Consider the following 72,089-nt stretch of genomic DNA (forward strand, 5'->3'; position numbering starts at 1 on the left):
CAGATTTGCTTAAAATTGCAGCTTCTAGAATTCCCAGTTACCATGCTATGAATTCTGGGAATTGTAGTGCTTTCACATCTGGATGACATGAGAGAGAGGAAGCAGCAGAAATCTAGCTCATGTGGATGCTATGACTTGAGGGCAACCTGAACCAATTCACCAAGAAATCAATATAAACAACTGCTTCATAATGTAATATTGTATTCTGTCAGAATTCTCTTAGAAACCCAAAGCAGGCTATCTGAATAAGATTGGTGGGACTAAGATAATGATTGCTTCTGAAACAGGATCTGCTCACATTGTGTTCAGCCTTCTGACTACTACACCCTCTCTAGTTACTAAGTTGAATTACTGCATTGTGCAACATTTGAAGAGTTTTATCATTTTGGACCATATTGTTTTATTGAATTCAGTGGCACCAGATGCAAGATGATTATGAACCTTCATTCTTGACAATCCTTTTAGGATGGCAGGAAAAAAAGCTACACTAGGTATAGGTATTGTGCTAGATCCTGATCTTGGTTATTTTTTAAGTTATTGCATAAACAATTGGCTAGGTCACCCAATCTGATGGTCCTGGAATAGGTAATAATATTTAATTTTATATATTAAGAATGGAGGGGAGGGGTTGATGGCTCTTCTGCCATCAGCTTTACTAATGTGATCCCATTTTTCAATTTGAATGTGACAGTGAAAATTAAATTTACAGGTAAAAAAAATCATAAAGATAAGGATGGGAATAGGAGCAGGAAGCTGCTAAAAGGGGGGATACACATGAAATACTTAACTAACATCCCCAAATAAAGCAAAAAAGGAGAGCAAACATTTTCTGTTCTTTATTTCCCTTGAAGACTTTTTGTGCCATTCTTGCATGTCAGTAAGCTGAGTCCAGCCAATTGAATTTGCCCAAACCACTGTTAAGCCAAAATTATGGTTTACACACCACAAACCACTTTATAAAAGTGATTAAGGTGCTTTGAGACTTACCGTAATGAAGCTAGAGGTTTGATAACAGTATACCATCAGAGCTTCAGGTTGCTTTTGTGCCTGTTTAATGCAAAAGCTTAAACTTAAATATCTGTACTTTTTTAAACGCTTAGACACTTTTACATGCAGGTGGAGAAGCAGCAGCTGCAGATTCCAGGTAATCTGGAAACCTGGCTTTTGTTTAGTGTCATTTAATTTGACTTTCATGGGGTTTTAATAGTCAAACGGAGACCTTTTAAATTATCATCTTACCTGAGATTTCAGTGTATGACTATTGTAATATTTGGACATATCTATCATACCATGACCCGACAAATGCGCGCACGACAAAAGTGCGCCGATGAAACCGCGGTGCAAAAACCGCAACATCATCAACGCGCCCACAACAGCGTGCCGACAGAAGCGCGATTTAAGTTAAGGTAAGGGGTTAGGTTTAGGTTTAGGTTTAGGGTTAGGGTTAAGTTCAGGGTTATGTTTAGGGTTATGTTTAGGGTTATGTTTAGGGTTATGTTTAGAGCACTCATTCATCGGCGCGGTTTAGAACTCGTGGTTTTCTCACCGCGGTTTCATCGGGCGCGCTTTTGTTGGTGAACCCTATCATACATATATCATTCATTTTAATACAAATCTCTTGTGAGGAATGCCAAAAGGTTTGCAGCTAAGATATAGCAGCTAAAATGAAATTAACAGCAGTGATGTATTTATATAAATCTTCTCTTTTATAAAAGAGCAAGTGTGTTTATAAAGATCTAAGAAAGCAAGAAAGATAATTGAGGATATTTAGTTAGTACAAAATGCCCAACTTCAGGACAAAATGAAAAATGAGATGGGGGAAGAGATGGGATTAAGGACAAAACATACTGTTTTCAAGATTGCCTGGTTTTCTGGGGTGTTATTTCTTCCTAAACAGAGTTTGTTGAAACTCTTCATTGAACATTTACCATTTACCTGGTTCACAAAATTATATTTCTTCATATTGGGACTTATTGGTCTTAATATATTTTACTTCCATAACAACAAAACACAAGATTTGTGTTTTTTATGATACCAATTGTAATTTACTGAATAAACTATGGCTAAAGCAAACCATAATTTAGTATGGTTTACAAAAGAGATCTTGATTTGGTGAGTTATAGAACCAGTTGCACAAAATGAGTTTTTCTGAAAAAGACATCAGCACAGATTTCTCTTTGCATGTATTATTCTGATTGCTGTGATAGCTGCAAACAAGCACAAAACATTTAATCAGATTAGTATTAATTTTTTATTCCACATTTGGAACACTGGGGGGCAGTAAGGCATGGTGGTAAAGCATAAATGTATTGTTCATAATTCATATCACAATTATGTGTAGCAACTGATGTTACATAGCTACAGTCAAGGTGGCTTAAATTGATGCACTGCTTAAAGTCTTTGAAAAAATCACCAAAGAAAGTAAAACATATATGTGAGATTTTTTGTTGTCCCCCAATCATATTTGAATAGAGAAACCTAGAATAATATTATGTCTGGCAGTTCAGTCTATATCTGCATTCAGATTTTGAATAAATTTTATTACATTTAGTAATTAAAACAGAGATAAGAGAGATAAAAAAATCCAAGCAAATGGTGTTTTTTTTTACATTTTACAATGTTCATGTTCTGAATATTTTAATGTATGTAAAATATAGCCAGGAATTGATCTTATTTTTATTTTTTTTCCAAATATACATTGACAAACCTTTATGGTGGGGAAAAAAATCTGGGGATGAATATTTTGAAATGACTTAATCGGTATCCATATTTCATTCTGATTCAAAAGGTTTGGTTTTTAATGATTCCCACCCACTCCTGAAGCATGCTAAATTGTATGAATGATGTAGGAATTTCATTGTAGGGGGTTATATTCAAAGAACAAGTCATTCCTTGTCTCTGATGACTTATGTTGGAAATGCTGCAGTCTAAGTAGAACTGTATCATAGTTTTTTTCCCCTCTCTCCACATTATAATTGACATCTACTATGTGATAAAATATCTTTCCACCTGCAGATATAATTCTTTGTCTATCGAGTTGAATGAATAGATCCTCTTGTGAATTCATAAGAGATTGCAAATTAGCATAGGAATGAAGAATGAATTTTCACAATGGCAGAGTGTCAAAAGAACAAAGATTTACGCTCAAGATCAATTTACTCAGAAGTGTTTTAAAAATGAGATGAATAATGAAGTGATATCTAATATATCAACTACTTAGCCATTGCCAAAGAGGAAAGCGATATCTATACCACTTGCAGTTGATATTGTTCACTATATTTGGTGGACAGTAACAAAGTCACTGTAGATCTATTCTGTCCACTATGAAAATTGTAACTGTCATAAACTACTTCAAAATAATTAATTATCTCTTTTTAATCTCTTACTTTAAAATCTTGATTTGGCCAGCTCTTCAAATAGAAGCCAGTATGGCCGAGGCATTGATATGGGCACAATCATGGATAACATTAAATTATTCTGATTGGTACGAAGATAGGATGCTTATAGTCTGCAGAAGTTCTCAGTCATCCAGGTCATGGTTGTCCCAAAGGTGCTTTTTCCAGGGGGCAATTGGACTTTCTTATTTTTTCTTTGAAGATTTTCCTTCCCATCCAAGAAGCTTCTTCCACTCTGGCAGGATCCTTTCATTCCCCATTATCCTGTCAGAACTGAAGAAGCTTCTTGGATGAGAAGCAAAACACCTTCAAAGAAAAAACTCAAGAAAGTCCAAGTTGCCTCCTGAAAAAGCACCTTTGGGATAGGAGGCTTATAGATACTAATTGTTGGGTAAACGGGAAAACAATATCAATGTAAATAAAATACAAAGGGTCAAAACTTCATAAAACAACTCAAGATGACAACTAGAGCAACCCGCAGAAGAATGAAACTTCCCTCTTGTTCATTTTAAAGAAGATTTTCATGGGTTGGCCACTTATTTATTTATGAAAATTTATATGGCCACCCAATTCACTTTCAGTGACTCTGGGTGCATACATAGATATTGTTTTATTTTTATATTGTATTTTAATGAGCCCGTTTTTCTCTCTCCAAAACAATGGATAAAGTTGTGATTTGTCTGAGTCCTTAAAATTGAAAATAAGTAATATTTGTCTGCCTTAGTCTCTGGTCAAGATCAGATCAAAATGAACTCCATTTCCATCTCACCAAGGACATGAAATAATACAAAATACATTGTACAGTCAATAAGAGATAAGTTTAATATTTCAACCTTTCTGTAAAAATCTTGACTGAAACTCATGGATCTATGGGTGATGGCTTAACCTTCTCTAAGTCAGCCGAATTTAGTTTGCTTTTGAAAATGAGTATATGCAATTATACAATTTTTCTCCAGAGAATTTAGATATTATGTAGCATTTTGTTTCCTGTCACCAGATTATTTAGTAAGGACTTGTTAAGGACTACAGCATGCTTTAGTTTCATTAGAAACCTTCATCACTGAATGGTTTTAATATGCCAGTAACATAATTATTGATTTCAACAAAGGGGGATAATAGATTAAGCTTTAGTAAAGCATTTGAAGCTGCAGGAAAGACAAATTGCTCAGGGGACACCTATATATCTTTAAAGAATCAACACCAGACTTTTACAGATTATGAAAGGGAGTATATCTTACTCCCTTCTCATTTTTTTAAATCTCAGCTTTGATAGAGTAACCCTGCACACCACTAAATAATATCAGTTAGTAGGATTGGTTTCAGTGAGAATTCAGAATTATGGCTTGGGGTCAGTGTGATTGATCATTTGCCCAGTTTATTTGATTTAATTTTTCAAAACTTCAATCCATTGTGTTAAAAAAATAATATGGCTGCATTTGCCTTAAAATAATGTGTGACTTCAGCTTATCCTGACCAGTTTAATAAGCTTTTAGTTAAGCTAAATATGAACACAGTATTATATAATTCCAGTTTGAGAATATGGAGACCCAAAATACTGAGTCATAATGTGGTTGATTTTAACTTAGCACGTTGCATGAATCCAGGTTTATCCAATTAGACCTGATTAAACAACCCATAGCTTTATATAATATGTGAATCAGATTCAGTGTCCCTCAGAGTTAGCTATAATCCTATCTTTAGTTCTTTTGACAATATATAAGTTCAATATGTGAGGAGAAACAGATGAGTGTATTATAGTTGAGTAAATTAGCTCTCTCTCTCTCCATCTGCTGGGCCACTTTAACCAGTCATCTCAACTTATCTCTAACCAGAAGCAAGGACTAAGTAGAAGTTAGCCATCTTGTAGCTTTGTAAGACAGAAGTTACTCAATAACTAATCTAGTATACTTTGGGAATTGGAGGAGGCAAGAAGTGATGAAGTAGGTGATGATCCTATTCAGAAAAAGCACTGGGGCACCATTTTAAAGACACAATTATGCATATATTCTGAACATAGCCAAGGCAGTGGTGGGATTCAAATTTTTTTACTACCAGTTCTGTGAGCATGGCATGGCTTGGTGGGCATGGCAGGGGAAGGATACTGCAAAATCTCCATTCCCTCCCCACTCCAGGAGAAGGTTACAGCAAAATCCCCATTTCCTCTTGATCAGCTTGGACTTGGGAGGCAGAGAATAAATGGGGCGGGGCCAGTCAGAGGTGGTATTTACCGGTTCTCGGAACTACTCAAAATTTCCGCTACCGGTCCTCCAGAACTGGTCAGAACCTGCTGAATACCACATCCCAGCCAAGAGCATCTACATGAGTATGAAAGGAAGACAAGACAGTGACTGACTATAATTAAACATCTGGTGCCCCCCCCTTTTTTTTTTACAAATATTGTAAATGTAATGCATGTCAATAGGCAAAGGTATTGAGCACTCAAGTGGCCACCATTTTGATTTTTTTGACATTCCCCCAGATGTCCCAAAAGAACACCCAGTCATAGTTTTGTATATTCAGGTGGAGAAAGGGATCCAGGTTTCTTTTTATTTATTAATTGAATGTATATAGCCACCTGTTCTGACTCCCTCCTCCATCCAGTTACGAATGCCGAGACAAGGTTAACTGGAATTCTACAGCACTTTATTAGCAGGAAACATAAATCTCGGTGGCTGAAAGCCTAAGCATAAGAAACAGATAAGAACCTTGGCAGCAACTCAGACTTTGACAGAGACAGATAACAGCTTCTCCAGCGTTAAGAATGAAGTTGAATCCTGCAAACCAGACTCCTCCCAGTCTCTCTCCTTAAATACAATCTTGAGAGGAGCCTAATTACAACCACCTGGGTCCAATTATCTTTTGTAACTGCATAGCTGTTCTCTTTGTCGATCTGCCCGGCGTTGCCGGGCATCCAGGACCACCTCCCTTATCTCTTCATCACTACTCCAAGGCCTGACGTCAGGAGCACACTCCCTTCGACTCTCACCGCTGCTCCATGCCTCAGGCACCTCTTGGTGGCCAACCAGCCTTTCTGTGCCCTGCTCGAAGTCGGAACCCTGTCCAGGGTCCTCCACCTCTTCCAGAGCCGACTCATAAGGCCCCTCGCTGTCGGAGTCTGTTTGCAGCTTCAACGGCTCCTGCTGGGCCACAAAGCCACCTATCTCATAAAAAGTGACTGTGCAGTGTACAATAATACTTTTTAACACTCTCCAAACCTCAACTGATTTATTATCTATATTCTTCCCTTGCCATTGTGATGGATTTCCAACATCCAACATCTGAACAGTTGTAGTTTCTTCAACCTTATTTTTAAAGATTGTAATCTATTGGGGAAGAACCTGATGAACAGTTCTTTATTGAACATGACAATGATTGTTTGTGGGAAAGAACCATGCATGCTAGTTAGCTTTAATTCTGCAGAATGTCATTATTCATTTTATTTGTCCCATTTCTACAAAAATGACGTTGCTGATTATGACTTCTTATAAAGCATTAACAGAACTAGAATTAGGGTCTTAAGATTTTAAATTCAGCCATATAGTTTCTTCCTCCAGGAGCTAGTTCCAAATAAAAGACTAAAGTTATAAAAAACAAACAAAAAGAAATAGTATAATTAAATAAACTTTTATTTACTACGTTTGCTTCAGTCAGAGATAATAGTACCCCAAGAGGAACAAAAATGCAGCCTTTTATCTGCATTAGCCCAGCAAAGACTTGGATTCTTCACCCTTCTGTGGACTGACAGAATGAAAGCAATCTATAAAAAGTTATATAGAATGGATTTGGAAGTGATTAAGAGTCCAAGAGTAAACTGTTTCAAAGATGAGGTTTATTAATCAAACCAAAACCCAAAACTATTTATATGAAATTCAGAAATTTAAAAACTACTCTAAGCTATTTAATGCTGATATTTAATCCAGATCAGCAATTCAATCGACACCTCAATTCAATGTCCCATTGTTGTTTTTTTAAATGAACCAGAAGAAAGGCTAACCCTGTTTCTTCATGGCATATTTAAAGAATTGTGCAATTTATGACAGGCTTCCCCTCATGACAACAGGACTATCCAGCCAAACATTATCCTCAGTGACTTTATGTGCAAGAAGCTCATGTTTTTAATATTATTTTTCAGTTGAGGATCAATTACAATATATTATCCAGAACTAATAATTTGGTGGTCATTGAACCCTTTGGCATTATTGGATAATACATGTGACTCAAGCAATTTATTTACCTTGCCTTAATTTTATAAATAACTCAAGGTGATAAACTAATCTAATGCTCCTTTCGTCTTCCATTTCCCTCACATCATCCCTCTGAGGTGAGTTGGCCTGAGAGTGCTAGCAATAGCACTTACTTATATACCGCTTTAAAGTGCTTTACAGCCCTCTCTAAGTGGTTTACAGTCAGCCTATTTCCCCCAGTAATCTGGGTCCGCATTTTATACACCTTGGAAGATTAGAAGGTTGAGTCAACCTTGAGCGTGGTGTGATTCAAACTGCCAAATTGCAGGCAGTACTGCACTCTAACCACTGTGCCACCATGGCTCTTGACTTGAGGCCACACAGCCAGCTTTCAAGCCTAAAGTGAGACTAGACTCACAATTCCTGTTTCTAGCCTGGTGCCTTAACCACTAAACTAGCTCTACAACTACAACGTCTTTGATTTAAAGTTCATTTAGTGACTGTTCAAAGTTACAGCAGCACTGAAAAAAGTGATGAGTTTTTCACACGACCACTGCAGCATCCCCATGGTCATGTGATCAAAATTCAGATGCTTGGTAACTGACTCATATTTATGAGGACTGCAGTGTTCTGGGTCATGTGATCATAACCTTTCATGACCTGACAAAGTCAATGGGAAAACCAGATTCACTTAACAACCATGTTACTAATTTAACAACTGCAGTGATTCATTAACAACTGTGGCAAGCTATGTCACAAATGGGGCAAAATTTACTAAACAAATATTTTACTTAGCAATAGAAATTTTGGGCTGAATTGTGTTGAGGACTACCTGTACTGGAAATTTATACTTACAGAGCTTACTATCTTGAGTTCATGCTGCATTTATTTAACAGTATTTTCTGAATAATGCCAGATTCTGTTGCTTCCTTATAATAAAAATGGTACATGTATTTATGATTTTGGTTCCCTGGTCTGGACCACCTTAAAAGGGTTGACAACTATCTTGTGAAACTGAAAGCACTTCCTATCCTCTGCCCTTACTTTCCAGAGAACCAGGGAGGATTCCTTCTGAGAGCTTTCTCCATCCCCATCCCGTGTTTGGATTTGGGATTTTTCTAATCAGACTGTTGTGTAGATTGCAACTCTTCCTCCCTCAGGGTTATTCTCCCAGCCCATTATGCCTAGGAACACAATTATTTCCCAAGATATTTGTAATTTGCTAATTCCTCAGTTTGTTTTTGTGCTATATCCATGTGGTTGTGGTTTTTTTGTTTTGGTAGATTCAATAAATAAAATTAGATAAATTAAACTACTCCTTCATAGTAATTCCATGGCAAATCGCTCAAGCAATATGGGTGACTACTTGTATTTCCAGCCCAACTATAACAGTGAACCAGTCTGCAGCGTTCCAAGTAACCCACTCATTGAAAGCAGAACTCCAAGGCATGTAGATTCCTCAAAGAACATGTTTATTGGGTACATCATATTGGCACAGCCAGTGAAAACGAACTCTAAAGGTTCCAGCAATTTTCACCTAATTAAGAGTAAAACTCCTCCCTCCCAGGTGTCACCTGTCACATAGTCCAATGAATACAGCTGGCAGACTCCTCTCCTCCTTCACCAGCCACCTTTGACTGTTAGCTGGGCTATCTGCTTCCCCTCTCTCTTTCCCCTCTCAGGCTTCATGGCAACTATGAGGCAGCAAAAAGTTTCAGCCAGGTTCGCTTCAGAGTTGACAGTCCTTACTAAATCACATCACACATTGATATGATACTTGGCCTTGGCTTAAGATATTCCAGCATTTCAACATTCAAAAACTTTACTCTTCATCTACTTTGACTATACTTATCTTACCAGCAGGATCCCCCATTTTGCACCGCCTTCTCAAGGGAACGAGTCATGAAAGAAACATACTTTTTGAGAAGACTGCACCCAATTCAGACACCCATGGGTTGAACAGGAGAGCTTTGCAAGCTGGACTAATGTTTTCCACCCATTAGTACCTTATTCAGACGAGCCCTCCCTTTCAAATAGGTCGAACCACAACTTTCAACTTCTACCAGTGTCCAAAATCTTATTTAGAACGAAAAGAACACAAGGAAAAAAAAGAATGCATCATAAAGAATGATGACAGAAAATAAATCACAGAAGTATCCAAATGGGTTCACTTTTATTTGAGGATAAAAATTAAGGCTGACAGTACTTTTATCATTTACAGATTTTTTTTTAACTGAGAGTTTTAGGTATAATTCCCTACACAATTGCCTTTGAAAACAGTTGACATATCTTACTGAAGATCAGAGGGCAAACAAATCTAGCAAGGGCATCTGCATTCATAAGCTACAGGTTACACATTCCCTCCTGGACCACAATCCTGTTTTCTGCAGCTGGTTTTGATTACAGGAATCAATACTATGAAATACATTCAAGAATTGGAAGCCTGGCCATTTAAGTGTACTCCACATTTGATTGCCAGCATAAACTGAATCCTAGTATGGGTTTTAAGAGAAAGAAATAATTTTCTGTATTATACTAGTCATGCACAGAAAGTCCCTTTTCTGTACAACACTGATGTCTTCATTTAAACAATTTACATACACCTTTATATGTGTTTATTTTTGTCTCTAGTATAATATTCCTTATAAATGTTTCCAAACTCCATTTTATTCATGTATCCAGCTTAAAAATAAATCCACGGTTATCTGAACAGAACAAAACGTAATAAATTTACTAATCTAAAACCCATAGAATTTTACAACATGTGCATAGCTATAGTAAATGAATACGAAAACAAAAACATTTTAACTCCAACTGCAAACTTCATTATTTAAGATAAAACTCTGACTCATCTGACTGTAACTAAGCTTCTTTTTCTCAGGCTATACCTTAATTATGATAAGCCTGAATTTTAAGCCCGTTTAAAACAAACATTGGAAACAGCCAAAATTTTGCTGCCCAAGCCCCAAATATAAAGACACACAAATAGATCTGAAAACATCCCTTGAACTTGAATGACTAGGAAGCATTCCTTCAATCATTTCTGAATTTCTATTCCGCACCCAAGACAGGGAATGCAGTTGTTACCACTGAAAAGATGCTACAGATATGACATTTAGTCAGAACTTTTCCTAGAGAATAATTTGGATACAGAGATTGGACATTATGAACACTACTGCTACTCTTTGTACTGTCACTATAAGATCTCCATGAGAACAATCTTGAAGAAGTTGTAAATAATTATGTGGCACAGCAAACTAGCTGGTACAGCAAGGGAAGCCTGCAATTTAATCCAATGGAATAAACCAATAGGTCATTGTGAGTGTGTGGCCAGCATCATTCTTTCAATATTCCTTTCTTCTTCTGCATTGTTTTAGGCAAAATCTCATAGTTTGTACTGATTTGCAATGCACTGGGAGGTATCCAGAATGAGTCACAAAAGCTATGGCACGACGTGTAGACGAGTCAACTCATAGTAACTTGATATTTCCTCCGTTCTAGTTTTCCAAACAAAATACTAAAGAAACAGTTTTATTTTGATTCCGGCTCAATACATTGGATGTAAACTATATTCACCTTTTTAACTTAGTGGTAACCTATTCATCGAATGGTGTTAACAAAACAACTCATTCATTCTTAAGTTTCCCAAGATGGTTCTAAATACAAATCATATAGAAATCAAGCTAATATTTAAACACAGCTTGGTAAAAGTTTTTGAAATGCAGCATTCCCTTGCTTTTATTAGGAAGTCTCACATAAAACAGAAAGCCAAAATATTTGACTAAAATAAAAGTGTAAAAAAGAAAACAAGAGCATAAGCCAGCAATTTTGATGGCTGCTGTGACAATTGTTACTTTGCTTTTCCCCAAGCAGTGAGTTTTCAATTTTTATAGATAATTCATGTTTGTTTCTCTTGTAGCCGATTAGCTGATTTAATTAAATATTGATAGTAACTACATAGTGTGGGAAGACATATGATTTAACATCCTTAAAAAGTGATTTGTTTTGAAAATATTAAAAAGTGGGGAATAGGGATGGTGGGGTGGGGTAGAATATAGTTCTTATTTGGATATATTTCTTGAATACATCAACACTTATTGCCATGACTTTAAAATGCCAAATGATATGGAACAGGTACTACAATTTACAGAAAATAAATATACGTTAATCTACAATTCAACAATACTCACTACTTCATTTGGCAAAATATTTATTTATAATAAATCTGTTTCAAAAGCAGTTGGTCACTTTTTTAATTTTACATTATTAATAGCTCTAATAATGGGGTCGGTGAATGTAAATAAATCGTCTCTTTTTACACAGTATACAAAAAAAAAGAGACATTGAAATGACATTTAACAGTAAATACACAAAAAACAGGAAGAGGCTGTAAGACAAAAAAGGCAAAGCAATATGATTCTGTCTGCACGTAGGCAATGCTGCCGTAAATTATTTACCCGTACATGTCCTCAGCCCCATTGAGCTGACTTCCCCCACCCTCATCAGCGCTCTTAATTTGCAGATTATGTTCCAGGAGAGAAAACAGTAATCACATAAGATGTAGCAGCCGCTCCAGTCACTCTTTTCACAGTACTGCATGTCAACACTGGGAATGGTTTCTGATATAATTTAAAACTGCATACAGTACTTTCAAAGGGGAGGGAAATAATTACTCCCATTCAGTCGTTCCTGGGGGTTTCGAAGTCAAGTCATACATCACCCGGGAGATGCCAGGAATCTTCTTAATCTCAGTCACCATCTTCAACACAACCTATGTTTAAACAGCCAGCAAGAAAGAGACGTCAAAGGACATGAATGACAGCATGTCCCCAATTGGAAGAAGGGGTATGAGAGAGAAGAGGGAGACCAAATAGGATGTCCGATTAGTATGGAATCAAATAATTCAAATGTTCTGCCTCATCTTCCAGAACAGAATGGAAGGAGCCAAGTTGTCCATGTTTTTCCTTTTATAATGTATTGATCTGCAAAATGGGAAATGATTTGCAGAGGAAAAAAGGGCATTTAATTTTGGTCTTTTCTTCCTGTGAGATTTGTTTCATTCTTTGCAGTTGGTAGCCGTGGCTAAAAGGGCCTTTGCACACCTTTGATGCCAGGACTAGGAGGCTCTGCTAACTGTAATTCATGCTCTCATAACTTTCCATTTGGAATTCCACAATGGGGCTGCCTTTGAAGAGCATTTGGAAGCTTCAGCTGGTATAGTATGCAGCTGCATGAGTTGTAAAAGGTGTCGGCTAATCAGCACAGATAATAACAACACTGCTTCAGGACTGCACTGGTTACCAGTGTTCTTCTAGCTCAAGGTGCTGGTTGACACCTTTAAAGTCCTTCATGGTTTGGAACCAACCTGAGGAACAGTCTTCTATCACTTGTTTCTACCCTTCTAATTTGGTCCAGTAAGATGGGCACACTCCGGGTCGCATCAGCCAAGGAATGTCAGCTAGAGATGACTAGGAGACATGCTTACTCTGCCATAGGGCCTGACCTCTGGAACATTCACCCTCCAGAGATTAGGATGGCCCAGATTCTGATGGTCATTTGGAAAGCCTTGAAGACCTGGGTATATGACTAGGCCGTGGGACCCTAATGTGTAAAGGTCCCATTTTCAGGTTATGATGACACTGACGTATTATAATATATCTTGGCTGCTATTTGTATTTAATTTCTTTTTGTATTGTGTTTTAATTTATTTGTTTTGGGATTGTTTGAGATGTATGACTAATAAGTAAGTAAATAAGTAGTGGTATACATTTAAAAACAAAGGAATAAGTTACTTTCTATTCTAACAAAGAAATCAAAGGCAACTTTAATTTTCCAAATAGAATTTACCTCTTCTGGTATCTCATTGCCAGGAGTCGCTGCAATACCAGTCATGAAATCACTTGTAATGAAAGTTCGAATAACCACTGATCTTTGACAGGATGGCTGTTTCTGCAGGGGATCTCGATCAAAATGCAATGGTGTTAAGATGATTGGCATCTGGCTGATTTTTCCAGAAAAACCTTGAATAAAGGAACAAAAATCAAGAAAGTATGTATTGGTTAGAAGGCAGCACTTAGCTGATCTGGACTGATCTGGACCCAATTGATATTTGGACCTGAACCCACCAGAAAATCCCAGATTTGTAGGCTAGAATTGTGAAATGACATACAATGAAATGCCTAAAAGATAATGACAAGAATTCTTCCTGTGAATCACTCACATTGATCTGTCTAGGAAGTTGCCAAGAGTTGGGCTTGATTCAACAAATATTGCATTTATATTGGCTTATAGAAAAAACATACCATTATGCAGAGATAATGGAAAGCAAAATTAAGGGAGGACTAATGGAATATCTATTTTTATTTTTGCACAGAGATCCTTCAAAACAAATAACAACTTCTTTATAATCGTCTGTTTCAATACTCACAGCACTTTACAATAAAGGAATTAGACTCTCTATTCTACTAAACTTTCATAAAATATTTGCTGGCACAGATGTTGCAAATGCAAAGCACCACACAAAATAACTTATCACACTAACCAGATTCCCTGAGAATATTATGAGCCTCGAAATCAGCCTGCCGCAATGTGCTGAGAACTCCTGTCGTCAAGAAAGTGGGAGTAACATCAGTGGGAGATTCTTTGACTGGTGGCCCAAACACATAGACAACCCTAAGGAGAGGGAGAGAAAATCTATTAGACAATGTGCTCTCTGTGTTTGCTGGAGGTAGGCAACCTTTTGGGGTGGGAAGCATCTTTGGATGTTTCTCAGTATGTGTGAGATATAATCTCAAAATGCTATGGGAAATCTGATTTGTGAATCTTTGTGTGCCAAAGTTATTTTTAAAAAGGCAAAGGTTTCCCTTTTCTAGTTGTGTCCCGGGCTGGTGCTCATCTTCATTTCTTAGCCAAGGGAGAGACAGCGTTGTCCGAGGATGCTTCTGTGGTCATGTGGCCGGTATGACTATACACCAAGACACAAAAAATGCTATTACCTTCCCATCAATATGGTGCCTATTTATCTACTTGCATTTACATGATTTTGAGATTGGAAGGAGCTGGGGTAAGAACGGGATGTCACCCAGTCACGTGGTGCTTGGATCTCAAACTGCTGACCCACAGGTCAACAAATCTAGCTTCTAAGCCACCATGCCTTCTGGGCCAATGACACTTGCAAATAAATCTGATGGCCAGAAGTTGGTGATTTAATCTAAAGTATGTCAGATTGATAGACAGACAGACAGCCTGGGAGTGCTTGAACACATTTTAAATTAAACTACTTTTTAAAAGTCACAGGGAACAGGGAGGTTGAACAGCAATGCGCTAAATAAAGTGTCTAGGGAAATGGTGATACCTGATGACATTATGTTGCCTATCCCTATATTAATCAATAATGCACAGAATTGGCTAAATATATCTTTATTTAAACAGTGAATCTAAAAGTTATGATACCTTTGATTAAGATTACATGTAGTTCCAAACCATTAATCATGCAAAGCTTGCCTGCAGCTCCAGTAAACCAAAGAGATATATTTTCAATAAAACCCCATGTATTTTTGTATCTCATTTTGAAAATACAGACTTGCTTTCAGAAAGGAAGTAATTTATGCTTCTTTCTTGTCTCACTTTAAAGCTTCTGCTAAAAAAATAACCATACCGCCAATTCACAGGATTAATCTTGCTCAATTTTTTGCATTCCAGAAGGGATACATTTATATTGTAAAATATAAAAATAACACACCTCCATTACTAATAATTACATGGCCTATACCTATGAAACATAAAACTACAATAATGCAATAAAGCATCAACAAGACTGGATAATTCCCTTGTCAAATTAGCACAAAAAAGTCTATGGATTGAGTCATGGAATTATGTTATAAATCAGGAGCTAGGCTTTCAACTCTTCCTGATCAGTATTTTAAAAGACAGATAGGAAAAGTAAAGTATTTTTCTAGTGTTTTCTTCTGCTTCTTACACATAATTTTTCCCCCAGTGACACATAGTGAGTTATTAACCAGCAGCTAAATAACAAAGTAATAAAGATCTATGTGTTGATGGGCATATTACCGATTTATGTTGTGACACATCCGTGGTATGAGTCTGGATAGGAACATAAGGGACTCCCAAGGTGGAGCACCTTTACTGGAGATTCCACATACATAGCTATAAGAACGACCATCGCCCTATGAAGTAGTAACACAAGAACACAACATTTTAGCATTTAAAACAATATGTACTGGAATCAATAACTCAAGCCAAAGAAGAGCTTGGATAATGCTATAGATACTCTCACATAAGCCTATCCCTAGATAAGCTGATTCTTGAATTTTTATCCAAAATACCATGAAAAATGCACCACCTACAATCAAGCCAGCCCTCAAAATCTATTTTTAATGTACACAATTAATTTATCCATGGGTTGTGCACATTTCTTACAGTAGTTTGATTAAAATTTCAAGAGTCGGCTTATCTGGAGATGGGTCTATACGTCACTATATATAGGATACATAGGTCCTTTAAAAAAAGTATTACCTTACATACTCGTGGATAAGCCCATCCCCAGATAAGTCAAGCCCAATTTTGGGGGTGTATTTTGGTACCTTAAAATCTCAGCTTATCTGCGAGTAGATATGGTAGTTACCTGTTGTATATGCAGCTCAGCCACTTTTTACAGCCAAGTTCACACTCTTGAAATGTGAAGGCAAACACTTGAACAATGGTACATCATTTCTTGATTTTCAGTAGAAAATTATTTAATTGATTTCAAGTGTGAAGCCTCTAATAGAATTAATGCACCTACAAAACACATTTTAAAAGCCCTCAAACCTGGAAAAAAGAGGAAAAAGCAGGTCAAAAATTCTAATTACCCCTTCTTAGGCAACATCTTAGTGCCACAGCCCTATTGGGCATGGTTCTTGACAATTAAAGTAATAACTATAAGATGTTGTCCTAAGCTGCAAAAATATTCCTTGTTTGTAGAGACAAATGCATTACTTTCAGCTGCAGTAAGAAAAGCAATGTATTACACTAGATGGGATAATTTCTGTAATTCTATCGTGTTGGCTAGAAAATCTGAAGTTAGGAGTTCTCACTCATATGGAAGGCAGTAGGCGGGAAAAGTCTGGGCTCCTCAAGACTTAATGGAGGATAGTTCTTAAGAAGATTTGTCTATTGCACAATGGGTACATCTTACAAAGAATTTTTTGTAAAAAAATAGAATGCTCTAAATAGACCATAAGATTACAGTGGTGATCGTTCTCTTCCACAATCTCCAGGGAGATAAACAATATATTTCAAAATGAATATTACAAATGGCAAGACTCTACAAAAATATAACTTCATGAACATACCCTGGAGGATTGACGAAAGTTGAAATTCAAAAGAATGTTTAACTTAAAAAAAATAAGACAGCACAACATAGAAATAAGAAATAAAAAAGGCCTAGTATGAATCACTGGCTAAATGTTTCATTTATTTCTATATACCAAATTGTGAAGAGAAAGCTCCTCTTTATATATTTAATGAAATGAATGGCTTATCTCACAAAAATGATTCTGAAAAGCACATACAACTTAAAACAAAAATTACAATGGGAAACCTATGGTATCCAACAGTGGTGGGATTCAAATTTTTTTTAAACTACCGGTTCTGTGGGCATGGCTTGGTAGGCATGGCATGGTGTGGCTTGGTGGGCATGGCAGGATACTGTAAAATCTCCATTCCCTCCCCAATCTAGGGGAAGGTTATTGCAAAATCCCCATTTCCTTTCTATCAGCTGGGTCTCGGGAGGCAGAGAATACATGGGAGCGGGGCCAGTCAGAGGTGGTATTTACCGGTTCTCCTACCTACTCAAAATTTCTGCTACCAGTTCTCTAGAACTGGTCAGAACCTGAATACCACCTCTGATATCCAATGTTAAAACAGTGAGTCCCAATCACTATATACACACACAAAAGACACATAAACAGGAGCAGACCTCACCTAACCTCCTGGTCTGAAAATCTGGAGAAAAAGCCAGTTGCTCAGAGCCTTACAAAAGACCAATAGGGTTGAGGCTATCCAGATTTCCTGGAAGGGGAGTTTCACAGGATTGCAATTATTTGATCTTTCCTTTCAAACAGAGGCTATGGAGATCAATGGTGTTCCCGTGCCTTGATCCACAGATACAAAACTTGGCAGAATTCTGCCAAGTTCTGTATCGCTCTCTCTGCAGCAGAGAGAAGAATTGATCTGTATGACTCTGCATATGACTCAGGATATCTTATCTCTTCTACCAATGCCTGACATGAATGGATGGCTGGCAGACAACATTTATAACAGCTTGATAATCCTACTGTATATCATACATCCACTATTCCCAGATTTTGCAAAGCAACCTTTTAAACACTTTGTATTCTTTTTTTTCTTGACTATGCTTAATAGCTTTTCTTTCATTTTAGTCTTCAACTTTTTTCTCCTTCCTGATGAGATTTGATTTAGAACTGAATTTTTAAAAACCGTGCAACATATGTTCTTTTTCCTATTTTTATATATTTTTGCCACAGACCCAGCTTCACCAACCTGGACTCCCACTGTTTTGATTGGCAGCAAAAAGGCGTTTAATGAATGCAGACTTGTGATCTCCATCAATTTCTCCTGGTCTTCTTCAGGTGTACATGCTTTGACCCTCTGTAGCAGAGTGTGAGGCTAGACAACAAAGCAGTTAATTCTAAGTATTATAAAAGGTTAGTTGGCTATGCATCTCTAGCAAACACAACAGTTGAACTTAAAAGTTATGAAGGATCATAGTATAAAGGAGGATTAAGAGATTAATTTTAATATTCTTAAATAAAGAATCATTCTGGGAGCTATTTTAAAAATAGGAACAAATGCTAACATGTAACAGGTAAAAGCTGTTTCAGGCCTTTGATGTGCATACTAACAGTTATGATTTAGTTTGAAACAATTAGATATAGTTACCACGAATTCCTATGTATATAGCATATTTGTCAAGTAATTGATTTCTAATTGGGTCTTTGGACCCTGCTCCATGAAATTCTTAAGACTTTTTAAAGTTTTATCAAAATCCTTCAAATGATTAATGTATGGTGGAACAGCTTGCCTCCAGAATGCCCCAACACTGGAAGCCCCAACACTAAGAAGACTAAGAATGCCCCAACACTAAGGAGTGTTGGATAGCCATTTGTCTGAAACAGTATAGTGTTTCCTGCCTAGGCAGGGGGTTGGACTAGAAGACCTCCAAGGTCCCTTCCAACTCTGCTATTGTATTATTGTATACATGCACTGTAAGCCACCCAGAGTCGTTTCATTATAAGCTGGGGAGCAAATAAATTTAATAAATAAATAAATATAGCGGTATGCCTTTCTGCCAGTTGGGGAAAGCTGAAATTTTGATTGCTATGCTAGTTTAGCATATTCATTAATATAGACATTAAAAATGTAATTCAACATCAACATTTAGAAAGATGTGACAATATACTTATAGATTCTAAGAATCATATGCAGTTATGGGTATTTTCTTTATGTATTTTTTGACTTAAGTTGTGATGACTAAAAAGAAAAAGTGATAGCCAATGTAACGTAACTAGGTCAAAAACTATAAGAAAGAAAAATAAAAATGTGGGGCAAAAAGTGAGGAAATACCAGAAGGGATAGAAGAAAATGGCCTGAAAAATATTTCAATCAGGCCTTAAATTATTTGAGATGTTGCTTCTAAGATTTAATCAATTCTAGCACAAACATAAGCATAATGAAAAAAATAAAAAGAAAGAAAAGAATTTATATCTAATATTATTTTGTTATTTTGTATTAGTAACTAGTATTACCTTTTTAACACTTGCAGAAAAGTCTGCTATAATTTTCAAAATGTTATTAGTTTCAGGGAAATCTTTGCAAACGTATGGTTCTTCAGCACATATTACTCTAATGGCAAGGCCAGGACCTAAAAGGCAAAAATGGAATACTCTAACATCATCTGTACCAAAGATGTTTCAGAAATATAATGTGACAGCAACTAAGAGTATGGTAACCATCATTCTCAGAAACTATTCAGCAAAGGGTTTGCAAATCTATGAACATGCCTATCATGTCTGAAATGCAGACAGAAATACTGTTAAGAACGCCCACTAAAGTGAGACAGGAGGAAAGCTTTCTTTCCTATTTCAAACACTACTTCTCTCTTACTCTCCTATCTTGCATTATTCTGGTCCTGTTATTTTGTCCCATCCCACTCCCCCCCACCCCCCCACCCCCAACCATTTTCCGCCATGTAGTTCTGCTTACTTTTCTTTTTACACTTATAAATTAACTGGAATTAGGAGAGGGAAAGAGAAACAGAGACTTATAAAAAACCCTAAATAAATTGTAAAATGTTGCTAATGCAGTGGATGCTTAAGAAAAAATAGATTTTTTTAAATATAGAGACAGAAATGGGTTTCAATTCCCACTTGAACCTATATGGCCCTTTGGAACTTCTTATAATTAGAGGTTCTCTTATTCTAAGTGTTTTAAATGCAATTAATTTTATACCTGGGAATGGATGTCTTGAAACTAGTTCTTCAGGCAAACCAAGCTCTCTCCCAAGCACTCTTACTTCATCTTTATGGAAATCTTTCAGTGGTTCTATTACTTTTCCCTGTAAGGAAAAACAGCATGATTTACATTAGAAAACTCATTTTTAAATAGCATATACTTAATAAAAAATTCTAATGTATTATTATTAAGATTATCATTTCAATTATGCACCTACAATCCCAATGAAAGCAAAAATAGTGAAGTGATTAAAAAAACGATTTACTGTTGTAACACCAATACGCATATACCTATACACATTTAGTGTATTTAGAGTCACATTCAGTACAACTAGCGCAATATAGTTTAAGCAGAAAATAAATTTTAAGCTATTTGTAAGATTGAATCTAAAATTGTCGTGTTTTTATTAAAACAGTAAGATGTCTCATTTTCCGTGGGCTGTACAGTATACAAATATTTTGGACTGCAGTTTAGTTCTCCCTATGTGAAAATACTATTAAATGGCAAAAAACAATTATTTAATTAGCAAAACCTTAAACCCTTAATACTGCTAGATGAGCAATTAGAAAAAAAACTGACCAGAGTTTACCAGTGTTAAGCTATTTCTCCAAAAATGTGAAAAGTCAGATGTGATGTTCTATTTACCTCTTCCCGTAACTTTCTAATGAGTTCTGTGTCATTGTGGTGGGTCTTGATGACTTCTGCTTTGCCACTAGCAATAACTGAAGCACTTTCAATGAGATCAGGCCTCAATGTTCCTTGGGCAAGGAAGACCTCCTCTGGTTTCAGATTCAGTTCTCCAATAACTTCATTAGCAATCTAGACATGGAATTGAGAAAGCACAAGATCTTAGATGATACTTTACAAGTAAGTTATAAACTGCAAATTCTCAGGAATGGCAACTATGCCAATATAATTTTCCCTGACTGAGGACAGTTGAGACCAGGAATTCCATTGCTAAGCAGCAGAGTCATGAGGTGTGACATCTCATGACCACACTTAGAAGGGTCCTGTCCCAACTGCTGTGTCCAGAATCACATGATTGCTATTTGCAATCTCCTGCCAGCTTCTCCATTGACTTTGTCTGTTGGAAGCCTGCTGTGAAGGTTACAAATTTCGATCATATGACTGCAGGATGCTGCAACATTGTGACTGCAAGCTGGTATTATAGACATGAGGCTATAGGGATGGTGCAACAGCCACAATTTTAGGAGCCGTGGTAAATACTCCATGTTCAGCACCGTTGTTAATTTAAGCAGTTGCTCAATGAGTGGACATTGAGGGAGACTACCTGTATAATAAGTGATAACCATATTAATACTGGGCAGTGTTTTGGATACATAGGCAAAAAGTGGTGTTGGAAATCTTGGGGGTACACACAAAGGACTTGTCAGTAACTCCAAACATGAAATGTGTCTTTTGCAGCCTAATAAGTTGATGCCTGGAGCTATGCAAACAACTAACATAATCTAAAGTCTAAAGCATTGCACACTTTAATTCATATGCAGTTTTGTCACTGTTAGTCCTTTGTGGTGAACAAGCTCAGGAAATAAGAGGCACTAGAGATTTGGGAATGTTCCTTAACACAGTTAATGTAATACAACATAAACTTCAAAGCTTCTCAAAGCCCCTTTCTACTTGCATTTATAGCTAACACAATCAAGGTGGAGTTGTTTTGAGTTCCTTTCCCACACTTTCCACTTACCTAAGACTCAAATGTTTTTTCTAACTAATGGTATGGTATTCCCTTTTCCCTTCTCTGTGCAAACTGACATTCCATCACATTTAGCAGCAAACCAAAATCTAATTACTACAATCTGTTCTTTCATAGTCCACAGTCTGCGTAAGGAATGTTACCAAAGTTAGGAAATCCACAGTATTGGGAGAAAATAGCAATTGACTGGGAATATTGTTATGTTGATTTTTTTGTATTCATAATGTTTTATTACAACATTTCTTTGTGAATACACTTTTGTATACAAGCATATAATGCATTTTAGCTTAGTACTTTATTCATTATGCTCCCATTACACTTTTATCATGTTTTATTATACAAAACTGTTTAATATTTTAAACTGGGCTGGAAATAGCTACATCATGACAATTTGTTCTGGCTGCAAGAGAAACCTTAATACTTTCACAGCAAGTTATGAAACATGAATTGTAGACAATTTCAAAGAAGCCCAAAGCAAAAATGATTAGCATGGCACAACTGAATTATAACATGGTTATTTTCAGTGTACATGAAATAAAATGAATGATAGGTGCCCCCTACTGGTCAAAACTGTGGCTTTCCTTAAAGTCAGTTTTGTTTCACTATTATTAAAAGCTTATTGCGAAAAAAAGTGCGCAAGCCTGCAGGGAAAAATGGGGTTTGGATTATTCGAATATGCCTGAATTATGGCAAGTTAAGTCCTACTACTGTTGGGCAGACGGTAATCACCAAAATAGTGAGAAAGGGCAGATAAACTATAGCACAGTTTTTACCATGACATTTGTATTTGCTTTACCCTATGATTTATGTATAAACAACATAGTGCATGCAAATGAGGTATTATGAATTAGTAATTCGATCCTTTCAAGTATTCCATCACAGCAAGGATATTTAGTAATTTGGGTCAGTTTCCAAAAATATTTGTGACAGATATGCTGGCTGATACAAGTACTGTATATATTCCTAACAGCAAATTTGTATAAACCACTACACAGTTGCCATAAAAACTGAAGAAACGATTTGCTTGAGATTTCTGAAAACCAGAGAGAGATGATACCAATGGGTCTATACACTAAGTACCTTCACAAAAGTGTCACCAATAATCTTGCGTTTCTCCTCAGGACTTGTAGTCATATTCAGTGTTTTACTGATCCTTTTTCGAGGAGTTCTGTCTTCTTCAGAAATGGGTAAAGTTGTTGTACCATTGTAGAACCAATGAGCTGCATTTACCACTATATAACATGCAGGATGTTGTTGTTAGTAACATTGCTAAAATATTTTTTTTTAAAATATTCTAACATTTTTCCCATTTCAAGGATTCAGCACTGGAACATTAATTCGAGGTCTCTCTCTCTCTGCCTCTCCCCCCTCCCCCTTTTCTCTCTCTCCCTCCCTCCCTCCCCCCATTTCTCTCTCACTCACTCACACACACCACAAGCTGTATTAAATTACAAACTTGTCGCCAGGATAAAACATTTTTTATTTACTCAGCCAGATATTTCAACTAATGCAACAAAAAACTAAACCAAACCCTTTGTTCCATCACAATGTAATAAATCACCTAGTTTCCTTAAACAGCACCAAGATATTTCAATTTCTTAATGCATAACATAAGAACATAAGCAGTATCCTGCTTGTTTGGATCTGTGGCCAACCAATTGCACAAGGGGGGCTTTTAGCCTCTCAACAGAAGCTCCTTCAAAGGAAATCACTCTACCACCAAGGCTAATAGCCACTGATCCCCATGAGCTCCATGAATTAGTCCTATCCTTTTTTGAAGTCTGCCAAGCCACATCACATCTTTTTATAGTGAATTCCAAAGTTTCCAAGTTTGTGTTGTGCAAAAGAACAAAGTAACCAAAGATTTTTACTAAATTAACTCAGACACCTGCCTTGAGTACAGACATGGTAGGCAGGGAGACAACCAAGGATATCAGTAGTTGGCAGCTGAGAGGTTCTTGTGGTACTATTTTTGCTGGAGGCCCTTCCCTGTCATTCAAAAGGTCCTACTCTGGAACACTGAAGAAAGTATTAAGGAAATGAGTCCATCGAAAAGGCTGGCAGATGAGTGATAAGAACAGGGAAAGATTAAAAAATTGGAGCTCCAACTTTTGAAGTATTCAAAAAGTGTCATAGAAAGGAAAAATAAGCTGTATCTTCTCCATATAGTTTCCAAGGTACAACATAAGTTCCTTCAGGAAAGCAGTAAAGATCTTCCTCTTTAGCCAGGAGTTTTTAACTTTAAATTATTGAGTGTGATTTTAATCATTAAAATTTAATACCATTTATGTTTTATTCTTTATTGCTGGCTGCTGCCTTGAGTACTGACCGGATAGAAGGCAACATTCTTATGATTATAATAAGAAAGGCAATATAAAAATGCTGAGATATCTACCAAAAGATTCCGTGGTAACTTGCATGACAATGATAAGATTATCTACCCAATATATACATTGTTTGAGAATATATTTTCCAAGAAAAGTCTTAAATTCGGAATTCTTATTTTCCAAAGCAAAACAAATATTTTAAAAAATGAGGTGATCTATCCATCACTTAAATTTTTAAAAAGCAGAAGATAAATATTCTAAAACTCAACAGATATACTGGAAAGAAAGGAATACCTTTGACTTGAATTCCCAATTTTTTTAATGCCTCCTCCACTGATTGACTTTCTCTCTTGCGCATGAATCCATTATCTATGTGCACTGCTATCACCTGGTCTTGATTTAAAGCACGGTTCAGTAAAGCTGTGCACACTGTAGAATCTACGCCTCCACTGAGTAAAACCTGAATGGGTTAAATTGAAACAGAAATAATAAAATCTGCTTTCCCCATCTAGTTACTTTTAGAAGTGTTAAACTACGGATCCCAGAATTCCTAACCATGGTCTGTGCAAGTTGAAATCTAACATATACAAGAGAACACAGAGTGAAAAGGCTGCAATAAATACATTTAATAGATAGAACAGTATGATCAAGCATAGCATTATATTTGCTTTTTCAGTTTTCACTATTTCTATTATAGGATTGGACATTTGTTGCATTTAGCTTCATTTCTGTAATTTAACCCTAGATAGGACTTCTCTATTTCTATGGTAAACACAGAAAGATGTCTGTGTGCTTTTTGAGTTTAACAGGATTCGTTTATTTTGTGTGTCCGTGTAAAAAATTCCTCTTTCCATTTCATTCCATACAATGAAGTCATTGTTCAGCAAAGAAAAAAGTCATAAAAATACAAAAATATGAAAACTGAAAGTGATAATCAGATACCATTGGTAACAGGTATGACTATGGATTAAACTTCAAACCTTACCAGGACTTTTGATGATCCTACTTTCTCCTTAATTTCACGAATGCATTCCATTTCTCTGTTCTGAACTGTGAAGGTACCGCTGCATCCAGCAATGTCGAAAAGAAAGTTTTTCAGCATCAGTTTTCCATTCACCGTAAGACTAACTTCAGGATGGAACTGCGCTCCATACAGTTTTTTTGATTCATTTGCTATAGCTTGGGTATTATTAAAAACAAAAGATGTAATAGTTTTATCTTTAAGAAAAAAAAGCATATTTTTTTTTAAAAAAATCATAAAATAAAAACAGGTCTACACGAAAAAGATGTCAAAATATTATTAAAGTAAGAATCTACTATCTCTCCTTTTCCCTCCTGACAACAGTGAGACATATTTTTGTAAAAATGTTTATATCTTATTTGTCAAGACGTTGAACCATTTTCTTGGAAATGAACTACAAATTAAATCTATATACACTACAAATTAAAGTTACACCTTTAGGATTTTTAAAATTTTAAAATCACAATGTATTGCAAATCACTGAAAATATATTTTACAAACCAAAATCCTATTCAAGCCAGCACTGAAATATACCGTAATCAAAATCTACTGAAAATTGATAATGTGGAAAATATGGTACCTGCTACAACATTTCCAGATTGAGCAACAACTTTGAATCCATCTGCTACTTTATCTACGCTGTCCCCATGGGTAAGGAGCACAACTTCTTCCTTCTGAAGTCCCCTAAAGTGAAACAGGATCACAAAATAAAGAATCTAATATCTTTAAAAGGCATCAACTTAAAACAATCAAGAGGGAACATTAAACATTAACAAATTTTCAAGAACATTAATAAATATTTTCCAGGTTTGAAACTCACCATTAAATACAGGTCTGTGGAATTCATAAGATATCCAATTTAATTTCAGCTTCATAATTCATTACCAAAAGTTCTTACCTGAATAATGAACAAGTGTTATCTAACGTAACACTGAAGATACCATCTTCTCTGACATCCTTTTTGTGTACTGTACCACCAAACACTTTATTCATCATCTGTCAAAAACAGAAAAGCAAGTTACCAGTCTGGGAATAAATCACAACATTCAGTTACTATTGTCTACTCTTTCCCTTTGCTTAGCTCTTTTGGTTTTTAATCAAGAATCAGGAAACTTATTCAGGATATCAGAACTGCTTATTGCTTATCAGTGCAAGTATTTTGTATACGAGGTTAATAATTCCACCAGTTCTCAACAGACCACAGACTGGAACTGGTGCAAAGCCCAGGGACTGGGGACCCCTGATTTACAGCAATAGAGAAGCTACTTGGTCCTCCCTCTGAGCTTAAAAATTCCTAATTCTTTAAATGCTGCAAAATACAAAAGACTTGAGAAAGAAAACCCAACTCAGGCATCCTCCACCATTGTTATGCTGCACTGTCACCTTCCTACAAACATGTAACTTGCAAGTAAATTCTGAACAGCACAAGAGCTATTTAAATAATAAATATTTGCTCCTATATCTTCCAGAATTAACTTCATAAATCATCTTGATGCTAATTCTGTAAAAACCAGGAATATATCCAGTCATTTTTAAGCACTATATTAACATCTCTTTCAATTCAGATTGCAGGCAGAAATTCAATTATTCATCTTCAGTAAGAATATTTTGCCTATAGGAAACATAGTTTTTCAATTAGATATTTAGTTCCTATATAAAGCATGTTTTCTGTATGAAATAGCAATCTTGTAATTCACCTGAGGTTTATTATTTCCTTGCTTCTTTGCTTATGCTTAAAATTTCTTATGAATCTATATAACTGAAAATGGTTTCCGACCCATAATAAAAAGGATGTAGATACATGTCTGCACTAAGCTCATTGCATTGTGATGCCAAGTTTCAAGAGCAAACCTTTTTAGTTGTGTCTATTATAAAGCAACAGCAATATAAGATATTACCACTGCATTTTTTATTACAGTGTTCAAAGAGATGTAAAAAAGTCTATTATTATTCCTTCCATAGTAGTAGATTATCTGTCCTACTTGGGCTACCTATAGGCTAGTATTTTTATCTTGGTTTGCAGACTCCACAAACAGATTTCTTCTTGCACATTTAGACATGACAAAAGCAGTCAGCAATTTAAAAGCTTGCTTTATTATTATTTCGCACTACACTGTGTTTGATCTTGCATGAAACCTTGCTATTTGAGGGAGTTCTATTTTGACATGGCATTTATTACGCTCCACTGTTTCTGTATTGTTACAACACATTTTAAGCAGTGGTATTTCATTTTGCTGAGATGAATAGAATCAGCAGGCAGCCTACCAGAAGCTTGCTCAGACTCAGTCCTGGGGTTGGTAGGATTGGTGGGAGTTTTGCATTACTACAGAATAGTTTTCATTTCCCAGAACAAACATGCTTAGGTATTTATGAAAGCCACCTTCTGTTTTCCTCAAATCTAGTCAAGATTGTTCAGGGCTAATAATGTATAAATTAATGTTTCCATGTCAGGTTCTCCTGGCCTTTCTTTTTGGTCTCAGTGAAACAATATTTTTCTTTTCACTTAACTTTTTCTCACTACGTCTACTTTGCAGATCAGAATATTTATGTTCACACATTCGTTGTTTCTTTTAATTTTAGATTTATTGAGAATTTTATATAAAGTAAAAAAAGCAAATCAAAAGAAAAAAGGTACAGGAAAAGAAAAACTAAAGTTATGAAAAATGACTTGCAACTTTTAACAATGGCAAACAAATTATCTCCCCTCCCCCGTATCTCTTCCAGAAACCCCATATTAAATTTTCAACTTTTCCAATCATTAAATCCATATCATTTTATTTATTTTTCTTCTTTTAGCAAAAAGTCTACAAAAGGTTTTCAGTTCCATTAATTCTGACAGTTTTACGATTCAATCCTCCATTGTGAGAATTTCAATACTCTTGCACTGTTCCATTCATCTACATAAATATCTCCAGTTCCAATCCTTAAGTTCAACATGTGTTCTAACTTATACACAAACTTCATTTTTTCTCTTTTAATTGACAAATATTGAACTTCAGTTTTCTTAAGTGTGTCTTAGTGTTTAATACATGTAGCCCCACTGTTCTACTTAGACTGTCAATTTTTCCAACGTTTCTAAAATCTATAGATTTGCACTTTCTGAAATCCTTATTCATGTCTTTATTCTATGCCTATTACAATATTTCTGATTATCACTTTGCCTGTTATTATCCACTTATATGTTATGTTATACACTTATATGCTATCTCTATTTTCTAAGGTGCTTTTTAACAGACTCTGTTTACCATATTTTTCGCTCCATAAGAGGCACTTTTTTTCCTCCCAAAAGTGAGTGGAAATGTCTGTGCGTCTTATGGAGCGAATATGGGCGACAGGCAGCAGCGGCGAATGGCGGCAGTGATCCCCACCGCCTGGAACAGCTAATTGGCGGTATTCCGGGAGGTCAATCCAACCACGATAAATTGCACAGAGGCGAAGGCTCCAGCGTCCCCCCAATGGAGGCAGCAGATATGGAGGAGGCAGGCTGTTTGTTGTAAGGACACTAGCCAGATAAATACCGGATGGACACTGGGAGGCAGAGGGAGATTTTTTAAAATTGTTTTCCTCCTCTAAACCTAGGTGCGTCTTATGGTGAGGCGTGTCTTATGGAGTGAAAAATGCAGTATACTTTCCTGTTTTTCCCTTTGCTCAATTCCTGTGTTATCTCATATTAAATCTAAGTGCTTCTGATCTGCACATTCTTTTAGTGTCTTGGTCAGTCTCTTCATTGTTTTATTTCTAGAGGAAAATCTTTATTTACAACCACTCTTTTAACGTTTAAAGTTACATGAGAGTTGAAAAATGTGTCCTTGCATTTACGAGCATTAGTGTCCCTGAAGTCACCTGATTGCCATTTGGGCTCTTGGCAACCAACATATATTTACGGCACATATTGCGGCATCCTGGGGTCACATGATCACGATTTGCAACCTTTCCAGTCAGTATCTGACAAGAAGAGTCAATTGGGGGGGAGAGCTGGATTTGCCTAATGACTATGTGATTTGTTTAATGACCATGGTAAAAATGATCATAAAATCGGGCATGATTCATTTAATTGCATTACTTAGCGACAGAAGCTCTGGTCACAACTATGGTTGTACATCAAGGACTGGCTATATTCTTCTGTCTCCCTACTGATCAAATAGTATTTTCAAAACTCAGCTTCCATTGTTTTCTTGTGCTAAGCCTGCTCTGCTCATCTTCCCATACACAGAACTCTCTTAGCAAATGACCACTTTGTGTTCAACTAATAAATGACCAAAACTACTTATTTTATCCTTTGTACTTCATGGCTGGTAATGTTTTAGACTGGGCAGATTAACTTCTCATAAAACTATACTATCTCCTCATTTGTTTTTATTTCAGTCGACCCCAAATGTTTAACTGATCCCAGCTAGTACAAATTTTCTTCCCAAATCACCCCCGTTTTGGAACCTATGTCATTGGATTACTTGTTTCATTTACAGGATCTTTTCCGTTTTATATTCTTCTATAAATAATACTAGAGAAGAAGGATTACTCTGAGAAAACATCTCTCTGTGATGGAGGGAGTTGCAAGAACATTTGTGTATGCAAATTGAACCATCATCATAATTGCTAATTAATGTGTTGAAATACTGCAAATAATATCAAGGCTACAATGACATACCACTCATTTATTAGAAAGGCCAAACCATAGTAATCCCATTTTCAAAAATGATGCCTGTTTTATTATTCTCCATAGTGATGGCCTCAAAAAGCTTATGAATCAGTTCCCAGCAGGCTTCTGCACACGAAGAACAACAGATTGGCCTGCAAACCTTCCATGCACAGATTGCATTAGGGACTGTGCTATTAGTGACAAGCAGAGAACAAGACACATTCTTTTTTAAAAAGCTCATTTTAGTCTACTTCTAAATAATGTTCTCATATATTGCACAAGTACAAAGTAGAATAGTAATTTGGCGTTAGGCAAACAAACACCAAAAACGCCAGAAAGTCATAAATATTTGTAGAAATGTTAAGTAGCACCTGCATGCCATAGCAGATTCCAAGGACTGGTTTGCCTATTGTAAAAATTGCAGGGTCAAACCAGGGAGCATCTTCTGCATAAACAGAATTTGGTCCTCCAGAGATGATGATGGCTCTATAAAGGAAAGAGACAATTCATAAAAACAAAGATGTTGAAATTAAATCATATAATAAACATATATCATTCTAAATCTGCAGAAAACTTTGACAAAGGCAATACTGCATGTGTATAAGATACCTTGCAGCTATTAAATCAGCAAACTATTATAAATCAGAATAAATTCTTTTTAAAAAAATCAAAAGAAGTAAACAAGAAGCATCACACAAAACCTAAAATGTGGTATATTTAAATTGCAATTTTTCCTTTAAGCTTATTTCAGCATTCAGCAAAAGTTTCTAGAGCCAATTTGGTTTCCTCCCCCAGTCATACAAGAAAACCTCATTCCTACTGACATTCATTAACCCTATTCAGAATTGTCAATAATAGGAAACATCTCAACTTCCCTGAAAATACAAAAATCAAACAATATGTGTATTAAAAAGCATTAACTTCACCATTAAAACAAATATAATGGAATATCATTACTTCTCTCTATTGATAGGATTCTGCTAAAGCCTGTTACTTACCAACAACTTATCCTAAAAAAACCCTATGAGACAATTGGCTAATAAAAAGTATTTTGAGAGAATCAACAGTACATTATAGTACACTTGAACTGTGCAAAAGGCCTTCTCTTTGGCTGTCTTGGGACCAGTGACCCTCTTCTGGATAATTTCTGAAAGTCAATCCTAAATTACCTTCACAACTACTGAAAGTCAAATGAGGATACGATGGATTTTGAAAAAATCTTCAATAATATAAAGAGAAATAAAGCAACCATATTAGTGAAAACCAAATCATAAAACTTTTTCCATTAGCTTAATAAATCTTTTAAAATTTAAAGTACTTCCAGAGATTCCTATTTAGACTTTATGCCCTGTCAGAAACAAGGAGAAAGATAATTCCAATATTACGGTATATTCCAATGTTGGAACAAATTTTGCAATTGTGAATGAATTTTCAGTAGGGCATTTTCACTTGTAGAACAATGGATAAAAGAGCATTTCCTAGCATTATTTTCCTTTGGATCCAAGTGAAGTTTAGTAGGATAGCTAGGCTAATAGCAATACAGTTGAATAAATAATGATTTGGTAAATCTCAATTCCTTTCAACAGATGTTTACTTTTCCCCCATTTATTATTCTGATAAATCTATGCTTTGTCATTGTTGACAGCATTCCATGAATTGACAAGCACCCAGCAATGATTCTGAAAACTACTCACATTATGTTCTCCAATCTATCAACCACCCACCATATCAGAAAGCTTTGGATCCTTTAAACAAAGTAGCAGAATTATTTTCAAGCTACACAGTTTAGAGAAGAGAGGCGCTATTGGGATGACTTTATTCATGCTCTTAGGCACAAGCTGTAGTCAGTGCCCTGCATTATTATGATGCATACTTTAATATAGTCATTGACCAGAGTTTATATTTAAGATAGAGTCAGTGGTTACAAGTAGAGTATAAATCAGTGGTTAGAAGAGCCACAGTGGTGCAGTGGCTAGAGTGCAGTACTGCATGATATTTCAGCTGCCTGCAATTTGGCAGTTCAAATCTCACCAGGCTCAAGGTTGACTCACCCTTCCACCCTTCCGAGGTGAGTAAAATGAGGACCCAGTTTGTTGGGAGCAATATGCTGACTCTGTAAACCGCTTAGAAAAGGATGTAAAGCACTGTAATGCGGTATATAAGTCTAGGTGCTACTGCTATTGTTACAAGTAATCCTTGCTTAGTGACTTTCAAAGTTACGACGGATTCACCCAAAAGATACTTAGAACCCAATTTCTGAGTTCTAATGGCAGCATGCACACACTACCCACTCACATAAACACACAGAATTGTCAGAAGATCACATTTCAGATGCTTGGCAACTGGCTCACTTTTATGATTGGTTGCATTTATGACATTTTTTGCCGGTTTCTGACATTTTCCAGCCAAAAACCACCTATAGGAATGAATCGACTCATTTTAGGACTGGAGTTTTTGCTTTCTGACTGCGGTGTTTGCTTTCTGACTTTCACTTTACAAGCACAGTGTTTGCTTTATGATTGCTGGAAAAAAAAGTCATAAACCAGATTGGTCTCATGGGTGCCTCAACTATCATGACTTAAGATGGAAATTCCAGGTTCTATTAGATTCATAAGCTGAGGACTACCTGCATACTAATGTTACTTTTCTATCAAACATGAACAAATCATGATTATATCCAGTGACTAATGGAACTGAAAAGCAACATAAATATTCCCTTAGGAGAGCAAGCATACATCTACACAGAAAGTATCATTTTCCTTTTGTATAATACTGCTTTCAAATCAAAGAATAAATATTCCCTTAGGAGAGCAAGCATACATCTACACAGAAAGTATCATTTTCTTTTTATATAATACTGCTTTCAAATCAAAGAAACAAAATATACCTTCATATATTTGCCAACACTGAATTCTTTTATCAGTTAAAAACAAATCTGAAGCAATGTAGGAAAATCAATAGCCTTCCTCGGGTATTTTATAAAATTGAGACAAACTACCTCCATTTGAGGGCAGGGAAAAAACTGTTTGTTGTATTGACCTCCCTGAATTCAATAAAATTGGGCTAGAACAAATTCTGTATCCTTGGAGACTCTTCAGATAGTTGAGGACCATCAAAAATCAATTACCTCAAAAGCCTCTGTAGACAGAGCCCTTCATTGTAACTAGCCAGTCTATCTATGTAAAGGGTGATATAAGAAATCAGGGCTGGCCTACTCATCCTTGTTTTCTTTGAATCTTAGTAATTTGTTCCATTTTATGTAACCCTGAAGGTTTATGTTGTCATGGCAAGCCTATTTCTGGCCATGCTAAAGCAACACTTACTTGTCAATTTTTGCTCCTGCTAAGACTACAGGAAGCTGCATGTTCAAAGCAACCATACGGAGAAACAGAGAACTGTTTCTATCACCCCAATTGGAAACTTCATGAACTATTTTACACTTTACTGAAGGACAAAATACTGTACGTGTGCTCCACCATTCAAAGGGAAGAGTCTTCCTGTTCATTAGAAATTTTACTTTTACTACAAAGACCAACTTTTAGAGAACAGTACCATGAACAAGACTTAGAAGCAAATTATAACATTTGTTTTCTCCTATTTCATTTATAGCTCTCTGGTACAAGACAGTGAACAGGCTTAAAGTCCAACTTTAATCTTGTAATAATCTGTGCCCCATTGGGCAATTTCCTTACCTAAACCTAGGAACAGAATGACTAAGAGTGGGCAAAAAACAGTGTGAGTAGGAATGAGTACTCCCCATTAGGTATTTTTGTGGGAATATAGCAGGGAGCATCAGAAACCAACCAACCCATCAAAACTTACCTTCCTTTCTCCCTCTCCTTTCCCCTTTCTCTTCTTTTCCCTTTTGTGAGATTGGCTGCAAAACTATCACTGAAAATGAAGACCATGTGACTGTAGCAACAGCCAGTACACTGAAGCAGCTGCGACTTGCCAAAATTTTATTCCCTTGGGAGTCATTGGACTTGGAGTTTTATTATGTTGTGGAAGTTAGGCCATATGAGATACCTTGGTTCAAAAATTGTGGCCTTATGTGGCATAGTTTCAGCCAATTAAAGGATGAAAAGAATTTAAAAGATCACAAGAGTTTTAGCATTACATAGGTGTGCAAACTTTATCATTCGTGTGGTCTTTGATGTTCAGGTACTAAAGACGTTAGATGTATTGGTTGCCTTGGTAAAATGTTAATTAATTATAGCGAAAAGGATCAAAAAATATTTAAGATGTACAAATGATTGTATACATTTATTGGGTAGTATATGGTTTGTGGTAAGGAATGAAGGTTGAAAGAAGTAAAAACAGCTCCAATAAGAGAGTGCTTTGTTCATTTTATTAAGGAAACTGAGAGGAAAAGTAACTTGAATACAACAAGAATGGATGCTTAAGATTTGTATCAATGTAATAATAAGAAACAGGTTCATAAAATCATAGACTTGTAGAGCTTAAAGAGGTTACATGGATCATCGAGAACAGAGCTCTACAACATGCAGGCTGTCAAGTAGCCTCATTCTTAGACATTTGTTGAAAATTCAAATTACTACCTCAAAATGTTACTGCCACCAGGAAAAAGATATGCTCTATAGTTTTTTTTCCCCTGCCATCTCTGCCCTGAAAGATATGCTACAGGGCACCTGCAATGAGTCCAGGTCTCAACTGGAGAGATTGGTAACTGCATCACTGCTCCCATGCTTCTAGCCACCAAGCAACTGATTGGCTCATCAGTTATTCTTTTGTGATCCACAATTATTTTTAATGCAGCAAATGTCCTTTCCCATCTAAGAGCTGTGCTGGCTTAATATAGATCAATGCTGTGCATTGTGCAGTATAATTATATCAACCATAAGAGGTGGCAATCCAGCCTCTTCCTTAAAACCTCCACAAATGAAGAACCCACAGTCTCCATAAGTAGATTATCTACTGCTGTATAGATCTCACCATCAGGAAATTCTCCTTGTACTTAGATAAAATCTAGATAGCTGACACTTATTATTTCTATTCTTAGCTTCTCAGGTCATGGGGGGGGAAAATCTTCCCTATATCTCCCTTTTATATAACTGAGAATTCAGGAACAAATACATGCTCCATGAATGCTGATTTAACGCAAAGGCGAGTGGTCAGGATGTAAGTGTTTTGAGAAGGTTGGCAATACAGAGAATAAATAAGCATTTAATTGCAAAGGAAAAGAAAAAGAAAAGACTGAGAAAGTTATATTTGGATGGTATTCAAGAGATCTTAAAAAGAGAAAGTCAAAAACGTTTGACTTTTTCCATATGGTGGAAACAAGGATAGTTTGTAAGAATAGAAAAGAATAACTATAGTGAAAGATATTGGTGCAATTTAGTTTTAGCTTTCTTTATTTTCATCTTTTATCACTTCACTTCCATTGGTTTATTATTTCTTATTCCTTTTCCATACTCCACATAATGTTGCTTATCAAGCAGGGAGTGGTAAGATGGGTAAGATTTCTATGTATTCATATCATTAAAACAAAATGTTATAAAATATTTCATTTGATAGAATTCAACTGATTTAGTATGTTGATGATACTCAGCTTCATCACTCAAGTCCACACCATCTCTGCTTCTCATGTAAATGTTTTCAGTTACTACTTAATAGAATGTACACAAAACATTGGAGCTGAAAAGAATCCAAAATCCTATCACTATTTGGCCCCCAATTACCTCTTGAATTTGCCAAGAGTCTTGTAAGCAAATTATGGGGCTTTTCATTTTGGAATGACATTTTAGTAGTTAACTATTAACCATTCTGTGTCTTTTAGCCTGATATTTCAATGTTCTCTTTTTCATCTCTTTTTAAAGAAAGAGTAATCCAGATTACTCAAATGTCATTGCCAACTTCCCTTGACAACAGAATGCTGAGGTAGACAAGCTTTTAGTTTGATCTATCATAGTTCATATAGCCTGGGATACAAAGGACATATATTTTCTCAAATATGAGAATCAGGAGCTCATTGCCTAAACTAATAAAGCAACATGTGATTCCATAAAATCTTGGCTGCACATCCAAAATCCCTTCTAAAATCTGCTACTAATTTCAGTGTGATGCAATAGGAAATAGATAAATGTATGGGACTAATTAAGATAATTTACATTTTCATTTAAATGGAATTACACCAGAGCTGGGCATTTTATGGCCCCCAGGCCACATCCAGTTCTTTGGTTGTCCCTGTCCTGCCCATTTGAGTTCAGTTGGAAGTTATAAAATGAAATGTAATAAGCACTGTGGGAGGCAGAAGCAGAATCCAAGTGTACTCCTTTATTTGGCTGATGGGAGAAAGAACTTTTCTACAATTGTAGCAGAATGGTGCCTGGGCTGAGGTGAAGCTTGGTGTTTCCTCCTCCCTAAACCTATGGGTGCGGGTGGCAGAATTAACTTTAATCTATTGGTTTGGTTTTCCACAACAGTTCCAGTTTCTTCACCCTGCAATTAGATAGTCTTCTGTTTGATAGGGATCTGAGTATTTATATTTTCTAATCTTACTCCCTTTGGTAGAGTCTACGATTCCTGCATACAACTTAAAAGCTGAAACATAGTCCTTTTCAGATTTGGCCTTTTACAATTGAAGGATACAAGCTGTAACTTTCTGATCTCACAGATGAAACAAAGCTGTTAATGGAGCATACATACGACTAATATAAGGATCTATAAGGATCAATCTTACCGGAATCCTTGTTCTTTAATTGCAAAAGCAGGTGTTTCCAAAGGAAAAATCTCTGACTGGACAAACAGTTCTCTGACCCGGCGATCTATGACTTTTCCATACTGAGCTCCAGCATCGAGTATCACAACAGCTCCTTCATAGCGGCATACCCCATCCTTGAGATCTTCTCCAGCATTCTCCAACTATGAACAAGATTTATAAGTGTCTTATTGGGACAAGCAGATAAGTATAAAGTATGTCTTTTCAAAATAGCAATAGTTGCTAAGTTAAACTATTAGATGTTTATTACAAGTTTACTTGTAGCCTATTGGTATGAGAAGAACATATATTAAATACTTAATTAAAAGAAAGCTAACATGCATAGTAGTATGTGATGGTTGGCCCTACACTAAACAATAAAACATGATTGGGTTCATCATTCAACAAGCATATCATATTACAGTTTAATGTGAAATTATAAACTAAATCATAAACAATTTGACCACAATACTTTCCACTAGGTTTCATATATCATGTTTTTATTAACCATATTTCATTCAATAAAGTTGTGTTCTTTTTCAGTGAACCTATAGCTAAACCGGATTAAAGCCTATGTTCATATATCACACCAGGTCACGTTTCAATCATGACTTGTTCATTAAACCATAACAGCCTTTTTTGTTTTGAATAAACATATGATTTAATATAATGCGTAAATCCTTACCTATGGCTATGTCATGTTTTAATCATAATTTTTAAATAAGCCATTGTGTTCTGATTTAAAATAAGTCATAAGCCATGGTTTTTAAGATGAAATGGCTAGGTTTATGGATCAAAGGCTTAGTAAATAACCTGAGGACAACTCACAAATTATCACCACCAGCAAAATACAAGTATTGTTACTGCATTGATTTTGCACATAACAGAAAGCAGCAGACTTTGAGCTGGCTATAACCGTGCTTATACTACGTCATGGAAAAGTAATGGAAGAGAAAGAAATTCCCAGAAGTTGGTTTGTTTTGTATTCACATCCCTGTACAATAAATATATAGTTAAGTAACCAATGTATATTTCCATAACTCCTTTATAAAGGATAAAATGCCATTATGTTTTAAGAACTTTGTTTTAAAATTCTTCTCTGCCTTCCTCCGAAATCTAAGATAGAATATAAATGCTGGTATATCTACTCAATGTATTATTTTTGGATGTGATTTAATAAAACATATTTTATTTATTCAATAATAATTGCAATTTTTAAAAAAGGTACTTCCACAATTTCTACAACATACAACATTAAATTTTTCTCCTAGACAACAGGTAAACTTTAGCTAAATGTTTGCTGCTAGGCTTTCTGTAAGTCAGTCAATGTTGGTGTTGATAAGAGAGACAGAGGGAGAAATAATTAAAGCAGACCATGCTCTGAACTATGGACTATGCAAACTTTCCCCAACCTGAATGCCTTTCTCAACAAGTATGATCATTTATGAGAATTTTGGCAACCGAAGTCTCCAAATTATGCAATGGCATTCCTGAACACAAACAAATCACATTAACCCCTCTAACCCCTCCTACCCCAAAGCAGAGATCAATTGAATGTCAGAATCAGACAGCTATAATCAACTGTGGAGGAATGAGAGAAATAATTACAAAGTGAAACACGAATGCTCTGGTCTTTGACCAGGGGTGTAAAGAGCTATACACAATGGAACTGGAGACCTCATGAAATATGGACAGTTTCCTTATAGTATGCTCTGTGATTTGCTTAATATGAATGTGAAGACTACATCTGTGCATGATGATTAGAAAATGATTTTATTGTTCTCCTTTAAAAAAAGGATGACAGCAAAAACTAGTTAATGAAGTGTGCCTAGAAACAAATTTATAGAATTCTGACTGAAAGGTTATTATAATGTAAGTAGCATATAAGTTATTAAGCTTTAAATAATAGAATTGACAGTTGGTTATTGAATATAGTAGGTGTGCAGTATGATGGAAGGAAAGCATGGATAAGAAAAATAGAATATTTCTTGAACACTTTAGTATTGAGCAAAAAATAAATCAAGGATACGTGATGCACATTAGGAATATCATGAATTAATGGATAAATACATTAGGGACAAACATTAGAGGGATATGAAAATGCACACAAAAATATATTATTGGCTGAAAATCTGAATGATTTCAATTACTGTTAAAATAAGAAATGTGAATCTGAAAATAAATATATTGGAGACCAAGACAGTTATGTTTGACAAGATCTATAGATTATACATAAATGGTAAAATGAATGTAAATAGGTGAATTTAATCTATGTAGGCAGAATGTTTATTAAAAATGGAAAAATAGCTTTTAAAAATCAAAAATTACCAATACTAATGGATAGTATATAATTTGATGCAAGGAATGAACTTTTGTCAAAGGAAGGAAAACAGCTGCTTGAAAAAGCATGCTTCTACCCACTTTGTTATATGAGAGTGACCATTAATTATGTCACTTTGGGAATGGGCACTTAAGGAAAGATAACATCAAGAATGAATAGGCACTGAATGAAAGTGGATGGAATAAAAAGTGAATGAACAGGATGAAACAAATACTTTTAGGTAGCTTGATCACATGCCGAGAACAGATAAAGATCAAATCACAAAGCTTCATTCTTTCTGAATAAAGAATCAAATTTTTATTCCAAACTTTTCCAAACCGGAAACACTTATTTTTCTCTATATACATGCTTAGCAAAGGTGCATGCATGTAGAACAGACACCATATTTGAAATCTATCACCAATTTTAAATAGTATTCTACTGGAATATTCATATCAGATTGATCACATAATGATGTAAGATTGTTGTAATAGGACTAAGATTATTGTATTCATCAAATGTTAAGGGAATCTTAAATGTAAGGATATACTAGACTGCAAGTAAGACAAAAAAAATAACAGAAATAATTTGATATAACAATAGTCCCAAAATACATTACTTCCATTCAGTAAATACATCATTTACTGAATCAGTAAATACATCATTTACTGAATCAATAAATACATCATTTACTGAATCAGTAAATACATCATTTACTGAATCAGTAAATACATCATTCACTGAATTACTAAAGCAAAAAAAAGTAACTTTTATAGTATGCCACCAAAGTCTCATTTATGAGATGGACAGCTATGTACATTTGTCAAATAAATAAATACATATCTACGGGGATACGAGGTTTTATTACATAAGCACAAAATCAGATTTTTAGGAAAACAGTGAAGGGATTCTTTTATTTCTCTACTTTTAATCATGGAACAAGTGATTCATAAGTACTGAGCTGAATCTTCAGCTACAGACGTAATGTTAAAGATTAGGTAGAGCAGTGCTGGCATATAGCAGATGATTCAGATTTCCAGGATATACTTTAAAAAACAACAAAAAATAGGAATTGCAAGTATGATGAAACAGAATTAGACATAAAGGTAAGAGTTTGTTCTGAGAATCAGAACAATCTGAAATCCATCCCCCCTCCCGCGCCTGGAGTGGTAGGATAGTCTCATATTGCTTGCTTTTCTATTCTATTGCTTGCTTTTCTATTCAATCATTCAGCTGCTTCTAATTGCTTGCTAGGAAGTGCCTTTTTGAGTTGTTATAACCTTATAGCTGTGATTGTAACTAGATGTTTTACTTTTTTGAATCCTTTCTGCTTCAGATTATTCTAAGATTTCCTGTTTCCACACTAGGTATCCAAATATCTTAGGTTTTAGCTTCATTATTTCTATTTTCAGTGAGTAATGATTTATAGTTCCATTCACTCAATGAATTCTCAACCATGTTCTCCAGCAGCAAAATTCCAAAGCATTAATTTCTCATTTGTTCAACTTTTCGATTGTCTATCTTTTTGTTGCTATTATTAAATAGATTATGAGTTAGAAATCTTCCCAATTTTTTGAAATCTACAAATATATATCCTTAGAAACATGCTGCTACTACACATAACAAACTTTCTTCTCTTTCCCTTGCCCTTTAACAGGGATGATCCATCTCAAAATGGTACACTGGAGACAGGACAATTAAAAGGGCACCTTTTTCTTATGTGCTCTGAAAGGAAAGTTCAGAAATTGTTTTTTGGGTTTCCAAAAGTGGCATGTTAGAAAAAGAGCTAAAAGCATTTCTGAACATTACAAAGGAGAGAGTTGTGTGAAATTTGTTTCGATATTTTCAGATATTGATGGGACTACCAGATCTTTTTTTTTATACTGCCTAGGTCAGGGGTCAGCAAACTGCGGCTCTAGAGCCGCATGTGGCTCTTTCGTCCCTCTGCTGTGGCTCCGTCACCGGTCAGCGCCACAATTTTGAGAGGAGCTTCTGGGGGGAGAGAAGCACAGTGCACCAGGAGAAGACTCTATGGCAAGGGGAGGGTTTTCCAGTTTTCTCCACAATTGATAGGGCTTTCGGTTATGACAGGTAGAGGAAAAAGTATGCCGCGCTAGGAGGAGATTCTGTGGTGGGGAACTGAACTTCCGATCAGCTCTAGAATTGAACAGGGGCTTCCAGTTAGGACCTTTGTGGCTCCCGGTGTTTTCTTTTCTGTGGGAAATGGGTCCAAATGGCTCTTTGACTGTTTAAGTTTGCCGACCCCTGGCCTAGGTGAACTGGATGCTCTGTCTGCACTACAGGGCATGGATTGTCAGGAAAGCTCCAATATACCATTGACCAACAGTGCAGCTAGGGTAACCAACAGTGAACATGTCATAGTTGTCATTGGAAATAATCATTTTCATTCTGTCAGGGGTGTCAAACATAACCCCTGCAGGCCAAATTCAGCCTGCGGTGTGAGCGTTGCTTTGGCCTAGTCTACCCGTATCGCTTCAATCCGGTCTACCCAATGTGAAGAGGAAACATGCCAGCAGTTTGGGGAGTGGTGTCAAGCTGCCCACCCACCCACCCACCCCCGAGTCAGCCACACCCAGTGAGTGGTGTCATGATGGCCATCCCCACTCATTTGGTCACGCCCCCCGGTCTTCCCCCCCCCAAGGTCAAAGATAGCCCTGATGCGGACGCTCAATGAAAATGAGTTTGACACCCCTGTTCTATGTGAATAATGTTGACTAATTAAGTTGTCTAATATAGGAGAACTTGAAGAATAAAGTTCAACACTACAATATATATTTTTGTATTGAAAGTGACTATGCTTTGGTTTCTGGAGAAGATGGATATCAGGTTCTCATTTAGAAATATTTTGAGGATGAACTTTTACAACCTTTACAAAACACAATAAATTCTATCCGACAGGAAGGAAAGATGCCAGAGAGCTGGAATGCAGCCAATATGCCATTAATAACTAAAGAAGAACAAGATTTTATTTTTAACAAGAAACTGTAGATCCATATCATTATTTAATAATGGCAAGATGTTTACAATGATTCTAGCTAATAGGCTGAAAATAATTTTGCAAGAATTTATTCATTAGGATCAATGTGGCTTTTTACCTAAAAGACAGTTAAAGGACATCAGAAACGTGTTGGACATTTTGGAATAATTGAAGGAACATAATGAAAAACAAGCTTGATTAATTTTCTTAGATGTTGGGAAAGCCTTTGACAATTTGATCTAAGATTTCTTCTTCAAGGTTTTAGAAGATATGAATTTTAATGAGAACTTTATAAAATTGATAAGATACATTTGCACTTCACAGAAAGCACAAATAATTGGTCATGGAAATCTATCAAAATTCTACCTGTGAGTTACAAAAAAGAACAAGACATGGATGTCCATTGTCTCCTTTCTTCTTTATTTTGGTTCTTGAAATACTGATAAGATAGATAAGAGGATGGAAGAAATAAAGATTAAAAAGGAATATACAAGTTAAGGGCTTTTGCAAATAACTTGGTGTTGGTTCTGGAAGACCCTTTAAAATGAATTAAAATATTAATGGACAAATTAAAAGAACTTGGTGCATTAGCAGGTTTCAGGATTAATAAACAGAAAGCAAAGATGTTAAAAATATGAAGCTAGAAGATCAAACAGAATTGATGAATAAAATGGGTTTTAAGATTGAGAAGAAGGTAAAATATCTGAGGATCACTATGACAAATATGAATGCTGTGTTATTTTTAAAAACTATGTTAAGACGAGGAATAAGATAGGAGAAACTACAACTGTCATTACTGAGGAGAATTTGTGATAATAATTAATATCTTATCTGGAATGATTATTTTGTTTCAGAAAATACCTGTTGTTACAAAGGACACACCATTTAAACAGTGGCAGAAGGACATATTAGTCTGATTATTCAACATTTGAGTTCATAGACTGTATTATATCAGAAGGTGATTCTGATTTTATAATAGAATGTGACACAAAAATGTATCCTCTGCTGTTTAGCCTTATGCAAGAACCAACTCACTACATTTATTCAATCAAGCAACAATGGTTTTTAAAATCCTGGCTTAATACCAAAACATAACAATTCCTCACAGTTTCAGTAAGGGTTCATGAATACACTTTTAACACTGAATTATTGGGGACAGAAAAGTCCTTTCCATCCAGCAACCCGGTACCATCCTGCATACCCCTTGGTAATGGGGACCCTTCAAAGCATTTGCGAGGCATGTTAAAAGGCAAAGAACAATTCAACTTGCTATCTTATGTAAGTCGTCCTTCATAATTGATTTTCTTTACCCCCGCTTAATCTTATCAACAGTGAATATCCAGTTTTGAAAATGGTGAGCAGAACCTTTCATAGCAATGTAAATCAAAGATAAGAGATTATCAAGTGTAATAAAAAAGACAAAGATTGAAAACAGAAAATTATTAGAAACCCCATAAATTCTCAGCCATTTCTTCCTCATGGCAAGTAGACTCACAAATATGAAGCTGAACAACTCAGCCCAGAGTTACTGGTTTCAGACAGTAGGGCTTATATCTGTAATCTTACAACTGCTTTTCTAAAAGAAGAAATGGCATGAGATCAAATCATATCTTTATGTTAATCTGTATCTTTACACTGGAGCTTAATTTAGCACGTTCATTTCTCTGTAACATTAAGAAGCCTTTATATATGCACTTACTGTACTATTATTGTGAGAGCCAACAGAGATCTTTTTAAATGGAAATAAAGTTATAGATGCTAAAGTTATCATTGGTGGTTGATGAAGATCAGAGCCAACTTCTAGCTTTCAGAGCCGTTTCACAGGAAACAATGAAAGAGCCACCATCTTCATGTCAAACCTATAATTGATGAGCTTCTGATTGTCCATGTGACAAACAGGATGCAAGGCAAGACAGATGTCACTTATAAAGCCCTACATGGTATTGGACCTGGGTACTTGAGAGACCGCCTCCTGCCGATTACCTCCCAAAGACCCATTAGATCCCATAGATTAGGCCTCCTCCGAATTCCATCTGCCGGCCAATGCCGGCTGTCAACCATCCAGAGGAGGGCCTTCTCTGTGGCTGCTCTGGCCCTCTGGAACGATCTCCCCATGGAGATTCGGACCCTCACCACCCTTCAGGCTTTCCGTAAAGCCGTTAAGACCTGGCTGTTCCAGCAGGCCTGGGGCTGTTGAGTTCCATCCCACTCGAATTGGTGCGCTTGTTGAGACCTTTTTAAATTGTTTTGTATTGTTGTTTGTTTCTGTTGCCTTCCCTTTTGTATTGTCCCCCCCCCTTCCCTTGGTTTTGTTAGCTGCCCTGAGTCCCTCGGGAATAGGGCGGCATAAAAGTTGAATAAAACCTAAACCTAAACCAGATCTTCTAATTCAGGAGACTCTTAAAATGTTTGTGGTACTTGATTGCAAACTCTACTTGAGTGCATATCTACTACTTGGCTAATTTATTCATTGGTTAACAATATAAAACAGTAGAAGTAAAAAAGAAAAACATAAATAGCAGCAGGAATCCCACCTTTTATTTCACTGATAAAGTGGTGGGTCTAATTACAGTTTTGAGATCTATATCAGTGTCACAAAGAGTGTAGAAAGAGAAAGGACACTTCTGATTCTGTTATTAGTCATTTTAGCTATGTTAGCTATGGTAAGTTGCCTTGATTTGGCTTCTAGGCATTTCAGAATTATTTTAGAAACTGTATTCTGAAGTTTATGACAGCCAGGGTGGAATAAAATCCTTCCACGTTTGTGTAGTTCTTATTAAGCATTTTTTCCAAACAATACCAATTTTGAAAGAAAAAAGGCAAAATCCTTCCAGTTTTTTTTTTCTTTTATTGAAAAATTCTAAGCACAAACTTGTGCTGTGGAATAGCGGGATGATTTTGGAATGTATTTATATGTTATTTTATCATTATATGCTTTAACCACTGTTTGAACAGAAAAGCTGGAGATCCTCTGTAAAATAATGTATTTTTAAAAATAGAGGTACTTACATGAAGCTGCTAACAATAATTTTACTTATTGCAAGAAGACATTGTTGATTGTTCAATCTCACCCCATAGAACTGTTATTCAAGTCATGGTTAGTCATATGCCTTCATCCTAAATGCATCCATAGAAAACTATAATAGAATTCTGTAATGAACAATCTCAGATGCATACAAAATTAGATAAAAGGGGAAATTATTAAGAAGCTAGGAACATGTTGGCATTTTGAATCAGAGAACTTGATTCATTAAAGAACATTATGGTAGTCAAAGAAGAAATGAAATTACAAGAAGTCCCTTTTATCCACTTTCAAGCTATCAGGTTGTGTGGCTTAATTTAAATCACAAGAATCTGCACTGAAAGAAATCATTTCATTCATGATAAATCTGATGTTTTCCATGGCTGATCAACCAAATAAACTAATTACATGAAAGAATGTTTAAGTCATATATAATGTATTTTGTTAACGGGCTTAAAGAACTGTGTAGGAATTTTTTACGGACTATAAATAAATAAATAAAAAGGTTTTTATGGGCTTTAAATAAATAAATAAATCCTAAGGGTGATAGGGCATTGTTTTATGCAAGTCTAAATTCTTTGCTTTGGTGCTGAAATTCTGAAAACATAGGACTGGTTTAACAGATGCTATTGACACAGCTGCACTAAGAAAGAACAGATGTGAGCCAGGCATTCAAAGCAAGTAGCGGGAAAGATAGCAAACAAACCAATCAACACATACTGGAGCTGAAACTGCTCCACTTTGCAATGTTTCCATTGCCAGTTTATCTTCCTACTCTATTTACTAAAAAGTAGATATTTCAAGTGGATTTAAATGTCATTTCAGCAGCAGTGGGGACAATGTCTCTGAGTGTAAAAGTCAAGAAGTAGAGTGCCCCAGTAGATATGGAACTTTTCTTTTAAATGTCAGCCAGAGAACTGTCATCCTCCTACTACAATATGCTCAGAAATGTCTACACTGTGGAACTCCGAATAGATGAGCTAGGCAAGCAGATCCCTGGCATTAACAGAAGCCTGTTCCATATGCCTTATATGACCACTCAGCTCAGTCCAGTGTTCTGTTTTCCTCTATGCCAGTGATGGTTAACCTTTTTGTCATTGTGTGCTGAAAGCACGCACATGCCCATAATGCAATGTGTGCATGAACTGCCAATGGAGCCCCCCATGCATGCGCCCCCCACTCCTTCTGCCTCGTGCATGTACGCAGGACCTCCTGTGCTCCATCTCCCCCTGCGCGCCCTGCCCCCATGCATGCACGGCAGAGACCCAAAAACCAGATGATTGGCGGGAGGCGGGTGCGCATGCGTGTGGGAGCTGAACTGGAGTGATGGCCCGCATGCCTATTGACAGGGCTCTACATGCCACCTGTGGCATGCATGCCATAGGTTCGCCAACATGGCCCTATGCTCTCTCCCTTGAAAACTTTAAGAATATATACCAGAGGCATCCATAAAGGACAAGTGATAACATGACGGACACCGTGGCTTATACCAGACACATATGGTACACATATTATGGGGGCATTTTTGCTTCTGACCTAATGTAGTGTGTGATTCTAGTCCTTGGCTATAAGAGAAAAAAACATTTGGTATTTTGGAGAAAACTAAACCATTACCACACCAAGCCAAAAAGTCTTGGATAACCCAGACCACTGGTTATGGCTTTAGAGTTTAATTTTTGAATAAATCACAGGTAAACAAAATTCACAATCTAAGCCAGTGTTTTTCAACCTTTTTTGTGCAAAGGCACACTTTTTTCATGAAAAAAATCACGAGGCACACCACCATTAGAAAATGTTAAAAAATTTTAACTCTGTGCCTATATTGACTATATATAAACTAATTCTCCCACGGCACACCTTACACTATGTCACGGCACACTAGTGTGCCGCGGCACAGTGGTTGAAAAACACTGATCTAAGCCATAAACCTTGATTGCCCAATGACATTTGAATTCAGACAAATCACATTTTGGCTTAACATTTTCAATGACTCCTTCACTAAGAGGTATGAATGAGTGACAAACCATCTTACATTCTTTACGAAGTAAATCAGGTGGGCTTAGAGAAATAGGTTTTTTTTTCCTTTTTTATTGTGAAATCTTTAGACAATACCAGCATGAGACTGGAGCTCTTAATAAGCATGAGACTCTTAATCTTAGGATCATGGATAGCAGTCCTCCAAGGTCTCTTCCAACTTTGTTGTTCTGTTCTGTTCTGTTCAGTTGGGGGTGCTCCAACATTGGAGGCTTTCAAAAAGATACTGGACAATCATTTGTCTGAAATGGTAGAGTCTCCTGCTTGAGCAAGGGGGTTGGACTAGAAGAACCCCAAGGTTCCTTCTACCTTTGTTATTCTGTTCTGTTACCACTATCACACCAGATGCATACATCTTGCAAATACTTTTAAAATATTTTACAATGTATTCATATTTTCAGAAAGTTGGAGAAAGGAAGCCCACATTCCTATACAGAGTTAAATACTCAACCCATCTGATTTCAATGCTCCTAGCAATACTGTATCAGAATGGACCACTGTAATGAACTTTATATGGGACTGTCTTTGAAAACTCCTGAGAAACAGCAATCGATGCAGAATGTAACAGTTCACATGCTGACAAGTAATAGTCACTACAAGGCGCATAACAGCAATTTTGTGGGTGTTAAATTGATTTATATCTGATACACTAAGAGTGCTAGTTTTAAAGCCTTACATGGCCTGACTTGAAAATATCTTCAGAGCCTCTTCCAGATAGAACCAATACACTCAATCAGATTGGTATGATCAGGGTTGCCTCAACTTACAGGCTGAGATGAAACAGTTGAGGGTCTAGAAGCAGCGTTTTTCCATGGTGGATCCCACCTTATAATAGAGCTTCCTTTTCAGTGGTTGGGAGGTACCCAATCTTAAATCTTTATTTATTAAATTCATATAACGATTATTTCCTCCAGGAGGGGCTTGAAGATGTTCTGCAGGTCATTTGAAGTATAACTATATTAAATATAATTATGGGCCAGAAGCATGGTTTTTATCCTCTAATATATTAAACTGCTGTTCTGATATTTTTGGTACATTATTATTGTTTGTTTAAACAACAGAGTTTATCTGAAATTTATGGAATAAATGTAATAAATAAATAATGCATTTATTCAGGACTAACTTTCCTAAAGATCAGGCTACAAGTAAACTACTGTGTAATTAGACTAAACAATAACTGTATGGTCTGGAAAAACTGTTTCTGCAAAAAGCAGGAAAGACACTACTCCCACCTCCAAAAAAAAGAGTAAAGCATAGAGGCAGACCTAATCTCAAGATGTATACCAAAAGTGAGTAATTTAAAGATGTAATTTAATGCATTTAAGATGCACATTTAAGATCAGAGAAGATAAAAAGCTTTCCCTTTCTTTTCTCACCAAGTAAGACAAGTGTCTTCCCCCTCTAGTGGCTCTCAATACCAAAGTTGTGGTTTGAGAATTATTCTTGCTATCATCTGAAATTCTTACATCGTTTGTTTTCCATAATAGAGCCAAGAAAATACATATAAAACATTTATGTTGTCAGCTCAATAAGAGATTTTTAAAGAGACATTGATCTTAACACTAGCAGAATGACTCCTCTTTTTGACACAGCCATATTCCCAGTTAATCATCAAATCATACAAACTAGTCTGTATGTAGCAAAAGAACATTTATAATGGTTGATTTAGAGGGAAACATCTAATTCTAGTTGCAAATGTTATTTGTATCAAGAGCCAGAAAAATATATTTAGCTTCAAAAATATACTCCAAAGAACAAAGGAGCCTCAGAATTCATTCTAAGTAAGATGCATTAAAAAAAAAGATGTAGCTTGCTATTTTATCCACCATCATTCATTCTGGTACTCTAATGCTTTTGTGACTAAATCAAATCTCATTAATACAAGAGTTTTAAATCAAGTTAACTAACAATAGATAACTGTCATTTTTTACTGTGAGCACACTGGCCAACATTAAAATAAAATTATGCCATTCATGTTATGTTAGCCCCCACCCAATTATTTTCCCATAAAAAGTTCTTATGAGGAGGTTCTGAATCTGTGCAAAACAAATGTGCATTTGGCTGGCAGAGTTTACTTCTTTTTGACTTTGATCAGTGCTCAGACATAACAGATTTTGGAAACTCTGGAAATGGCAGTGTTTGGGGAGATAGTAAGGTCTGTGATATACTGTAACTGTTAAAAAGTTTTTCTTTTCATGAACAAACAGGCTTTAAGTTTATCTTATTTTAGGAAACAGCATCTATCATTAAACCACATCAAAACAAGCAACTGTGGCACCAAAGATACCCAAATACCAACACATTTTCTTTTTCAAGGAGAGAACCTTGAAAATATTGGACTAAGAAAACTACTCTTCAAAGACCAAGTATGCGTTTAAACTTAATATGTGTGCACTGGGGAAGAGTCCAAAAGCGATCCCTTGATTACCTCAATAAACAAAAGTTTAAGAAGTATGAGGAAAACTGACACGCGCCATGCTTTTCTGGATTTGGCTAAAATCCGAGATCTTCACACCAGCATTATTTGGAAAAGAAGAACTTACTGGTTTAGTTTGTGGATAGTAGGCGTTATAAGTTTTAACTAACTTATAACTTCAGCTGAGGGAGAGGGGGGGTGAGGCTTTAAAAAGGCGGGCGGCAGGGCGGGGAAAGCCCTAAGAAACAGTTGGCGCAACGACTCGAAAGTGAGACTTATCTCTCCATTTCCTTACTCTCCCCGCCACCCACTGCACTCGCCTTTTCTCTTTCTCCCCAGCCACGCGCAAAAGGAAAGAAGGGCCACGAGGCTGCCAGGCGTGTCTGGAGCAGCCTCGAGCCACGCGGGACCGCGGGGGCAGGGGGGGTGTCAGCGGGAATGTGTCCGAAGGGGAAGGGACCACCACACAGCGGCAGACTTCCAGGCCGGGCTCTCTCCTCTCCTCCTTTCTCCCCGGTGCCCGGGGTGTTTGGGGGTGGTGGGGGTGAATGGAGAGAGCCAAGTGCCAGTCACCCTTCTTCGTGCCTCTCCTTCCTCCGCCCTCTTTCCCATGTGCCCGGCATGAAGCCTCCTCCCGCCGAGGAAGGGGGGGGGGAGAAGGGCCAAAAGGAAATGCCGCCGATGGGGATGGGGGGGGGGAGTAGGGACGCGCGAAAGGAAAGCCTGCTGCTGTTGCAGACGAAGCCCGGGGAGGGGGGGATCGGGAGGGAGGAAGAAATGGGGGGGGGGGGAAGCAGGTCTGCCCTTGCCACCGGCTCCCGCCTCTTCTCCCACGCACAAAGCTCCCGGAGGAAGGTGGCAGGCCAAGGGAAGGCACCGCGAGCTTCGCTGCGAGGCTGGCTCCCCCCCCCACGCCTTCCCCCACTCTTATCTTGCCGTCCCTTCCGCCGGCGCGGCACTGACCTTGGCTTCTCCATTGCACAGAGCCATGGAGCCGGCCGGAGACAAACACCCAGGCTGGGGTGGGTGGGGGACGACGACGAGAAGGACGAGCGAGCTCTCCGCGCCCCTCCGCCTGAGCCGAACCCAGCAGGGCGAGAGTCGAAGCTGCCGAAGCGGACGAGCCGCTAACGCCGCTGCTGTTCTGTCTCCGCCGCCGAGATGAGCTAATTCCGCCGCCCGCCCCGAGAAGACGCGCCTCCCGCGAGGAGGAGCCGGGTCCCCGCGACCCGCCTTCTTCGGGGCCGACCGGGCGTTCGAGAGAGAGTGAGGGAATACGGCTGGCGGCCGCGCGCGGAGCCCGCCTACTGACGACCGACCGAGGCGCCACAGAGGAGGAGGGAAGTGAATACACAAAACGCGGCTTCCTGGAAGTCTTTTTCAGCGGGAAAGGCGAAAGGAGGAGGGGCAGAATAAACATTTGGTTTTGTTCTTTCAAGGGGGATCCTGGAAGGAACAGCAGCAGCGGGGTGAAGAAGCAACACCCAGCGCTCTCCTTCATTCCCTACCCCGTTTCCCAAAGGCGCCTAAAACGGGCCTGAAAAATAACGAATACCCGTGATTAGAACTGTCAAGAGAGTGACACGTGCAACAAGAAAACTTGCATCTTTCCAGAGGCTGAAATATTCTGCAACTCAGTTGAATAATTTTTTTCTGAGTAACCATGAGGGGAAGAGGGGAAGAGAAATGCCTGTGGACATTTAATTCCCCAACTTCTCACCTCTCTCTTTTTGTCAGGGTAACAGATGTTTTCCCTCTCCAATTCAATTATTTTGTTTTCTTAAGGTAGAAGTTTCCCTAAGTACAGTGGAAGCTGGTCATAGTATAGAAACTAATGCAAAAGAAACAGTTCTGAGTTTAAACTCCTAACTTTCTTCTGATTTATGGAAATCATCTCAAAAATTATTATTACGTCCCCCCCCCTTTCAGCTAAGCAGTAGAATAGACCAAAAGTGGGACTTAGCTATAGTATTGGTCAATGCTACCTAATCGATTAATTGATCAGGAAGCTTATCAAGTCTCTTCTCAAATGTATGGCTAAGCCATGGAACTTTGCAGGCCAGACCTGATTTCTAATGCTTGCTATTTTAAAAGCAGGAAGCAGAACTGGTATGTAAATTATTAAATATATAGTAAACAGTATTTAATCATAAAAGTATTTTAAATTTTTCACCTCAAAATTTCCATCCCACTCGTGTAATACTATCACTTAATTTATTTAATAAAATAAATAAAATTTATTTGCTACCCATCTCGCTGTAAGATTCACTTCATTGATCTGCTCCCAAATTCCACAAAATAAATAAAACGGGTTGTCTGCATCAAAACAAAATAGAAAGACCCTCCCCCACTGCTGAACCCAGGGGCCTTTCCCTATTCTTGAGTTGCCAGTATAATTTATTTCTCCCCCAATATCTTTCCAGTTTTTCAGTCTTTGGACTTAAGTGGAAGAGCAGGGGATGTTATGGGCCTTATCAACTGTAGATAAATGCTGTCAGTTAAAGAGGGAATGGTCTGATACCAAAATGGCTTAGACTTTGGGATGAGATGACATAGCAAAAGATGCTGATAGAATAAGGGCATATTTATCTTGAAATAGATGTAACCAGTGGCATATCCTAAGGTAATCTTTCCCATACCTGTGTCCTCCAAGGGAGCAATGGCCAACCAGAGGCAAATGACAACAGCAATAGTGCACTTCAAGCTTCACTCCTTTTATAGAAGTGTTGTGACATCACATATACCTACAAAAAGAGCAGGACTTGTGGTACAGTGGCATTACTCTGCTTTTACTGTTTGGACAAACATTTGGGATCCTATAGATGCCTCTACATGTGTTTCAAGAACTACTCCCTAGTCCAGGGGTGTCAAACTCACATGCTGGCTCCACCCGTCTGGTTTAGCGAAGGGGGGGAAACTCCCGATATATCACGTGACACCGCTGTGATGACACGAGTTTGAGAGGCCCTGTCCTAGTTAATCTGATAAACAGAACTTCTATTTGAAGTCAACAATGTTATGATCATCAATGGGAAACATGAAAATTGGGACCTCATCCAATGAATTCAATATTTAGTATCCCAGACTGCATTTCACCTCCTTGGTTAAACAACGTTCTTTTATCTTATAAAAATACATTACCTTAGATGCTATCCATTTAAATAAGAAAAAAGAAACCATATTTTTGCTACTAGCGTAAGGGCAATCTGGTCCTCTCACTGTTTATGTGCCTTAGAATCAACAGCTTGACTGGCTTTCAAATGTAAAGTAGCAAAGATCTAATGTGGCATAATGGATTGTACCACTTCAGAATCAAGGGGTGATGGTGGTAGGAAAGATGCTGTTTGAAAGTTTCTGTTCTGAGGAAGAAAAACAACAAACATGATTATTCATATGTCTAAAAGCAGTATTGTATAGGAAGGAATGATGAATTAACTTCATAGAAATGCTAATTTATATTACTAGAGATGGTTGTGGCACCAAACTAAAATTCATGTAGTTTACCAGGCTGAAATGAGTTAGTTGTTTATGGTATCAGTACAGTATATAGAAGATAGTGTAGTTCCATGGCATTGCTGTTTCATTTTGTTTTGTTTTGTTTTAGGTTGGTGGATACTCAGGGACTACTAGCAAAGTTTCCTCAATACATTATGGAGTGTCACTAACAGCTCTCCTGATTACCCTGTGCTTCACATCAAATTGCCGTGTTCATCAAAAGTAACATGGGTATTTATACAGTACCCCAGATGTCTGCCTCCAGATTTAAGGGACAACTTCCTACTGCCTCAATATGGTCCCAAATATGTCAGCCAAATATGGGAAGTGGTTTTCAAACTATTATAGATATGATTATTTTGGTAGGTAAACAGGAGAGTATGTTCTCCAGTAAGGAACAATCTGCACATGCAATAGGTCGGTATGTGGCAACATTCAACCTAGTGTGCAAATAGAGCCAAATTGTATTTGCATCATTATGGCTTCTTTCACAATTCTCTGCATGTTCAGTCTTAGAGTTGATTTTTATGGCTATTGATCCCCATTTTCAACTTCCACGCTTTGCTGAAGGAACAATAGATTTTATATGTTCACCAATACTGGAATATCTGAACCTGAGATGAAGATTTAACAAGATTTCCAATAATCAATATGTCTGTATAGGTGTAGTAGCATGTGCTTAAATCCTATTACTTCCTTTAGATGAACACAAAATTTAAAAAAGATTTAAAAAATTTACTTGATAGGAAGGATGAAGCTAGAATAAACTTAAAAGTCAAAAATCAGACAATCAGTGGAATATTGCTCCCACTTTCTGAATGCATGTTTGTTAAAGTGATGATAAACTTATTATGATGTGGCAGAACCATGAGATGGCTCATTTAAGTAAAACACAGTTCACTGGTCCATGTGCAATGCAAATGCAATCAGGGAAAGTATCCGGTGGGAAATACATTTTCCTTTTTTCCCTAGCAGCTGTCCTTAGAAAAAGCTGTTTTTCCTATTTGGGAATCAAATTGGAAGCAACATTGGAATTTAAGAATTGACAGCTCTAGAAGACATTCACAACTATCTCTCCTCTTCCTTATCACAATAGACCATGACCGGAGATCAATTATAGGTAATTGTGTAAGTGTCTTTTGCAATATTCACTTGTAAAATAGGAATATATCTGTATGGTTGTATTTTCAGCTGATGTAAAACCATTCAAAAGTACGTAAAAATAATTCAATAGCTTTGACTTCAGCAGGTTTGATGTTTAACAAATTTGATTCAGTTTTGATTAACTTGGCAAGTTAACAAGGGGGAAGTTCAAGGCTGTGTAGTTGTTTCTATGAGTAATTCTATTTTTTCAAAATTCATTGAGCTTAGTAAAAGAAAAACAGATGTTTCCAGCTTCAGTCACCAAAGTTACAATTTGCTATAAGGGTTGAATTCCATGTTCTGGAAAAAGCCCTTCCTACTCCCAGAATATTCTCAGGGTAGCACATGCCTTATTCCAACTTGTTTCTAATTCTAGACTAAAGTATCATTCAGAAAAGTTGTAACTCAGTCTTCATTGACAAGGTTTTTCCTCTGTTATTATTAAGAACTCTGTACAGCTCTACATTCTCTAGCAGACATAAAGACCTTAGATAATTACACTTAAGAAGGCATACATGCAAACAATTCTTCCATCTATAACAGGGCTATCAAACTCCCAGTGTCAACCCTGAAGTTAGCTGGTCATTTTCTTTTTTGTAGTTTCTAGGGAAGTTTCTTTTCTCACTGCTTCAGGACTGACATAGCCTGGAGTGAAGAAGCCAGGGAGGAGGGGGGTGTAGAGATTAGCTGGGGTGTTGTAGCCTAAATAAAATTCTTTCCCCTGGGAATCAAGGACGTTGGTGCCAGAGATTGGTTGCTGCCAGTTCAGCCCGGTTCAACCGAACCGGTAGTGGAATTCAGGCCTGGGTTGCAGAACTGGCAGTGACCCAGGCTTGACACGTCCCCGAAATGATTCCCTCACTGCCGCTGATGTTACCGCCATGTTGAATGCGCACAAAACAGTTTCCATTGAATAGTGCACGCACGCGCAGCGCACATCTGATGCGCACACGGGTTGCGAACTGGTAGTAAAACCAGCAGCAACCCTCCCCTGGTTGGTGCAGGTGTCCAAAGGGTGGAGACTGAGGTCACCTAGCAACTGGGCTGTATGCCATGTGACTGAGACTCTGGGAAAGTGATAAAGTTTTACTTTAATTGGGGGGGAAACGGCCCCAACCCAGAGCCGGTTTTCCACCAGGAATATGCCAATTTGATTTGTCCTAATAAAAATGTTCTTTGAGGAACTTGCCTGCCTCAGAGCTCTTATTGAACGAGATGTGTTACTTGGAACCCTGACACCCGTCTGCGCGGGCCGGATGTATCACGTGCTGATCACGCCCACACCCGGTTTAGCAAAGAGGGGAAAAGTCCTGATACATCACGTGATGCTGCCATGACAACGTGAGTTTGACACCCCTGCTCTATAATATGTCCTCAGATTTAACTCTGGGGCCTTTTCTTACAATGTTTTCCCCTCAATGGCCATGTTGCCACTGGATTTGTTTTTCATTACTTCATAGCCAAATCCGATTTACGTTTTGGTGTGACTATGTTTTTTCCTACTTTACTATTATTCTGCCTCATTCTCAAAGAAGTCCTGTGAGTTTATAGTGATATCATATAACAACAACTATAAATACATTGTTGTTATTATTACAGGTTCCCCAAAATAACAAATGATCTCAAATATTAAAGATCTCTTAAACAATACTGTTTTCACTGCCTTCTTAAATGTGGGGGGAGAGAATATTATGGGAACTCTCTAGGAAAACTTTTTCAAAGGGTTGGAGCCATAATCAAGAAACACTTTTTTGCTCTCCAACCCATCCGAAGGCTCAGAGATGACGCTCAGCATCTCCACATGGAATATATAGATCAGACAGGTGCTGTCTACTTGAAGCAAAGAGCCATCATATATAATATTTGGGCACCAAACCATGTATGGCTTTAGAGACCAAAACCATTTCAAGTTACCCTTGGAAACCAGAAACTATGGTATTATATACATAGAGTGGTTTTCACCAGCAGTGAGTGGGCTGCTGCATTTTGAACCATGTGCTGTGGTTTCTGGAGGCTGTAGGGGTCTGAATGGGCAACAACAGGCTTTAGCTGTACCCATGCAAGATGGACTCAAGATCTAGTTGTTTATTATGATTAAAGCTGGATGGGGTTGCACTATCCCAGACAGATCCCATGTCAACTTGATAGTTCTCCTGGACTCACAACTCCTGCTCAAAGAGCAGGTGGCAGTTGTGGCTAGGAGGGCCTTTGTGCAACTTTGTGCTGTGGATCTTACCTGGAGCAACACACTGTACATCGGGAAGAATACACTTGGAGAGTATTCAGAAGCTTATAGCTGATGCAGAATGTTGTGGTCCATACAGTCCTTGGAGTCTAGGGGTGAACATCCCTGAACAACACCACTACTGTGCGAGCTGCATTGAATACCAGTTTGCTTCCAGATCCAATTCAAGATGTTGGTTGTTACCTTTAAAGCCTTTAAAGGCATGGATCCAGGATATCCGAGGAACTGTTGTATCCCCAAAGGGACTAGCCTGCCCCACTTCTGCTAGTGGAAGAGACCTGCTATGGATTCCATCTACTAAGGAATTCCAGGAAGTGGGTTCAAGAAGAGCCTTTTCTGCTGTGGTCCCATCCATGTGGCTATACTGGAGAACTGCTCCCACCCTTTTGGTCTTCTGGAAGGATATTAAAACCTGGCTTTGCAGCTTAGCCTGATGTCTTGAGGGAGGCACTTACTGCTGGGTAAGAAGACCTCATCCCCATCCCATCCATCTTTTAGTTCTGGTCTCAGAATTTTAAAACAGTTTTTAAAAATCTTAATCTGCGTAGTGTTAATGTTTTAATGTTCTAATTATTTTTGTACTTAGAATAGAATAGAATTTTATTATTTGTATGCCGCCATTCTCCAGGAGGACTCAGGGCGGCGAACAATTCAAAAGGGGAAAAGGGGGGAACATAAAAACGAAATACAAATAATAAAAATAGGCAACAGTCGCACAACCATACATGTCGAGAGGGGAGGGAACTCATCACCCCCAGGCCTGCCAGCAAAGCCAGATTTTGATGGCTTTTCGGAAGGCCTGGAGAGAGGTGAGTGTCTGAATCCCTGCGGGGAGTTCATTCCAGAGGGCCGGAGCTGCCACAGAGAAGGCCCTCCCCCGGGTAATAGCCAGATGGCATTGGCTGGTAGATGGCACCCGGAGGAGGCCAACCCTGTGAGATCTAATGGGTCTGTGGGAGGTAATTGGCAGGAGGCGGTCTCTCAAGTACCCAGATCTTGGTTTATAACTTGCAAGCCGCTCAAAGTCACCTTACAGGGGAAATGGCTGGCATAAAAAAATAAGAAAGAAAGAGAGAAAGAAAGAAAAAGAGAAAGAAGAAAGAGAGAAAGAAAGAGCAGTCATTTGACTGCAGGTTGTTGCAAATGACCATAAATGTGGTCTGTTGCCTAGTGCCTAAAATGCAATGATGTGACCCTGTGGGGATCAGTTGTCAGAACTTTGAATCCAGGTCATAAGAAGTCCTGAAATGGTCCGTTATAACTTTGAGCAGTTGTTAAACACCAGTTGTAAATTGAGGATTACTGGTATAGAATCAAGCAGCTTCTTCAGAGAAAATTCTAAGACCAGAATGCAGAGAAGAGAGGGTGACCTGTGTTAGACAATTACCTAAGACCAGGAGTGGGCTTCAAAATTTTTACCAAGGGGTTCTCGGCTGGATTGGCATGGCCATGGTAGCCGTGGCCTAGTTGGCCTCCTGCACTATTGAGGGGGGGCATTTTTGTCGTCCCCGGGCTCTGGGAGGCTTTCCTCGAGACACCGGGAGGGCAAAAATGGCCTTACCAGACTCCGGAGTCCCTGAAATGAAATGTGCTCATTTCCAGCCTTCCTGAACTTCCAGTAGGCCCATTTTTCACCCTCCCTGAGCCTCTGTGCACACTGCTCTTACCAGCATCCAAAACAGGCCACGTGGAGACTCCTGGGGACAGGATGGGTGGTGCCAGCCAGGACTGGGATTTGGGGCTTCTCCGAACTGCACAGAATCTTAGCTAGAGGTTCTCTCGAACCCCTGTGAACCCCCAGCAGCCTGCTCCTGCCCAAGACTTGCATGTTTGTGAATACAATATGGGCAGACTTGTAGGATTTGGATTGTTGTCTTTTCTTCCCCCTCATTTTCCTTTCTTTAGCATATTGCCAAATGCTACTAAATGGAGGCCAAATGTTCTTTGCGATGGGAATTTTGCTCATCTGTCACTCTGTCTGCCCACTCTACTTTACTAGTTGCTACTTATGATACTGGGAAACCTCCAATGTGGCAATTGAACATAATTCATTTTTTTACATTTGAGGGCAAAACCTATAAGCTCACTAGTGAAACCAGCCTTGCATATATGAAGTTGCTGTATCTTGCTTCTGCTTTTGAAGGACATCATATATCTGTCTAGGACATTAGAGAGTCTTTGCCAGTAAGAAGGTAGGACTTGGCTGATATATTATTCTAAGCTATAATGCATACACTTGTTTGCTCCATAGACTGTGTCAATCTACTTACAGTGATATGTCAGTTTGTACAGGTGTGTAAAGTATGGATATTACAGAATTACAATTCCCAGAAGCTCCAAACCGAGTACTCAATGCCGTGTTTCTCTGAAAATAAGACAGGGTCTTATTTTCTTTTAACCCCCGAAATAAGCACTTGGCCTTATTTTGGGGGTGGTCTTATTATTTTTGAGGTGCGGGAGGCGGCAAGGGTGGTCACCTCATGGCTGCTTTTGTGTTGCAATATTTTCAAGGAGGGCTTATTTTGGGGGAGGGTTTATTTTAGTGCATGTGCGCAAAAGCCCAATTGGGCTTATTATTCAAGGAGGTCTTTTTGGGGGGAAACAGGGTAGTAAGGATGGCAGGGAACTATAGTTTAGACATGTCTGAAAGGCTTCGTATTGTACACTTACAATACACTTACACTGGCTAGTGTATTGTGGAAATTCAGCTGCTTGGAGTTTCTTCAGGAACCGTAGCTAAATTAACTACTTCTGAGTTATCTGAGTCCTTTTAAGACATGATACAAGAGGAAAGAAGAGGTTTGACAACCTTCATGATTAATTACAGCATGTGGTTTAAAAGGAAAGCTCTTCAAAAGAGATAATTTTTAACAAGGGATCATTCACATTTTTCAAAAATGGACACGTCTTATTTCTTTTCTTTGAATTGGAGGGTCTTGACAAATCTTTCCTGCATGCAGAAACATAAGAGTTGGAGGGGAAGGACAGCTGTGCAACATAGCAGTTTTTAATGTGTCCTATGGTTGTGTTTTTTTGTGCTACCAGAGAGAGGAAAAAAGGCAGGGGATGGGGAAGAAAAGAGAGAACTTGGAAGTTAGCAAAAGAAAAGTGAGATGAGAAACAATAAAATGACTACTGCTTTATAATTTTTTACCTATAGTTTCTAATTTCAAAATCTTATTTCAAATTTATTGAAACCCTTAATACCTTTCTAATTTTCTAAAATTTGAACTTTAACTATATAAATATAGTAACTGAATTCCTAGCTTATTAAAAAAGATTATTGCTACCTGGCACATATGTGATGGACATGTGCAAAAGCAAAGAAGTATTGGACAAAAATACATACATGATTAGAAAAAAATGTTAAAGCTGCATATAGATTATGACCCAGTAATATTTTTGTTAGTTATAGTACTAGAGAAGTATGGTAAGGAGAATTGGTATTTAATACTACATGTTTTGACAGTAGCAAGAACTGTATTTGCACAGTATTGGAAAAAATGAGGAAACCACGAGAGAAGATGTAGTTGAAAAAATATTACATTGTGCAGAAATGGATCAACTGATATTAAAGATAAAAGAAAAAGAAGATAGAGTATTTTCGAACATGGTACTTGTTTTATAAATTGTTGGATTATAGAGGTAGAAATTAGAGCTGGAAAAGTATTATGTATACAAATTGACCCAGACAACTGTGAAAAAATAAGACTCTTGTTTTTTCTGGTAGCTTGCTTCTAAAATATCTATAGTCAAGCGTTCCTATGAGAGTGTCTTGTTCAAGAAAGAGGATTAGTGCAAAGGACCAAAGGACAATTACTTGATACTTGGAAGTCAGCAATTTTATATTTGAGTTAATAATTATTGGAGGATTGCCATCAGGACTTCCTCCACTGGAGAGACTGTTTAATCTGTCAAAGATTCCAAGAATTATCTCCTGAGAAGATCAACACAGGCTCAGATATCAATCCATTATCTTTTATGGCAAATACAGATGCCAATATTTCATTCAGTTTATCTGCAATCTCCAGATCTTTCTTGAGTATTCTTTTCACAATACCACTCTTGATGGCCCAATTTCTACCTTGCCTGTTTTTCTTCATTAAATATATTGAAGGAAGCAACTGTTTTCCTTCTCTTTTTTTTGCAATAGTCTCTTCAGATACTTTTTCTGCATTCCACATTATCAAGGGTGGGCTTCAAAATTTTTAGCAAGAGGCTCTCTGCCTGGTTGCTGGGTTTGTGGGGCCCTTGTCAACCTCCTGAACCATGGTGAGGGGCCGAATTTTTGCTCTTCCCGGGTTCTGGAGGCTTTCTTTGAGCCTCAGGGAGGGTGAAAATGGCCTCCCCAGCCTTCTGGGAGGCCCATTTTTCATCTCCCCGAATCTCTATGTGTGTATGCATTTACCTGCATCCAAAACGGGCCATGTCAGGACATCCAGGAATGAGATTTGGGGGTTCTCTGAACTGCACAGAATCTTAGCTAGAGGTTCTCCTGAACCCCTGCAAAGCTTCAGCAGTTCACCCCTGCACATTATCACTTTTCTTTGTGCCCCATTTTGCTCTTTGTTAGAATTGGCATATAGTTCCTTCCATTTCTCTTTAACTTTTATGGTTTCTTGAACACTGCTAGAAAAACATGCTGGTTTCTTTCCAGACTTGGTTAACATTGTTTGTACTCTGTGGAATACCATCCATCAGTTATCAATCATCAATCCCAAGAATCAAACTGGCAAAATTATCATTGTGTAACACCCTGCCAATAGCGACTAAAATAAATGAATACATTGATGATATTGTAACAGAGAACTGCCCAAACTTGTGTATTTTAAGCACTACAATGTTAACCCTACACCCAGTTTTAACTCATAACCCTTAGCAATCAGCCAGGTGGAAACTAATCTATGAATAATGTCTTCTTGAGTAGGCACTTCAATTCTGTGGCAATTTTCTTTGCAGGAAAGTTCATTGTCTCATTGGTAAAACATCAGTATTCTGGAAACTTTAGAGGTTCTATTTTGGTAGTTTGAAAGAGGTTGATACTCCATAGGCATTTTTTCCAAACCACAACAATGCTAAAAGGATGAACAGTGCAATGTGACATCACAACTTAAATTTTAACCTTCAGTAATAGCATTGTAAGTTGTGGAGTTTTTTGCTGGTCCCCTTACACACCACACTCCCTATAGATGTCCACATGTCTTTGAGCTGTAATAGAAACACTCCCTGCATCATTTCACAAATATTCTTAACTGACTGTTTCTATAGACCACCTACATCTTATGTGAAGCCAGTCTTTTTTGACATTGCTGTGGAGTTTTTTGCTCATGGGAAATTGATAAACATTTTGTCTGTTATATCCAGATACCTCTGGTGACAAATATTGATTTTATGTTACATAAATTGCTATTGTGCGCTATAAAAAGGATGACTTTAGAGTACTGAATAGAATAAACAATCTCATAAGAATGCCTCGTTTAAAAAAAAATCCATGCCTTCTTGAGATCATAGATTTTTTTAAGGTTATGCAGAATTTATATGGAATATCCAATAACAAAAAATAATTGAAACTAAAGTATCAAAAGGAAAATGTGTATGCAATTCCTTTCTAACATGGAGAAAATCTATCAGGATCTAATTATATTTCTAAACTCACTAGAGTGATCATGACTGGATAATATTTTGCTACTTCCTTTGAGGTTGATTGATTGATTGACAAAAATGTATTTTATTCCATAGATCTGCTAGTGCCATGCTGGAGGTGGCTGTTGAATTGATGACAGACTCCCACCTTCCCTCCCCTTGCGTTCTGCTCTCCACCTGTCTATCTTTTTATCATATTGATATATTATCATTGTTTTTTCATTGTTTAGTTTACTGTTTGTTTATTTTACTTCTCTTCTGTTTACACTCCTTTCATTTCCTTCCTTTTTAATATTGTAAGCTCCCTAGAGAAGCCCCATGTCTAGATAGATGGCAAATAAATGTAACAAATGAATAACAAATTTAACAAATAAATTTATCAAGAGGTGTCATATTAATTCAGAATAGACAATGGACAGTTCAGCAGAATTTGTGATGCTGATTCAGTGACATCCTTCCTAGGTTGTCATGATATAGTTAAACTCATTTTATGTACCATATATGTGTGTGCCTTTGACTTCTGGCGACTGCTTGACCTAGCCTGGGGAATTTTCTTGGCAAGATTTTCAGAAGTGCTTTTCCATTACCAATTTTAAGATAATTTATGTCTTGTCCTCAAATGCATGGATCCAAGAGAAACTATATTATATGACATCACATAACTCTTCCTTTCTCTAGCATAAAACAACTATATATTAAATAACTAGTATTTGACTGCATAGTTATGATACAGAAAGCCAGCTACTTCATACAGGAGCATCACTCTGCCTAATTATAGCACTGATCCCCAATTTCTTATACTCATATAGTTTCATTTTATACATGTAAATATTTTATATTTAAAATATAAGCACCCTGGTATATAGCACTCCTTTTATATATACCTTAGAATGGCAATTACGTGTTTAACAAAGCAGGGTTTTTTGAGAATATCTTTTATATTTTCACTGTTATGTTATGATTCTAATAATCTGTTCAGTATCTCCCTTCTCCTTATATACCCATATGTTTTATGTATCTAACTATGTATTATTTATATTTAGAAGACAGTCTCTTTGTTAGTCTTGTGATCAAAGATTATTTGAAATATTCTTATAACTTACTGTTTTCAAACTTGGCTTAAGATGTGTGAAAATCAACTACCAGAATTGCCCAGCAGCATGAAAAACAACAAAATTGATATCATTTCCCATATGTGAAAGAAATGGTTTTGGAAAACTACAATTCTGTCTTCCAAATTAGTGTTGTAATTCTCTCTGAGTCTCACTGAACTCAGCAAGACTTACAGTACCCCCCAGTTAAATGGATAGGTATAAATTTGTTCTTACAGGTATTTAGCAATTGGCACTGGAGAATTCACTACTCACAAAATTAATGTCTGATCCTTTTCTTTCATATTAATCTATTCTGGAAACAAAAGCCAGGCAAGTTAGCAAATGCAGCACTGTTTACTGAGAACCCAATTTCCATACCTAACATGAAATATGGAATTTTCTTATCTCATATCTTAATTCATCTATATTGTTTCACTTCAGAAATTACATTTAATTTATATTAGAGCAGCCCTTTTTGAGAGTAATATTCTTGGATAGTTTAATTTAGAGGGAAGTCCTAATCCAAACACCTGGTATGGCTCTTATTTAAATATTTAAATTAAATGATTAATCTATTATTTGATCTTTATCTTTCTTTACACAATAAACAGACTAGCTTCGTATAAATTGCTAAGTCAAAGTGTGTTGTATTGTATTAATCCAGAAGACATGTATACCAAAGATAAGCTCCTTACATTCAAAGATAAATTCTATTTATTGTGATAGTAAAATGCAAAATATATTGCACTTCCCTCCAAATAAGGCATGGCACAATTAAAAGTAGTTAACAATCATGCTGTACTCATGCTGAATCATTCTGATTCTCTAAACTAGTGTGATGCAACTCTAACAACTTTAATATATGTAGATTTCAACTCCCAGAATTCCCCAGGTGGCATATTACCTGGTGAAATCTGGGATTGAAGTCCATGCTCTTAAAGTTGTGTTCATACAAGATACTACACTGAAGCATGATAGTCTCCTTTGTGGTTTAACATATTGCCCAAGTACAAGATGTCTCTCTGCAATTCTAAGCAGATTGGTGAAGAAAGTGGGAATCAAAACTATAAAAACAACCTCAAAACAATGGTGAATACAGTCCAGTTGATTAAATGCAACAGTGGAATTACTTTATTTATAATTCTGGAGAAAGACACAAGAGCTTATGCACACCGGACAATAAATCCTACTGGAATGACTCAATGGGACTTGCTTCTACAACGTATATTTAAAAAGCTGAGAGATAGTATTCCATGATCTCGTGCCCTCAGGAACTGCCTGCAATGCCACTCTCCACAGACAAGGGCTACTGTTTGATGAGGGGTTTTTCAGTTCAGTACCTCCTGAGGATAGCAAGTTTGCTATGATGCTTTAACAAAACAAAATTAAGCTAGCAGGTTGCAATATCGCCCCAGAAACAAACATTGTACTAAGAAATCATTTCGTTATTTGTTAAGATTATAGGAGTATAAGTCATCAGGAATCAAACATTATTGATCACTGAAGTGTGGCTTGCTCCAGAAAGTACACAATGCTGTAATAAATGTGTTGTCTTTAAAGCACTGTAAAGCTTTAATCTTTGTTGGATTCGAACAGTTCCATGCATTGCAAAAAACATCAAAACAGACATTCAATGGCTCAGAGGGTTGATTTCAGAGCTTTGCCTTTCAGTGGAGTGGCTTTGTTCAAATGACCTGTTCATCAACAATTATTTTACCCAATATTAATTCAAGAGTTTTCTGAATTCACGCTGCAAACTGGACCAAAAAATAATAATAATCAACCAGCCAGTCTGGGTTTATAACATAATTTAGGTCATTTCTGCGGCGTTGTTGCCACACTGGAGGGCCGCTCATGTGTCCTTGGCCGAATTGAAAGGAAAACACCAGGCAAAATTCCTCGGGATGAGCGAGCTTCGAATGAACATCGAAGGTCTCGTTTATTAGAAAAGTTAGTTACAGCGTCATCAAAAAGGAGCGTATCAAAAGGCATATATAACCACACATGGTACAAGTAAACTAATGAAAAATCACAGCATTCTACAAATAAACCAATAGAAAATCACATCATGGCAAAGGGTGGGCAAAGGGGGAATAGAAAGTTACAACCTAGCAGAGGGAGGGGAGACGGGGAATCGAAAGTTACAAGCTGCATGGCATAGGGGGGAGAAGGGGCAGGTGTGGGAGTAACTGGCTCACATAGTTCATGAGGCTGCATAGTGAGTCCTAACCATCTAGGCCGGAAAGATGTTTCTGGTGTGATGTTTTTCCATCCCTTTGTGTGTGTGTGTTTCAGGCAGGCAAAACCGCCCTGCACACACACACACACACACGGAATGGATACCAACACATTTCTTAAACATTTTTCACAGGATCCCTTTCTGCTTTTAAAAATTAAGGAGGACCCCCAAAAGAGCTTTTGTTGTATTGACTATAATTAATGATACTGAATTAGAAATATAAACGGATTCATTTGCTGCCACAGTAGCTTGATAGGATTTTAATATTGTATTATTTTTCAACAAAGGCTGGCACATAATTCTGATTTGGTGGACCCCAGAGGGAAATCCCAGGGGTCCTAGACCACACTAAGAAACACTGCTCTAGACTAGCTAAATGAGTTAGCCAGTCAGGCCCTCTATGTGGCATGTATGAGGACAATTAAATTATCAACCTGGCACCTCATAGACAAAAATCTACAGAATAACAGAGTTGGAACAGACCCTGGAGGTCTTCTAGTCCAACACTGTTTAAGCAGGAATCCCTATACAATTTCAGATAAATGTTTGTCCAATCTCTTCTTAAATACCTCTAGTGTTGTAGCACCCACAACTTTGTGCATGCACCAAGTAAAACAATTACTACCAACCTGCCTTTCATTGAGGACCTGTACACTACACGAGTCAAGGGGCCGTGAAAATATTTACAGACCCCTCGCATCCTGGACATAAATTGTTTCAACCCCTTACCCTCAAAATAATGCTATAGAGCACTGCACACCAAGACAACTAGAAACAAGAACAGTTTTTTCCCGAATGCCATCACTCTGTTAAACAAATAATTCCCTCACCAATATCAAACTATTCACTAAGGCTGCATTGCTATTACTATTAGTCTTCTCATCATTCTTATCACCACCCACCTTCTCCCACTTACGACTGCAGGACTGTAACTTTGTTGCTTGTATCCTTACGATTTATATTTATATTGTTTCCTGATTGCTTATTTGTACCCCATGACTATCATTAAGTGTTGTACCTTATGATTCTTGACAAATGTATCTTGTCTTTTTATGCACACTGAGAGCATATGCACCAGACAAATTCCTTTGTGTCTAATCAGAGTTGGCCAATAAAGACTTCTGTTCTGTTCTGTTCTGTTCTATTCTATTCTAGTTGTTCCACTGATTAATTGAACCTAAGAGTTAGGAAAGTAGTCCTTAATTCTAGGTTGGTTGCTGTGGCGGGTTTCTGCCGGTTCGCACTGGATCGGGAGAACCGGATGGTGAAATTTACCGATCTGGTGAGAGGAGGTTCGACTGGTGGACCCGGAAGTAACTTCCGGAACGCCTGCCCCAGCCGTCGCTCCTTGTTCACCCCCACCTGTCCGGAAGCTGCTCCATTGCTCGCTCTCCCCACTATCCTAGCCCAATTCGGTGTCAAGTCCCATACCTGGGAGTGGAGGTGGTGAACCGAGAAGCATGGAGAGGACCAGCAGCACAATCTACCAGACAGCAGCGGCAAGCTCAGGAATTTTCTCCTGGATTCCTGTCTGTCATGCCTCCTCTGATCTCCCAAAGATTTTTCTCCAGAGTGTGATAGTTTTGTCCTGGATTCCCCTCTGTCTTGCCTCCTCCGTTCTTCCAAAGTTCTTTCTCCAGAGTGTGATAGCTTTCTCCTGGATTCCCCTCTGTCTTGCCTCCTCCGATCTCCCAAAGTTCTTTCCCCAGCGTGTGGTAGCTTTCTATTGGATTCCACTCTGTCCTGCCTTCTCCAATCTCCCTAATTTCGGCCCTTAATCCTCCAGTTGTCTATTTTGGGAAGGTTTTCCCCTTTCTCCCCCCCCCCTTCATAGGAGTCCCAAAAAAATTTGCCACATGGCTTGGGGTGGTCATGTGACTGAGTGTGCATGAGTGATGTCAAATTGGTCATACATGCCCGGTCACATGACTGCCAAGCCACGCCCACAAAATAGGCCACACCCACAGAATAGGTTCTAAAAAAATTTGAAACCCACCACTGGTTGGTTGTCTCCTTGATTAGTTTCCATCCTTTCTTCCTGCTTTGCTTTCAAATGCTTCGGAAAATAAGATGGCCCCCTCTTCTTTGAGGCAGGTAGCCACAAAAGTATGTTAGGTATTTAGCATAGCTTTAGGCCAACCCTGTCCTTCCTGTTCACATTGTAACATGTAACAGGATGGGCCAGTGTTTCTCAATCTCAGCAGCTTTACGACATTCAGACTTCAGCTCCCAGAATTCCCCAAGCCAACATGAAGCCCATTCATCTTTAAAGCTGCTGAGGCTGAGGAACAACACTGGGGTAGAAGGTACACAAAGTCTGCCCTAATCCCTCTTCCCTGCGTCGAGGGGCGTCTCTCCTCCCTCTTACATGCATGGCTCGTAACTTTAACGGGAACCGGAAGCGTGATTGCGATTTCATTGAACGCGTCGCCCTCTCTAACCGGCAAGCGCCGCTGTCATTTATTTATTTCTCGCTTTCCTCTCCCGGACCTTTCTCTGATAGGGCAGCTCTTTCGTGACGAAATCACCCCTCTCGGCCAATGGAGTAGGACCACGGCGGCGCGGAGCTTTTGTTGCTTTGGCGGCCCCTTCGGCATTGGCTCGTGTTTCCAGGTAGGACCCTTTTATGGGTCGGACTCAGTCAGACGGGGGAAAGGATTGGCCAATGAGTTGGAAATCGGTGGAGGCGAAGGAAGTTTTTTGGCAGGGACCGCGGACGAACGGAGTCCCCATAGCCCGGCTAGCATTCACCAAAAAGAGGGCCATCGCTTCCCGATGCCGAAGCGGGAGAGACGTATTTCATTTGCCCTCCTCTTCTTGTCGTGGTGAGGGAACCCGCTCGGCCGGCGGAAATAAAGAGAAGCCGCCTCAGGGAATCTGCCGGGGAGGTTGTTGACCTGGGAGCCTCTCGCCGTCTGCGACCAGCGCTAGGAAAAAGGGTCTACGGTGGGGAGACCCACCGGCCATTCCCCTCGGCTTCTGAAGCAAAGCAGCGCTGGATTACGTGTGTGACATGTCTCCAGTCATCTCCTCTAAGGATAATAGCCGGCATCGCCGGCCAGGCAATTACCAGAACGCCCTGGATGTGATGCAGAGTAAGTCTCTAGATTTCTACGAAGATGGCCCCGTGGACGCCGTCGGAAAAGATGACAGGGAGCCGCTGCTTCAGGAACCACGTATCCAACCTGTGGAGCCTCCCCAAGACTATAGAGCGGAGTTTGGCAATATCTTGCTCCTTCTCTTCCTGTATGTGCTGCAAGGGATTCCTTTGGGGCTTGCGGGTAGCATCCCCTTCATCTTGCAAAGCAAGAATGTAAGCTACAAGGACCAGGCTTTCTTCAGTTTTGTTTTCTGGCCTTTCAGTTTGAAGTTGCTTTGGGCTCCCTTGGTGGACGCTGTGTACTTCAGGAACTTTGGTCGCCGAAAGTCTTGGCTTGTGCCTACTCAGTACATTATAGGTCTTTTCATGATGTACTTGTCCGTGCGGGTGGATTCTCTGCTTGGGGAGGTCGATGGCCAAAGCCCAGATGTGGTGGCCCTGACTGTGACCTTCTTTCTCTTTGAATTCCTAGCAGCCACTCAGGACGTAGCTGTAGATGGCTGGGCATTGACTATGTTATCACGAGAAAATGTCGGCTATGCATCCACTTGTAATTCTGTGGGTCAGACGGCTGGCTACTTTTTGGGAAATGTCTTGTTCCTGGCTCTTGAATCACCTTCCTTCTGCAATAAGTATTTACGCTTTCAGCCACAAGCCAAAGGAATTGTTACACTTTCAGGTAAATGTTGGATACAGACTCTTATGGTTTTTAAGGCTTTTGTGTCCATTTCAAATTAGAAAATTTCACATATAAATATGGTGATAGGCTCATTTCTGAGCCTATTTATTGTACAATTTATATTGTTGCCCATCTCATGACAATATGAGAGTTGTCTGCTTTGCATAAGATCTTTTTATAGGATTGAAGAACAATGTAATAGTTTTCAGTGTTTCCATATCCATCCAGCTTTGAAAATACAAAATCAGTGTGACATCTAACACATGCTTCTGTATTAGCATATTTACTAAGAATGTTAAGTTATTTTATAAAGATCTGGCATGTGTCACTTCATGCCAGATGGCACTTCTTTATTTGAATATCTAGAGTATTCTGATTGGTTATATCATAGCTGAAATGTTTTCACTCATTTACAAAGCTACATCAAGCTAGTTTATCCTTGTCCAAACCTACCAATTATATCAGTGAAAAAGGCAAAATTTCCTATACATGTGGCCTAGAAAAGAAACTAAATAGTATATATTACATTTATCCTACAAATAAAAGCCCCCAAATTTTAGAGCTTTCTTAGACTATTCTTCAGGGAAGAAGCATATTGGCTCCAGTTTTTCCTGATCAATGTAGCTGGTATAATTGATGACTTGGAGATTTTTATCCAATACCCATGTCTCTTGGGTATAGGCTTATGCTTGTATGGTTGTTATAAGACTTTCCAGGGCTTCCCTGTGGATTTCTGGACTCTTGGAGGAACGGCAGCTGCCTCAAGCCTCAAAGTCTGAGAAAGAAGACAGGTTAGATTCTACAAGAATTCCTGCCTTTGTCCTAAAGGAAAGGAAGCAATAGAAGATGGATATTGGAAACTTCTTGCTGAGAGAGATTGAAGTAGCAGTCTGTCAACTGGATAGTCTTTAAAGACAAGTGTGTCTTTCTAGAGACACATTTGGAATGTGAAAGAAAGATGTTGAAGACTGATACTTCCAGTAAGAAATATTTCTTTCTGTCATTCATGTGGAAACAAATGAAACAGCACTGAAAACATGTAAGGTAGTATGAAATGTTGGGCAGGAGGACAAAGAAGTTGAGGCACAGGTGATGCTTTCTTTCTCCTTTTTATTGGTGTAAATGATCTAAGAAGAGAAAGAGAAGACTACTGGAAGTATACAACAGACTATCCAGATAATGCCAATGGAAATGGTTTAGACTCTTAAATAATAGGATACTTTTCCAAGTTGAGGCACTGCTGGCAAGAGAAAATTGAAAGTGAAGATGTTTGAAAGGTGTCTTGAAAGCATGATAATGAGGAGCAATATGTAGAATGTGTAACCATCCAATAAGCACATAAATCAGGAAGGTCACGTTACATTTCTGTACAGAATATGGGAAACAAGAAAAGCTAGAAATGTTAACGCTAGAATGTGAAAATAATGTAGTATTAATGAAATGGAACTCATAGTATTCAAAGATTTAGTGGTATAAATTATGCAAAGGAAAAAGCTAGACTAGTGTATTGTGTATGAGATCATGTGAAGGAAATGGACATATATATTGAGATCCAGTTAATTGAGCATGGAAAAATTGAAGATAAAGAGCCAGCTTTTCTATAGTATATGAATAACTGAATAAGTGAAATCTGATTCTGATCAATAGGGAAGAACTGACTGGGAAAGTAAAAGCAATAGCATTTCGGGACTGTGTAACTGTGCCATTTTCCTGTAATATTATACTAAGAAAAAGGAAAATTGGACCATAGTCATACACGTTAGAGTTCAAGATAGACAATTTCAGCAAGATTAGAGAAGTAGCTGTTCCCATGGCCAGAAATTGTCAGGTCCAAAGAGGTACACACGGGTTGTGTACAACTTGAAAATAAGATTCTGGAAGTATAATAGAGCACTCCGTTTCAACGAGAGGGAAAAAATAGGGGGCAGCTTAGGAAACTTGTGGATAACATACCGGTAGATAGCTTTTTAGTAAAGATGTATAGGAAAGGGAGGATGGGTGAATCAACAAGGAACTATATCTATGCAAAGGAAGTTAGAAAGTATAAAATACAAAATGAGATTTAGGTTTGCAAGGAACAAAATGGGCTTATTTGGGTCTGTCATAAGTGAAAGAAGAAAGGGGCAGGTCCACTGTTAGAATGAGTAATAGGAAGTAAGAGGTAATAATGGACCCATCCCTTTCTTATAATTACTTTTTAAAAGGTAACTCAAAATAAGAAAAAAAAATATGGTTAAAAGCTGGCTACCATAAATGCTTCAGTTCTTCCTGACCAGACTGATTATATCCAAGTCCTCAAATATTTATAGATGTCATCTCGGAGTCCTTTCATGGTTAGTGGGTATAATGAAGGGTAAGGGTTGTTTTTGTCTTTAGAAGAAAGGATTTAGCTAATTGATGTGAGAGTTTAAGAGAAACCAGGGTGAAGCATTTTATTTATCTGAGAAGAGGCAACACAGTCTCAATGGGAAAGATTTGGGAAGAAAGCATTTCAAATATATATAATAATATTTATAATTAGCTTACTACAGCCAAGGATGGGGATTTTTAACAGTTTTTAAAATTCTGTATTTATCCCAGACTGGCATTAACGATACCATCTTGAAACCCATGTTCTTACTTCTTTAGTTTTGTTTAGTTTCCAGCTGTTTTTTTTATTTTTACAACTCAGGAATGATGCTGATACTGGGCAAAATTGAAACAGATTGCTAAGCAGTCTGTGAGCATTTATAAAATAATGCATTGCTTTACAGGAGTCAGCATGGGTCAGTCATGAATAAATCATTGCCAAACTAACCCAGTTCTTTTGATAGAGGGATCAGTGATTTGACCATGGAAATGCAGTAAATTAGGATTAGGTTAGAATTTTTCCAATTACCCATTTTAATTAAATGATCTGTCACAATACATTGTTTAGTGGTACACCACATGTTTGATAGCTGGACAAAATGTGGCGATATATAAAACTTTTATTGTTATAGAAATAATTATATAAATACAGAATTGCATAAACCTGTATGGGTACTTCTGCCCAACCACCGTACTAGATTTGTATATTTTCTTAACCCTATCAAATCTGTCTACTTTTGATGTATCTGCATCAATTTATATATGTCCTCATTATAGTAG

General features: G+C 37.7%; 2 protein-coding genes across 2 annotated transcripts in view; one reads left to right on the forward strand and one right to left on the reverse strand.

Moving 5' to 3' along the window:
- Positions 1 to 9,735: 9,735 nt before the first annotated feature.
- On the reverse strand, positions 9,736 to 50,513 carry GMPS (guanosine monophosphate synthase). Its single transcript, XM_014053022.2, has 16 exons — positions 50,286 to 50,513; positions 36,515 to 36,696; positions 30,186 to 30,300; positions 26,074 to 26,171; positions 25,756 to 25,859; positions 25,140 to 25,333; positions 24,449 to 24,614; positions 22,908 to 23,059; positions 20,759 to 20,932; positions 20,111 to 20,216; positions 19,408 to 19,523; positions 18,143 to 18,268; positions 15,650 to 15,765; positions 14,121 to 14,251; positions 13,427 to 13,599; positions 9,736 to 12,350 (listed from the first exon to the last, which is right to left on the reverse strand). The coding sequence occupies exons 1-16, from the start codon at positions 50,310 to 50,312 to the stop codon at positions 12,249 to 12,251; spliced, it is 2,082 nt and encodes a 693-aa protein (XP_013908497.2). The 5' UTR covers positions 50,313 to 50,513; the 3' UTR covers positions 9,736 to 12,248.
- A 17,318-nt stretch (positions 50,514 to 67,831) lies between these two features.
- Positions 67,832 to 72,089, forward strand: part of SLC33A1 (solute carrier family 33 member 1) — a 13,724-nt gene continuing 9,466 nt past the window's right edge. The window contains exon 1 of the mRNA XM_014053023.2: positions 67,832 to 68,960. Coding sequence (XP_013908498.2) covers positions 68,195 to 68,960 — 766 coding nt within the window. The 5' untranslated portion in view covers positions 67,832 to 68,194. The remainder of the gene's footprint in view (positions 68,961 to 72,089) is intronic.

The sequence above is a fragment of the Thamnophis sirtalis genome, unplaced genomic scaffold (assembly GCF_051295495.1).
Source record: "Thamnophis sirtalis isolate CommonGarterSnake01/CBP01778 unplaced genomic scaffold, rThaSir2_p1.2 scaffold_11, whole genome shotgun sequence".
Taxonomy (NCBI): Eukaryota; Metazoa; Chordata; class Lepidosauria; order Squamata; family Natricidae; genus Thamnophis; species Thamnophis sirtalis.

Coding starts and splice junctions, on each gene's coding strand:
- GMPS (XM_014053022.2), bottom strand. CDS start 50,312: ATGGCTCTGTGCAATGGAGAAGCCAAG. Junction 26,172..30,185: donor GAATCTGCTATGGCATGCAG/GTGCTACTTAAC, acceptor TGTTTTTGACAG/ATGATGAATAAAGTGTTTGG. Junction 20,217..20,758: donor TTAGAAAGTTACGGGAAGAG/GTAAATAGAACA, acceptor TTTTCCTTACAG/GGAAAAGTAATAGAACCACT.